This window comes from Microtus oregoni, unplaced genomic scaffold (assembly GCF_018167655.1).
Source record: "Microtus oregoni isolate MIOR12 unplaced genomic scaffold, Mior012 000045F_ref0000178, whole genome shotgun sequence".
In the NCBI taxonomy this organism is placed as follows: Eukaryota; Metazoa; Chordata; class Mammalia; order Rodentia; family Cricetidae; genus Microtus; species Microtus oregoni.
This window is the reverse complement of record NW_024543219.1, coordinates 5,918,812-5,985,075: the sequence shown is the minus strand read 5'-3', so window position 1 is coordinate 5,985,075 and position 66,264 is coordinate 5,918,812. Positions and strand designations below refer to the sequence as shown.

The window sequence follows — 66,264 nt, the reverse complement described above, 5'->3', positions numbered from 1 at the left end:
TCTGTTGCACCGACAATCTTTTTTATTTATTTTTTATTTTTATTTTTTGAGACAAGGTTTCTCTGTAGCTTTGGTGCCTGTACTGGAACTAGCTCTTGTAGTCCGGGCTGGCCTCGAACTCACAGAGATCCGCCTGCCTCTGCCTCCCGAGTGCTGGGATTAAAGGCGTGCACCACCACTGCCTGGCTCAATCCTCTTTTATACTATTACTTTTTCATGTGCTTACTTTAAAGCCTTTAGTCAATGTTATCCCTTAGAAAATAGAAAGCAGAATTGAGAAGTGTTCAAGTGCTATCTACCTGTAGCACACACTTCCACATATCTGCTATAGTTTTAGAATAAATATGACAGCTCATCCATTCTGCAGACTATTCAGTATTGAGCAGGATTAGGAAGCATTGAGATGGATCCTCCAGTAGCAGATTTCAGTGCCCTCCTGTTGCCCCAGCACCCTCAAAATGCTCATGAGACAATGCCTCATTTAGACATTAGCCATCCAAGGTGTGAAAATTGAGAAGTTTCTGGAGCCACGGTTAACCTGACTGGAAAACTACCACTGAATGAAGTTATCTGCACCACGTCCTACTATGTGAAGAAAAGAATCTCCTGAAATGCCTAATGTCTTTGAGCAACTACCCATGACCACAAAAAGGACAGACAGATTCTGGTGCATAATACTTGGTAACTTCAATGCTCACTCTTCTTTTGAAGGTACCTATGATCTCAATGCCATGAAACCCCAACTCATCTCTAAGTAGACTGCAAATTCTAAAAACAAAAATAGCAACAAACCAGGAAAAAATTTTCAGAATTAAAATGGACATGTTTCAAATGGACTTAGCAAACCGTTACAGAATATTGCACCCTAGAGTTGTGGAGTATACAGTCTTCTGCAGCACATGGAACATCCTCTAAAGCAGGTCACATTAGTTACCCCCCAATATAAAAGAATTGAAATGGTATCTTTTATCCTATTACATCATAGCAGTCTACAGCTAGAAACCCACAGCAAGAAAAACTACAGAAACTACACAGTTACATGAATATAGAAAAAAGGCCAGAGACTCATTGAAAAAGAAGCATGGGAGAACATTAATTTTCATAGACTCAAGTTTAAAATGAAAGCATGCACTATCACCACCTTTGAGGTACATCAAAAACAGGTCTAGGATGACTAGTTGACTCTGTGGGTAAAGGCACAGACTGCCATGCTTGACAACCTGAATTCAATCCCCAGGACTTTCATGGTGGTAGGGGAGAATTGACACCCACAATTTCTGCTATGACATCCATACAGATGCCATAACATATTCTTGACAAACAGCAAAAATTACATGCATTTTGAAATATGCAAAAAATTAAAAACCACATTCTAAAAGAACTGTTTGCAATTTTAAATGCTTTTATTATAAAATTGGAGAGCTGACTGATGGAGGAAGGTCATTGGCTAATAAAGGAACTGCCTTGGCCCATTTTATTGGTGGGAGGAGTAAACAGAACAGAATGCTGGGAGGAAGAGGAAGTGAGCTCAGACTCCACATCTTTCCTCTCGGGGGCAGATGCCTCAGAGAGACGCCATGCCCCGCTCCTGGGCAGACACACGCAATGAAGCAAGCCGCCAGGTTAGACATGCTGAACCTTTCCCGGTAAAACCGGTGCTCACAGATTATTAGAGATGGGTTGATCGGGATGTGAGAATTAGCCTGTAAGGGCTAGAGCTAAAGGGCCAAGCAGTGTTTAAATGAATACAGTTTGTGTGTTGTTATTTCGGGCATAAGCCATGCAGGCGGCTGGGGTGTTGGGGACGCAGCCCCGCCGCCCGTATTACTACAGCTGACTCTCTCTCTCCCAAAATCTGCCAATGGCCGTGACTTATCAACTAGAGGTGGGGCAGTATTTGTGCCTGCACCCCCTTATTGTTGAGATTTTATCTACACTGAGTGTGTGTAGTTCTGTATGTGCTGTCAAAACTGCTGTGACTTCCCTGGTGTGTCTGAAAACACTGTGTCCCTACAATCATCTACCACTTCTGGCTCTTACCAAGTCCTGGAGGGCAAGAAAGAACATAGGCAATATCCTGTAATTGGGTGTCTTTAAATATCTCCATCGCCAACATCTCCAAAAAAGTTAACTTTTTCTGATCTCTGGGTTTTTATTTAGTAGCCCATGGTATCTAGTAGGAACTTTATCACCATATCACAGGGTAACTAACTCCATTTTAACTTTCGTGTATATGTGTGGATTGCATTTTAAGAAGATTCTACATTGGTAAGTTTCCTTATGAGTTACTTGAAAGGCTGTTAGACCTATTTATCCCTCCCCACAATCTCTATCTTACCCTCCACACTTAATCCCAATTTAACCCTTCCTGATATATAATTCCCCATTAACCTTTGGACTGCTGAATTCTATTCATCATTACTCTTTATTAATCTGCTGACTTCTATTGGTATCCAAATGAAGCACACATATCTGAAGACTCAAAGCTAACATTTACAAATGAGATAAAACATGTGATGTTTATCTTTTTGGTTCTGAGTTGTCTTATGCATTAATGATCTTCAAAATGTCTCATGAAGAAGAAATTTAAAGAATTCTACTAAACTATTCTATGAAGTCATCATTGCCTTGATACCAAAATCAGATAATGATACTACATAATATGTGAAGCATAGATTGACTTTCCTGATGAACAAAGATGGAATAATGCTCAGCAAAATACTTAGAAATTGTATCCAACAACATATTTTATTAAGAAAATCAACATCAACATGTCCACAGTTCAGTCTGATGGAGAAAATTCCTGTTGAGGTTTTCTCTTCCTAGGCGACAGGTTTTTATCAACTTGACAAGTAAACTAACCAGCACACATTTAAGGCAATGGTGTAGATCATTATCAGCTTGTTCTCATTCCATGGGCTTAAGTATGAGTTAATATATACCTATTACCAGATTGAACTTATCACATAAATAGACTTAGAGACAGATATCACATGATTATCTCAATAGATGAAGAAAAAGATTTTTGACAAAATCCACCACCCCTTCATGATAAAATCCCCGAAGAGACTAGAAGGAGCATCCACAATGTAATAAAGGCTATTCATGATTAAACTTTATCCAATGTTATAGTGTATTTCTCCTAAAATCTGGGACAAGACAAAGTTGGTGTGTTAATTACTTCCCCCCTCTTTTTGGCTATGATAAACCACCATAACTAGGCAACTTTCAAAATCAAGAATTTAATTGACTTTTGTTTCCAGAGGCATAAGAGTCTATCATGGTGAGAATATAGGTCAGCAAGAGACATACATTATGGCAAGAGCAGGAAGCTGAGAGATGACGTCTCGAACTGCAAGCACTAAGCAGAGAGAATGAAGTGGAAATGGTTGATGTTAAATATCCCCATTCACAAATGGTATGCTATAGTCTTAACAGGCTCTAAGACTTCATAAAAACTCACATTTGATAAGCACTTTCAGAATAGTAGAGGGTTAGAAAACTCAACGTATGTAATCAGTAGCTCTTTTATACACCAAAATGAATACTCTGAAAATAATGAAACAAATAACATTCACAAGCTTTTAAAAATACACAGTCAAGAATCAATCGACCCAAGAGGGTAAACAACTTCTGCAATAGAAACTTAAACACACTGGGTAAAGAAACTGACAGTGACTCTAGAAAATATCCAGACCCTGATACTTACATAGTAGAATCAATATTGTGAAAAGGTCTACAGTATTGAGAGGATCTACAGTCTGAAAATCACCTCCAAAATGCCAATGTCGTTATTCATAGAACTAGAATAAAGCAATCCTAAAACTCATGCAGAATCACAAAGCGTGGGCAACATGATTCTGAGTAAAAATAGCAAGGCAGGCAGTCTCACAATATCTGATCTCAAAGTAGAAGACAGAGTCCTAGGAACTAAAGCAGCATTTTACTGACAAAATGAGGTCTGCAGACCACCCGAATAGCATTGAGAGCACAGAAAGAAACAACGGAACTACAGCTATGTAACTTGACAAAGGTTTCAAAACACATTGATGAAAAGACACCTTTATCAACGGTGCCGAGGAAAAAGACATCTATATGTAGAAGAATCAACCTAGGTCTTTTATCTGGTGTGAAATTAGTTCAAACTCAATCAATATAGGATGAAATTCTGAAAGTGTTAGAGAAAAATGGATAAACCACTTCAAGGATAGACATGGACAAGGACTTTCTAAAGTACTCCAATAGTTGAGTAATTCCAAGAATTAACAAGAATGGGAGATTGGCCAGTAAAGGTGCATGCTGTATAAGCCTGGTAATAAAGCTTGATATTCACAACCCATGTAAATGTGGAAGGAGAGAAATTGTACCATGAAGTTGTCTGCTTTCCCTGTGAGCATGTGCACTGTGACACATGTGCCTTCCCACAATAAAAGTAATGATAATAATAATTGACTAATGAGATTGCATAGAATTAAAAAGTATCTGTGTAATAAATGCAGTAATCATTTCATTTATTTCGCATAGAAACCATTTTAGTAGATACTAGTCTCAGTCAAATGCAGGAATGAGGAAATTAAACAAGAAAATTATGAAGCAATCTTCCTCAAACTCCTTGATTAACAAATTGTAGATCCAGAATTTCAACCCAAGTCCTAGTCTCTGGAATGTTGCTATGCTATTCAAGGAGGGGAAATTCAAGATCTTTTGCATGCCCACTAAGTATCAGACAAGAAAACACATGGAAATCACACAGCATAGTAGCTTCCTACCTCAGACACTTGTTGGATCTGTTTACTGTATCCTCCATTAAAGATGAACAGGCACACGCTGAGGTTGTAGTGTCTGAGGTCTACTTGGCTGTACATTCTAATGACAGCATTCATGGACTCTCACAGGCATCTGTGGTCTGTCATATGTCTTACTGCCAGTAGGAAAACCATGCATTACTTTGGGAGGGTGGAAGGCAGAGTGGAAGATGACAAGAGCTCACTATGCCGTGTTACTTCCAGTGGATTCTTCTTCTTCAATGATTTGTTCCCACGTCTCGGGATATTCTTGTAGTATAAAACTGGCCAGAATATAAACACAAATTTCACTTAACAAAGAAAAATGCTTCACCTGGGCAACAAGGCTAAGCTGTGTCTAAAGCACTCTCCTGTTCTCCCTCCCACAACACCTATCCATCTATTTGGCACTCCAACATGAACAGCCCTTGCATCTGACAGCTGTAGATCAAATAGCATAAGGGTCTGCCTGAATCCTGCCTGGCATGATTATCACAAGGTTCTAACTTCAGCTCAGCAAAGGTAGTTGCTGTTGCCACTATGTGTTCTCACAATTTAAGTCATGAGCATCAGGGACCAGCAAAGAGCTCAGCACTTCAGTCAGATAAGTGGCAGAGGTGGACATGAACTCTTTTCTTTTGAGACTCAGAAAGACAGTTCTTGCTTCTTTTCTCTCATATGTGGATCCTAGATTTACATTTTTAAGTGGAGGTGTGTGTGTGTGTGTGTGTGTGTGTGTGTGTGTGTGTGTAAGGTATAGATCAAAGAACTAGAAAAAGATCTCGAGGAAAGAAAAATAAATAATTAGAGGAGAGTTGGGAAATGAAAACTAGAAGCAGGAAATGGTAAGAGTACTAGACTACAAATGACATGAAAGCAGAAGGAGTAGAGGGAGTCAGGGAACCAGAAGGTGGGGCACAGGGGGCAGGGGAAGGAAAGTGGGAAATGATCAACACAAATGAATGAAAAATTCATAACAACCTCATTGCCTTGGGCACTGATTTTTAAAACTAATTCAAGTATTCAAGATACAAATAAAAACTTAAAAAGAACTACTTTTTTCTTCCTCACTTGGAGTGTGCTAGAGCCTGATTTTCAGGGTGGTTTTCAAGGGAGGAACATGGGAAGATTTAGAGAAAGTCTTCACAAGCGGCTGCATTTGAGCCAAGACTTACAGGAAGTATAGAGTGTCACCATGCTGGGATTTAATGGAACAGCACTATGGGGAAGCAAGGCAAAGGCAAGGGACAGAGGTCCTGGTAGGGAAATGTGCCCGTGTGCTCCTGGGATACCTTTCCCTCTGGCTGCACAGCACAGGTCTGCAGAAGAAGCTCCTGGGACACTCAGCACTGCTAACAGGTGAGTTAGTGATGTTAGATCTGCTGATCCCTGGGCATTGCACTCTTCCATTGTTAGGGTCACTTACAACTGAAAAGGTCACTGTCTCACGGAGACACGCAGCCACCCTGCTCTAGACCACTGTTTCCCATTGTAAAATTCCTGCATTTTAGGAGGCCTGGGTGCTACACTCTGTTCACAAGACTGGGATGCTACTCAAAGTTAGAGAAAGCTGTGTCTCAATTCCTAAACAGCAAAACAGAAAAATAAGAGCTGCCTTACTGAAATTTTGGCATCTGAATTAAACAGATTCTGAAATATGTATTGTAATCTCTCATGCATATTAATGGTAACCATATCAACTTCCTTTCTCTTAGTAAAATATTTCTTCCTTCAATCTCCAGGTCCGTGGTTATTTCTGTTTAATCTTCTCTCCATATGGATTTGATGATAGAGCTGTCTAGAAAACTTAAGCATCCATTCATTAGAAAAAGTTCTTGTTTTCCCTTATCTTCTTAGGGTCATTTCTTTCTGGCTGCAGTAATGTATTCATGATACTGAGAACACAACTGGCATACAGAAATGGAGCTTGACTTTCATCCCTTGATGAACAATGTGTTGTGTTTTTATATGCTTACTTAGTGAGTATCATCTGTGAAGTAGATAAGCTCCACCATGATTATTTCTTTTCTTGCTGATTTTATAAACGTTTAATGTATTACTCATTTGATCACTTTCAGATATACACATTGCAGAGACAGGCACTATGGCTCTTGCCTGTAGTTGGGGCTAGCATAGACCCACACAGGCAGGCTCTGGGTTTGCTACTGCAGTCCCTGTAAGACCCCATAAACCCTACTTTGTTAAATCTGTGGGCCGTGTTCTCCTGGTATCCTCTACCTTTCTAGATGCCACTTGCTTTTAATGCTATAATTGAGCGGAGTGTGCTGTTTGCCATGGTTTTGTGGTTATTATCTGGTTGGTTGGCCTATTGTTCTGTCCTTCCTTCCTTGTTCAAATTGGGGGTTTTAGGATTTGCTGGGTGGACATGAGATAAGTCCCCAAGAGCTCTCTCCTTTTATCTGCTCTCCTCATGAGATGTGAAGTAACTTTGCCAACTGCAGCAATCTTGGTTAACTCTAAGGACTTAGACTATATCATCCTGCGCTTTCCTGGATTCTTATGAGTTCATGTTCTTTTTATTTTCTGCCTTTGAACGTTAGTTGGTGTTTGTCCCTTATACCTTCCCCTCTCTCTGAGCAGAGATTGATTTCTTTACTTTTCTGTATCCTTGACATCTTTGTAACTGAAGGAGACATTTAAACGGTCTTTTTTTGGCTTCAGTTACTGAAGTTGTGACATTTTGAAAAGCCCTTATTGTTTTATCACCTGTGCAGCTGTTCTTTGATAACACAGAACACAAACTTCTGGGTTCCTGCTACACTACCATGACTTTGACTCTTGTCTTCTTGGATGCTATTATGAAGTCTTCCAATCTCGAATATTTTAACCAGAGCCCTTACTTTACCTTGCTGCTCATGAATCCTTCTTTAAACCCTCTGTTATTCCAGAAGTGTTTGCTGAACACAATTGTAAAATTAGATGTGCGTAAAATTTTATTCTGCATATTTTTATGAATTCTGCCAGTCCCACCTGCCTTCAGATTAAAAAAATATAATAATAATTTTATTGCATTTATGGAAGATTTATTTTAAATAACAATTCATTGCTGGAATGTTATTTACTTTATATTCTTATTCATTTCATGAGATGTGGTGGTCTTAAGAGATGGTGTGAAATTACACAGCAGGGCAGTGGTAATGAGGGGTTAGGCAATGCTTGTAATTCCTCCTGGAACACTGAATCTCTGGCAGTCCTGATTCTCCAGAGGGCTTTTGAGGTTTTCTGTGGTGCACTACAGCACTGGGTTTTCAGGTGCCTGCAGTAGATTTGCCCTTTCTCCACACACTTGGCCTTCTTCAGTCTGTCAATTATCCTTTTAGTAACAGCAGCTTTTTGTTTCACAATGTTGGAGTGCTTACCGACTAAACTTATTAAAATTATTGAAAACTGCTTTTTCCCATTTATTTTTCCTGCCCATGTAGTTTGTGGCTAGTTGCATGCTCCTACCTTTGGCATGTCTTTTAGTTTATTAAAGATAACAAGAGAAAATAAAAAAGAATGTTCGAAATTCAGATCCTGGAGCTGGAGAGATGGCTCAGTGGTTAAGAGCACTGGATGCTCTTGCAGAGGCCCTGGGATTCAATTCCCAGCACCAAGCATGGTAGTCTACAATCATTTGTAACTTTAGTTCCAGAGGATCTGATGCTCTCTTGTAGTCTATTTTTAAACAGTTAAAACACTCATACACGTGAAATAAAAATATCAAATTTCAAACAAAATTCAGATCTCAGCTATTCCTCAGTTCCTAATCAACATTCCCAAAATTAATTAACAAGTAAATCCACATAATAATCCACACCAGTTGTAAGAAGGGAGTGTGTGGACGGGTGGTGGTGGTACACACCTTTAATCCCAGCACTCGGGAGGCAGAGGCAGGCTGATCTTTGTGAGTTCGAGGCCAGCCTGGTCTACAAGAGCTAGTTCGAGGACAGGAACCAAAAAGCTACGGAGAAACCCTGTCTCAAAAATCCAAAAAAAAAAGAAGAAGAAGGGAGTGTGTGCATTTCTTCACGGAAGCTTAGGAATACACAAGAAAACATTAGAGAAATCCTGAAGAACAACAGATGTAGTTGTGTGGTGGGGAGTTGGAGTCAAAGGCTAACTCTTCATTTAGTGTTCATAAAGTTTTTCAAAATTGAATTGTCTGGAAGAAAATGCCATGCTAGTGTACAAAGTGGCAAGAGCTGGGAAGGCATACATCAGGAACAAGTCTCCCCTCATTGCATCTGTAATTGCCACCGAATCTTCTGTTTTCCAGGTGCATCAGAGAGATAGTAAACAGTGAAATCCTCCAGCTCCTGGAGAGTAAGGTGGTGCAGGGCGGAAATCCTCCAGCTCCCCCAGAGAGAGGGGGTACAGGGCCGAAATCCTCCAGTTCTCCAGGAGAGGTAAAATCTTCTAGCTCTCCCTGAGAGAAGTAGAACAGGGCTACTTCAGTTTCCCACAGAGAGAGATGGTACACTACACAGCTAAAATCCCTGTCTAAAACTCAGCCCACCCTTCCGCCTCAACCCCTCACCCCAAGTGACTTCATTGTGAGTACAGCTTTTCTGAACAGAAGGTAAAGGCCTTGTGGGCAGTGCATTCCTGAGACTCACCCAGGGTTTGCCTGGTCATATATGTCAGAGGTTTGTTCTTAATATTTTTAGGATTGTGTCTGCATTTCTTTCTTTAGTGTTGGAGAATTTTCTGCTACACTTTAATTGAATAAATTGTGTTTTCAGACTATCTCAGCTCTTTTGTCTCTTGGGTTCCTAAGTTTTGTTTCTTTAATGTGTCCCAGAGTTCTTGGAAATTTGGGGTATATTCATTATTTTTCTTTCTTCCCATGTTTCAGATTATATTATTTTACACGTTTGAAATCCACTCTGCCTGGTCATGTCTGTTAATGATGCTTCCCCACTGTGCTTTATTTGATTGCTTGATTTCTCCATTGCCAACCTTTATATCTGGTTTATTTTCAGAGTCTCAATTTTCTTGCTGAGTTTTTCTTCACATAATTCTCTCGCCTAGGTCCTGAATTGATTTCCTTGCTTTGTTCATCTGCTAATTTGAGTCCTATCTGTTTTCATTGAACCTTTTTTTTCAGAGGGGCAGTCTGAACCTGTCTCCTGGCATTCCAGCTGTCTGCTTATCTTTGGTGTCCACTCCTGAGGAGCTGTGACCTTGCAGGTGTGTTGCAGTGTGTGCTTGTCTTGTAGATCGGTGATTATCCGTGTGCTCTGTGCATCTGATGTGAAGGATGTGTTTTCTAACTTTTATTTTCCCTTCTTTTTTTGTGTCAGACGAGTTCTCCTAATGAGCTGGCTTCACTTGGATTTATGTATCTCCTGGCGACTTAGCCAGAAAAGCGCCTGCATTACCAGCCATAATGACTTAACAGTCTGCCCAGTGTTGACTTCTAGTAGAAGACACTGGTGAACTTTACATGAATCACCAGCAGACTTCAGTGACAGCTGCACTAAGCACTGCTTGGAAGAAATGTATTGCCTTTGAGCTAATATTTAAAGAGCAAAATGAGTACTGAAAGGGACAGAGCAACAGAAGTGCTAAAATGAAAATGAGAAAGGACGCATGTGGGTCATCGTTATGCACACTAGAGAGACTGTTAGGAAGGTCAAGGACAGTCATAAATCCACTGACAGCAAAATTAAATTAAAACACAATAACATACCAAAGTACAAAACCACAAATAATAATAGAAAATTAAACATATGTCTTTTGGATGTGCTGTGGATGTTGAACCCATGAACTCACAGCAGTAGTGGGTACCTACAATAGCGTGCATGAACTTGGGCTCATCTTCATTCCGTCATGGATGGGAGAAGGACTGATGAGACCCCCGTCACTCCAGAAGGAACTGTAAGCAGAGTTCATGCCTGCCTGCAAGAGTCAGTATATTCTTCTGAGGTGTAGCCACTAGTCAGGTGCCTTGCACTGGTAAATAACCTCCCGCTCATGCTAATGCAAACAACTCTAGTTAAATCCAGGAGAGCACATACAAAAAGACATGAAGGTAGGAATGGGAGTTGTCAGAAAGAAGAGGGGAAGGGAGAGGAGAAGATAGTGGGGAATATAATCAATATATTATATGCAATTATAAATAAAAATTAAAAAAATTAGAATTAGTACTAACACGAAGTTGAAGGCATCATGCACGCAGTCAAGTTTTTTAATCTCATCTGTGTGATGTGGTTCCCCTCTCAGTCTTCATAGATGGTCAGAAGGTTGATGGTCTGATTAATCTAAACCAGTTATGTCAGTGTGTCCTTCCAGATGAGGATTTCTGTGACCAAGACCACTTTCTGCTAGAATTTCCAGATACAAACTCTTCTACTGGCAAGTCGCACCTTGTCCCTGGAGTCTGGGGACCTCTGCACACAAATCTTTCTCTGACTAATGCTCTTAGGGTACATGGAAAGACTGAACAACTGACTTTACCTTCGGTCATCTTTTTCCTTGTGGTTCTGGGCATTAAACCTAGGGTGTTAGCTTATGGGGTAAGCGCTCTACCACTGAGTTACCGTTGCCGTGCTGAGTTCACCATTGTTGAGCTTCCATGGTATGTATGGTGCCAGTTCCCACAGCACGTGTTTTGTGATACAGTGTTCCTCTTCTAGGTAATGGAGGGGAGAGGGCCTTCTCTAACTTAATTCTACCAGTCTCAGCTTCAGGTTCTTACTTCACATTCTGTTTCCTTCTCCAGTGCCTGCTCTGCTTCTGCTGGGTCTCTGTGCATGCCCAATCTAGCCTCTGGCTGCATTACTGAAGCCTGGATTTTCTCTCCCTCCAGCTCTGGCATGTGGCGAGTTTAGTGGCTACCACTCACCGCTGATTGGACATTTAGCGGTTTCTAATTCCCATTTTAGTTGATTTCTGTTTTTGCTTGCTTGTTTGTTTTTTTGTCTTTGTCTTATGTGAATAGGATCTATTGTGTTTCTGCCTTAAATCTTTGTCACATAAACACATCTCCTAATCTGACATCTCACCCAGAAGTCCTGTGGTAGCTTTAGAGCCTCAACTTAAACTTCCTAGGAACAGATTTTCCAGAATCCCCTTCCCTGTGTGGCTCTGCTTCAGGGTTGGACATGAAGGAACAGAGTATAGAAGTCTTGGAAGACTGGAGTAATACAGTATTTATGTTTTATATGACTCTGAAGATCTGGGTCCCAGGCAGTTCTCTCAGCTTCACCTTCAGTAGGAATAGCTCAGGCTGGACAGCTCATACGCTGTCAGTTCTGTGTGTAGCATGTGGCCCAATTGCATGACTTCTTCTGAAGTTCACCCAAACAAGAGAGACTGAGGAAGCAAGGAGGTTTGTCCTTCTAGATTCCAATTGTCTTTTGGTCTCATTGTACTTTCACACAACTCAGTAGCCCAGTACTGCCCTCATGCAGCTGTCCTTCCCAGCTGCTGGTCTAGCTACCTTCAGTGCCTCAGGTTCAGTGCCAGATGCAAACGTAAAGATTTGCAGGCATTACCCAGTCACCTCCAGTAATTTTATGGTTGAATTCCTTATATTAATATCTGACTACTTCAGTCATAATGGTAATTTTCACAAGGAAATTATTTAGTTTTTTATTCTGGATACCTAGGTATGCACTATTACCACCTTAAAGGGAAACTAGCCCTTTAAATAATTATGACGCAAGCTTCCAAGCTGTAGGAAACACTATATATGTTTTTTTCTGATCTAATTTTAATAATTTTAAATATATTCAAGAAAATGTATTGTAATAAGTTGCCTACAATGATTATATCCAGATTCTGTAGAAGGGTGTTTTACTTAGAAACATACTTCTGATGGAGATTGCAGATGAATCAGCCATGATTAGGACCTTCTTGTCTGGGATGTGCAGGTGTGCTTCTCAGCTGGGCTCCCTGAGAGAGGCTGTGCTCATGGAGCGCCCACATTTATTCCTCTTGTGCTGTCATTTCAAATACAGTGAGCCGGTTCCCAGAGAGACATAAATAATTCATGGGATGTTCCAGCTGTGAGGCTAAAATGATCAGGCTGATGGACTTTGCTGGATTCTGCAAGAAGATGGAATAGTGGCCGCTGACTCCTTTCATTCTGACAAGATGAAGAGAACTGGGCAATAAGGAAAACCATCTCTGCACTCAGAGAGTTATGCCAGTAAAGATGGTGCAGGATCTGCTGTGTCTCCTATGAATGTACTAGGGTGACTTCTTCCTCTTTCTTCCTGCTTGGGCTGGTTGGACGTCAGTCACTTTCTGGTCTGCAATTAAAAAAGCACATACTGTCTTTACCGGACAGTATGGCTAGCCAATTAAATTACACAGAAAGGATAAAGAATGTTTCTAATAGGACCAACTTCCAAGCCCAATACAAACTTGGTATATACCCAAATAGCACCTTAGAGTCCATGGGAGAGCCTGCACCTGTTCTGTCAAGAGCATAGAGGAGGAATACAACCCTCCTATGTGATGTGAATGAAACAGTTTAGGATTAGATTATTTTAACACCTAGACAAACCTAATTGAAGACACATTCTGCTTGCTTTTGTCTAATCCCTGTATCCCCTCAGGTCCATGTGATTTACTGCATGCCTGAGGCAATGCTTTCTGCTTAACATATCCTTAGCTATATGTGAAACACCCATACCAGAGGAGGCCAAGGCCACCAACACGAAGAACAGGCTGTGGGGAGGCACGCAGGATATGTCCCTCTGTACCAGTGTGTGCTTTGCCTCAGCTCAGTATTCAATGAGTCCTTGGCAGTGTGCATGTGCGCCCCCTGTATTTCTTACATTGACTCAAGCAGAAACAGAATCATAGGTCACAGGTTCCTTGTTTGGAGGGAAAAAGTGTAGCTACCCACGGACTTTTACTTGCTTCCTGTCTGTCTTGGTAGTTAAAAGAGGCAACACTTAAAGGGAGAATGGGAAAATCTGTCCCTCCTGAGCTTGATGCTGTTTTGCACACATGGGTGTTGTTCAGTGGGAATATTCAGGTGACCCAAAGTCAGATTCATCATGAGCCGTGTGCAATCTTTAATGCCTTACAGATTGTTGTTGTATGTTTACTTCTCTCCATCCTTTGTCTAATAAAGAAGAAGTCACACCAGTGTGTGCATTTTTCTGTGAAACACTGGCATCTGAAATGATATTCCTTCTTTACTGAGTGCTAGGTTTTCTCTAAATTCTACCGATATTTGAGGTCTACCCCTTTGGCAGTTTGGCTGCTGAGGGCTGACAGGTAGCCCATGTCCTGTAACCCAGTGTCTGTGTCTAAGCAGGTGACCATGGGAGCTCACAGCATCCTGGGAAGCTCTCCATAGCAGGGTTGTATTCCTCCTCTATGCTCTTGACAGAACAGGTGCAGGCTCTCCCATGGACTCTAAGGTGCTATTTAGGTATATACCAAGTTTGTATTGGGCTTGGAAGTTGGTCCTATTAGAAACATTCTTTATCCTTTCTGTGTGATTTAATTGGCTAGCCACACTGTCCGGTAAAGATTAAAGCATAAACGGCCTGAGAGATGGGTTGGTGATTAGTAGCACTTGGTGCTCAGTCATGAGAATCGGGGTTCAGATTTCAGTTCGCTGGCCATCCAGCAACTGCTTATTACTGAAACGGCTAAGGTAAGGTGATGTGGGAGTGTCATATATCAATCTGTTGATTTCATTGGTTAAGTAATAAAGAAACTGCTTGGCTGGCCCTCATAGGTTAAAACATAGGTAGGCGGAGTAAACAGAACAGAATGCTGGGAGAAAGAAACTGAGTCAAGGAGTCGCCATGATTCTCCCACTCCAGGCAGACGCAGGCTAAGATCATTCCTGGTAAACCAGCTCGTGGGCTACAGCAGATTATTAGAAATGGGCTAGTCCAGGTGCGAGAGCTAGCCTAGAAGAGGCTAGATAGAAATGGGCCAAGCGGTGTTTAAAAGAATACAGTTTCCGTGTAATTATTTTGGGTAAAGCTAGCCGTGGGGGCGGCCGGGTGCCAGGGATGCAGCCCCCCGCTCTTATTACTACAACAGTAAGGTTTTCTAATTCTGGCTTCAGCTTGTGGTTTTTGACAGTTCTCAGCCCTCTTCCCTCCCCACAATGCTCATGCCTGCCTTGGCAACACATTTGAGATTTCCATAATCTTGGACATAATCCAGATATATATTAACTGAAATAATTAAGTAAACTAAAATAACTAGAAAAGATCTAAGTAAAAAATAATTGGCATGTTATGTCTAAAATAAATACTTTGCTCTACCAGGAATGATTATTTCAAGAGTATTTTGATGCTACTTTCCTCTAACTTTGATGTAAAGTATGGTTTGTGTGGATTTTCCTTTAAAATATCTGTACCCCTGAACTTGTGCACTAAGAGACTTTCAGAGGCATGAGCCCACTCTTTGTCTGACCACCAACCAAAAGGACTTAAAATTTTTAATTGACTTAATCTTCGTGGTTGTCAGTAACCATGTTTCATGAGTCATTTTAATCATTGTCACTCCAAGGAATCTGACACCCTTTTCTTGCCTCAACAAAACCATGCCCAGAAACCACTCCCTCAACACATGCTTGTATACTCACACAAACAACCATGTACACACAAATAAACAACTAAAAGTAAAATCTTGAATACAAAGAACAAAGATAAACAATAAAGGAAGTTTAGAAAATGTTTATTAAGTTAATCTGTATAAGTTCTGAGAGGTTTTCCTGAAACAAAATATTATGAAATCTCCAAATGTTGCTCATAGTTAATCAGGTTTCAACTGCTCTGACTCTGGTTTGTTTGAAGGTGAAACATGATCACCAACCATGACTTCCCTGCAAAGACACACCAGAAATTTGCACCCACGCCTTCTTTTCTTCTCACCCTCAAACCACTGGGCCTTTATATGAGCCAAATATCTGCTCAGACAAATGACATCAAAACAGGCTTGTGAGGCTGAAGTCTCTGGTTGTGTCCTGGAGAGCCAATGGCCCAGCAAAGGCTGATTGTGATGACACAGTGCTGTGGGAATCTAGCAGAAGTCTGGGGAAGGAGAAGCATGAGAATGGAGGAGCCTTTGTGACCAGATGCTCAGTGATGTCACTCATTGCCATGGGAGCATGTTTGATGGAATTCTGAAGTTGTTATAGTTTTCAGGAAAATGAAAGCCCTCTGCAAATGATCTTTCACTGTCAAAACTTTGACTATGTTAGCATTGTCCAAAATAAATACTTTTCTCTTGAGACAGTGACAGACTTTGACTATAAACTGAAAGCACATCTGATGAAGGAATTTATGTTAATTCCCAGACCACAAAAACTGAATTATACTTGGCCACCATATGACGACACCAAAGTGGCAATGGCTAGGCTATTATAATATATTCTAATATATTAATATATAATATTCTATGATATATAATATAGAACAATATATATTCTAATATAATTCTGACCTCACAGACTCTCTGGTTCCTTTATAAAATTTTCAACCTCATATTTCTTATCAAGCACAGACTCCTGCTGTGCTGCCCAGAGCTTTCCAGTCCTCCCTGCTTCATCCTGGTTATGAGAACACTGTAGCCAAGGTATCATATCTATCTTACTTGTATGCTTTCTTGTAGTGATATTTCATTTGTATTTTAATAAGTAAGATCAGAGAGTAAAACAGCTGCCTGGTCAGCATTATAGACCATTGGCGACACACACCTTTAATCCCAGTAATCACACTAGTTAGCCATAGAAACTGGGTGGCAGTGGTGCACGCCTTTAATCCCAGCCCTAGAGAGGAATATAAGAAGGGAGACAGCTCTCAGACACAGTCTCATTATGAGGATCCCTGGAGGCAGGATTGCCATATGGACTGAGGTAGAGGTAAGAGCCAGTGGCTGTTTCTCTTTGCTTTTCTGACCTTCAGGTTGAACCCCAGTATCTGTCTCTGGATTTTTATTGATCATGCTACAATGCCAATCCAATGAAGACTTTTCTACAGATACACGCATGCATGCAAGCCTCCCCCCCCCACACACACTGTTCAAGTTTCTGATCTGTTTTAAACTTGACAGTAATGTAAATCTTTGAACAAAACACGGGCATTTGTGACACATCTCTTACTGCGAAGAGTCAATTGATTTGATTTTCTAGATTTTTTTTGCATATTGAAATCTATGAATTATGCATTTGTGAAGAGATACTATATGTTGTGCATTTTAAGTTTAGCAACTCCCTCATTCTTTAGGTTTAGTTCCATTTTCCTTGTACAGTCTTTGAATTTAATTAGAGGCAGGTTAGCCTACAATTCCTAGAAATAAATTACTTTTCCTGCCTTAGGCTCCTAGGTATCTGGGGGCTACCAGAACCCTGAACTGCATGCAATGAATACATTTAAAGTTTTTTTCCAGTGGAATTTTTGTTGACATATAAGTGGCATCATGAAAGTACATCTTGCAATGTTAGGCCATGAAAGGTCCTTCCTCCATCTTGTGCACTGCTGGGGGCCATAACGACTACAGCTGCTCCTATTAAGTAAAAAGATCTAAGACCTGTGAGATGGCTCAAGGGGTAAGGCACCTGCCTGTTAGTTTGATGAACTTAGTTCATTCCCTGGAACCCACAACATGGAAGGAAGGAGAGAACCCATGCCACAAGATGCTTTCCAAACTTCATATGTGGACCAAGTATTTGCCCACTTAGACATACATGCGCACGCACACACACACACACACATGCATACACACACACACACACACTAAATTTTAAAAAAATATATAGGTTAAATAATTTAAAATATACAATGTTCAAATTTAAAGTACAGTACATTATATATTATACCTTTGCACTTAGCAATAATACTTAGCAGCTAGTGAATTATTCTGCTTCTTGAAGACCTCCTTCTCTCTCTTTTCTTTTTTTACAATACACACACACATGCACACACACACACATATTAGTAATTTGTGGTGATATTTTGTTTGTGATCTAACAAATAGAGCTTACCTGAAGATCAGAGTGTGGAGCTAATCCCCTGGTTAGTCATTGAGGCCAGACAGTGGTGGCACACACCTTTAATCCCAGCACTTGGGAGGCAGAGGTAGAGGATCTCTATGAATTCAAGGCCACCCTGGGTTTTACTACACTGATCCTGCTCCAGTCTCAAAAAGAAACAGAGCCAGGCACTAGTGGCTCACAGCTTAATCCCAGTACTTGGGAGTCACACACCTTAATCCCAATATTAGGGATATGGAGACAGGAAGGGCTATGGCTGGGCAGAGAGAGAAATATAAAGTGAGAGGAGACAGGAGCTCAGAGCATTTGGTCTGAGGACTCAGAGAGACAGGATATTGCTCACTTCGATCTGAGGATTCTGTAGAAAACCAATTAGAATTTGGGCAACAGTAACTCCTTTCTTGAAGTATGATTAATAAAAACTCAAAGACAGATATTGGGGTTCAACCTAAAGACCAGAAAAGCAAAGCACCCAGCCATTGACTCTTACGTCAACATCAGTCTGAAAACGGTGATCCTTCCTCCAGGAAACCTCAGAATGAGACTGAGACTGGGAGCTGTCTTCTCCAATTTTATAATCCTCTCCAGTTCTGGGATTAAGGGTGTGAACCACTACTGCCTGGTTTCTATGGCAAGATAGTGTGGCTACTTGAATTAAAGGTACGTGTCATTGTGGCTACTGGGATTAAAGGTCTGTGTCATTGTGGCTACTGGGATTAAAGGTGTGTGTCATTGCTGCCTGGTCTATAAGGCTGGCCATTTTGGCTGTTGTACTTTTCTGATCTTCAGGCAAGCTTCATTTATTAAAATACAAATGAAATGCCACTATACTTTCTTCTTTGTGTCCAAAGAGAAATCATTACTGGGAAGTTTCTAACCAGGGCATTTGTAATATCTACTTATAGATACACATTAGAAAGCAATATATAAACCTTGTGAGGTGGGCCAGTGTGGAAAGCATGTGTAAACAGAGACTACTCATTCATTTCACGGCTCTCCAGACCCGAATAATCACACAGAAACTGTATTAATAGCAACACTGTTTGGTCAATGACTCAGGCATATTTCTAGCTAGCTCTTATATCTTAAATTAACCCATTTCTATTAATTTATGTATTGCCAAAAGGCTGTGACTTACCACGAAGATTCTGGCATCTCTTTACCTTGGCAGTTACTTGGTGTCTCCCTGGCTCCACCTTCTTTCTCCCTGCATTCAGTTTTGTTTTCCTGCCTAGCTCTGTTCTGCCCTGTCATAGGCCAAAAATGTTTCTTTATTAACCAATGGTAATAAAACATATGCACAGAACAGAGGGAAATCCCACATCAAGCATTTGTCCTGAAAGCCTGGTGACCTGTGCTCAACCCTAGGAACTCAGGTGACAGGAAGGGTAGGATTGATTTTGTAAAGCTGCCCGTTGACCTCCATGGGTGCGCTGTGGCAAGTACACACAACACACATGCTAACAACAGCAAAAGAACTATAATAATGATAGAATTTGAGAATATGAAATACAACATTTAATTTATAGTTTAGAAGTTTTTTATACATAGTGTGATGAAATATTTCTCATTCTTTTTTTTATTGAAAAGAAAAAAAATTCCGCCTCCTCCCAGCCTCCCATTTCCCTCCCCCTCGTCCCGCCCCTCTCCCCCTCCTCCTACTTTTTTCCTCCTCCCTCTCCTCCCTCTCCAGTCCGAAGAGCAGTCAGGGTTCCCTGCCCCGTGGAAAATCCAAGGTCCCCCCCCCCTCCATCCAGGTCTAGGAAGGTAAACATCCAAACTGGTTAGGATCCCACAAAGCCAGAACATGAAGTAGGATCGGATCATTGTGAGTTCGAGACCAGCCTGGTCTACAAGAGCTAGTTCGAGGACAGGCTCCAAAACCACAGAGAAACCCTGTCTCGAAAAACCCAAAAAAAAAAAAAAAAACCGTGCCATTGTCCTTGGCTTCTCATCAGCCCTCATTGTCCGCGATGTTCAGAGAGTCTGGTTTTATCCCTTGCTTTTTCAGTCACAGACCAGCTGGCCTTGGTGAGCTCCTAATAGATCAGCAACACTGTCTCATTGGGTGGGTGCACCCCTCGTGGTTCTGACTTCCTTGCTCATGTTCTCCCTCCTTCTGCTCCTCATTGGGACCTTGGGAACTCAGTCGGGTGCTCCAGTGTGGGTCTCTGTCTCTATTTCCACCCATCACCAGATGAAGGTTCTATGGTGATATGCAAGATATTCATCAGTATGGATATAGGATAGGATCATTTCAGGTTCCCTATCTTCAGCTGCCCAAGTAACTAACTGGGGACATCGCCCTGGGCACCTGGGAGCCACTCTAGGTTCGAGACTCTCGCCAACCCTAAGGTGGCTCCCTTAACTAAGATATGTACTTCCCTGCTCCCCTATCCAAACTTCCTTTATCCCAATCATCCCGTTTTCCCAAGTTCCTTCCATCATCCCCTTCTCACTTTTCTCTCCCCATCTCCCCTTACCCCCATCCCGCCCCACCCCCAAGATCCCAGTTTTTTGCCCGGCTATCTTGTCTACTTCCCATAGCCCGGAGGATAACTATATATTTCTCTTTGGGTTCACCTTCTTTTTTAGCTTCTTTAGGATATCAAATTATAGACTCACTGACCTTTATTTATGGCTAGAAACCAATTATGAGTGAGTACATCCCATGTTCATCTTTTTGGGTCTGGGTTACCTCACTCAGGATAGTGTTTTCTATTTCCATCCATTTGCATGCAAAATTAGAGAAGTCATTGTTTTTTACCGAAGAGTAGTACTCTAATATGTATATATTCCACACTTTCTTAATCCATTCTTTCATTGAAGGACATCTAGGTTGTTTCCAGTTTGTGGCTATTACAAATAATACTGCTATGAACATAGCTGAACAAATGCTTTTGTCATATGATAGGGCATCTCTTGGGTATATTCCCAAGAGTGGTATTGCTGAGTCCAGGGGTAGGTTGATCCCAAATTTCCTGAGGAATCACCACACTGCTTTCCAAAGTGGTTGCACAAGCTTGCATTCCCACCAGCAATGGATGAGGGTACCCCTTCCTCCACAGCCTCTCCAGCAAAGGCTATCATTGGTGTTTTTGATTTTAGCCATTCTGACAGGTGTAAGATGATATCTCAAAGTTGTTTTGATTTGCATTTCCCTGATTGCTAAGGAGGTTGAGCATGACCTTAAGTGTCTTTTGGCCATTTGCAATTCTTCTGTTGAGAATTCTCTGTTCAGTTCAGTGCCCCATTTTTTAATTGGGTTAATTAGCATTTTAAAGTCTAGTTTCTTGAGTTCTTTATATATTTTGGAGATCAGACCTTTGTCTGTTGCGGGGTTGGTGAAGATCTTCTCCCAGTCAATAGGTTGCCTTTTTGTCTTAGTGACAGTGTCCTTTGCTTTACAGAAGCTTCTCAATTTCAGTAGGTCCCATTTATTCAATGTTGCCCTTAATGTCTGTGCCGCTGGGGTTATACATAGGAAGTGATCGCCTGTGCCCATATGTTGTAGGGTACTTTCCACTTTCTCTTCTATCAGGTTCAGTGTGTTCAGATTGATATTGAGGTCTTTGATCCATTTGGACTTGAGTTTTGTGCATGGTGATAGATATGGGTCTATTTTCATTCTTCTACAGGTTGACGTCCAGTTGTGCCAGCACCATTTGTTGAAGATGCTCTCTTTCTTCCATTGTAAACTTTTAGTTCCTTTATCGAAAATGAGGTGATTATAGGTTTGTGGGTTAAAATCCGGGTCTTCTATACAATTCCATTGGTTGGCTTCTTTCTTTTTATGCCAGTACCACACTGTTTTCATCACTATAGCTCTGTAATAGAGTTTGAAGTCAGGGATGGTAATGTCTCCAGAAGATCCTTTATTGTATAGGATTGTTTTGGCTATCCTGGGTTTTTTTGTTTTTCCATATAAAGTTGATTATTGTCCTCTCAAAATCTGTGAAGAATTTTGATGGGACCTTGATGGGGATTGCATTGAATCTATAAATTGCCTTTGGTAGAATTGCCATCTTTACTATGTTGATCCTCCCAATCCAAGAGCTGGGGAGGTCCTTCCATTTTCTGGTATCCTCTTCAATTTCTTTCTTCAATGCCTTAAAGTTCTTGTCAAATAGATCTTTCACTTCCTTGGTTAGAGTTACCCCAAGATATTTTATGCTGTTTGTGGCTATTGTAAAAGGTGAAGCTTCTCTGATTTCCCTCTCTGCTTCCATATCCTTTGTGTATAAGAGGGCGACTGATTTCTTGGTGTTGATCTTGTATCCTGCCACATTACTAAAAGTGTTTATAAGCCGTAGGAGTTCTTTGGTGGAGTTTTTGGGGTCGCTTATATAGACTATCATATCATCTGCAAATAACGAAAATTTAACTTCTTCCTTTCCAATTCGGATCCCCTTGATCACCTTATGTTGTCTTATTGCTATTGCTAGAACTTCAAGCACTATATTGAAGAGGTATGGAGAGAGTGGACAGCCTGTCGTGTTTCTGATTTTAGTGGGATGGCTTTGAGTTTCTCTCCATTTAATTTGATGTTAGCTGTCTGCTTTCTGTATATTGCTTTTATTATATTTAGGTATGACCCTTGTGTCCCTAATCTCTCCAAGACTTTTATCATAAAGGGATGTTGAATTTTGTCAAACGCTTTTTCAGCATCTAATGAAATGATCATATGGTTTTTTTCTTTCACTTTTTTTATATGATTGATTACATTGATAGATTTTCGTATGTTGAACCAGCCCTGCATCCCTGGGATGAAGCCTACTTGATCATAATGGTTGATATTTCTGATGTGTTCTTGGATTCAGTTTGCCAGTATTTTGTTGAGGATTTTTGCATCTGTGTTCATGAGTGAGATTGGCCTTTAATTCTCTTTCTTGGTGGAGTCTTTGTGTGGTTTTGTTATCAGAGTAACTGTAGCTTCATAAAAGGAATTTGGCAATGACTCTTCTGTTTCTATATTGTGAAATACATTAAGGAGTATAGGTATTAGGTCTTCTTGGAAGTTCTGGTAGAATTCCGCATTGAAACCATCTGGTCCTGGGCTTTTTTTGGTAGGGAGGTTTTTGATAACAGCTTCTAATTCTTCGCGACTAACAGGTCTATTTAGATTGTTCACCTGGTCCTGGTTTAACTTTGGTAAATGGTATTTATCTTAAAAAGTGTCCATTTCTTTTACATTTTCCAGTTTTGTGGCATACAGGCTTTTGTAGTAAGATCTAATGATTCTCTGAATTTCCTCTGTGTATGTGGTTATGTCTCCCTTTTCATTTCTGATCTTATTAATTTTCATATTCTCTCTCTGCGGTTTGATTAGTTTGGATAGGGGTTTATCAATCTTGTTGATTTTCTCCAGGAACCAGCTTTTTGTTTCATTGACTCTTTGGATTGTTTTCTTTTTTTCTATTTTGTTGATTTCAGCCCTCAGTTTGATTATTTCCAGTCTTCTACTCCTCCTAGGTGAGTCTGCTTCTTCTTTTTTTTTCTAGAGCTTTCAGGTGGGCTGTTAAATATCCAATGTGTGCTTTCTCTGTTTTCTTTAAGTCGGCACTTAGTGTTATGAACTTTCCTCTTAGGACTGCTTTCATAGTGCCCCATAAATTTGAATATGTTGTTTCTTTATTTTCATTGAATTCCAGGAAGACTTTAATTTCTTTCTTTATTTCTTCCTTAATCCAGGTATGATGGAGGAAGGTCATTGGTTAAATAAAAAGAAACTTCTTGGCCCTCATTGGTTAGAAGATAGGTGGGAGGAGTAAACAGAATAGAACGCTGGGAGGAAGGGGAAGTGAGATCAGACTCCACGGCTCTCCTCTCGGGAGCAGATGCCTCAGAGAGATGCCATGCTCCCAGCTCCCAGGCAAACGCAAGCGATGAAGCTCCGACCCAGGATGGACATAGGCTAGAATCTTCCTGGTAAGTGCACCTAGGGGTGCTACACAGATGATTAGAAATGGGCTAAATTAATATGTGAGAATTAGCCTAGAAGATGCTAGATAGAAATGGGCCAAGCAGTGATTAAATGAATACAGTTTATGTGTTGTTATTTCAGGTATAAGCTAGCCAGGCAGCCGGGGCGCTGGGGACGCAGCCCCACTGCCCTTATTACTACAAATGGCGCCCAACGTGATGTACTAAACCCACTTAAAAAACCTGAGAAGGCTTAAAAATAAGGGAGAGAGAGTTTAACACAGATTTTTGCTGTTTGTTCGTGGTGTGCTGTAGAGAGATTTCCTGATTTGGCAACAGAAGCAGAAAAAACGCTGTGTCATTTTAAAGCACAGCTTCTTGGGGCTGTGCTGCCAGCGTGAACTCTGGCTTTAAAGCATTTGTGGCACTCTGCTTGCTAGAGGCAAGCAAGTGCTCTCATCTAAGAGAAGCTTCCTGACTCAGCTTTAGCTGCAAAACCCTGCAGCTCATTAAGAGGTCCTGCCACAAAACACTTAAATAGTGTTGAGGAAAAGCTGACGCATGCTTTTCGGTTTTCAGCCGTAGCAGGAAAAAAGCTGCGCTGTTTAAAAATGCCAGCTTTCTGGGCTGTCCTGCCAGGGCAAACTCTGACTCTTTTACGCAGGCGGTTAGTGCGGTTTGCAAGCACAGGCTGCTGAAGCTGGCTTGCTGGCAGGCACCTTGAAATGCCATAGAGTTGTGGCAGTAAACATGGCTACAGCCAGTACCTCAGCCATGAGGCTGGAAAGCTAAGGAATGGGCTACATCTAGCCGGCAAAGCCACCCCTTTAATCCTACTGATATTGCTTGGTAAATTAAAGACTCATGTGGTCAGAAAAAGAGAGATATACAGTAAAGAGAGATTCAAAGACAAAGAAAATTTTTAAATGGTTTACAGTGTCTTAAAAATATATGCAGACTAAAAGTTGAAGTTCTTAAATTAAAAAACAAAAAAGGAAGAGAGTTGTTGTGTGTGGTAGTACACACCTTTAATCCCAACACTTGGAAGGCAGAGGGAGATTGACCTCTGTGAGTTCAAGGTGTAGTAGCATACACCTTTAATCCCAATGCCTGGGAGGCAGAGACAGGCGAATCTCTGAGAGTTCAAGGACAGCCTTATCTACAGAGTTATTCCAGGACAAAGATAGCCGGGCAGTAGTGGCGCACGCCTTTAAATCCCAGCACTCAGGAGGCAAAGGCAGGCGGATCTCTGTGAGTTCGAGACCAGCCTGGTCTACAAGAGCTAGTTCAGAAGAAAGATATACAGAGAATAAAAAATAAAAGTAAAAATAAATGAAATAGAGGTTAAAATAAAGCGCACAAAGATGGAAAATATACAGAGAATTTTGATACTGTATGCTATTATGCTCTCTTTGAATTGTTTGAATGCTGAGGAAGGAGCAACAGCTGCTGAAAGATATTTATTTATAAATGCTGCTGAACTAATCCAACATAGATATTTTGATGCCTTGACTTTGAAATTTGGATCTAAGTACATGATGCTTTGGAAAGGAGTTTCTTATTTTGTTTTCATAGAGGATGAGACCCTGTTCATTTCTTCTATTCCGATTTGTAATGATGGACCATGCCCTCCTGAAGGGTTGGCGTGAACACCTTCAGAAAATTGTTTCACTCAACTGCCAACTGAGATGAAACTAGCACACAGGTTATACCATGAAAGACCTAATTAACGACGCCCCCATTCAGCAGGAAGCAGTTTGGAGAGAAATAACTGCGCCCATATTCCCAAAAAATGTTTATAAATCTTCTTTATGTTTAAAGGGGGATATGATATAGGTATGAATAATTTGCATTAGTATAGATTTTGCTTCATTGATAGAGATTTACGGTCAATTTTGTTATATGTATATGTATTTCTGTTATTGATTAAGGTATTGTGATTGTGTAGTTCATTATTAAAATGCAATGTATAATTAGGAAATATAGGTTGTTGATGGATAATCATAAATAATAGTCAAGTTTGTAGTCATGTTAGTTAATATTTTCTAGATGTGCGTAGATATATTTTAGTTAGGCATTCTTCATGTTTTTCAAAGATTATAGAATATGGCATTTAAAATGTTTTAATAACTTAGGACTTTTCATGACAATGAGACACTCTGCTCCTGGCAGCACCAATCTACTTCAAGAGGAAGATGGGCATCAAAGAGGCTCGTTATGGAGTTTGATAGCCATTTGGGCAAGAAACTGCTCTTGCCTGGACTATTGCATAAACTAGACATAGAGAACCCACAGAGAGAGGACTACTGAACTTGCCTAAAGTGAGATGATCTTTCAGGGTTCCTGATTCATGAAAGAGTCTGCGAGACATTCTGCAGGACACAACAGATAGTGACTGAACTGACTTTGAATTTTCCTGCTTTATGGAAATGTCTGCTGGATACCATGGGCCTGAAGGCTGAAGATGGATGCCCCAACGGTACAAAAGAACTTTGGGTGACTGTCCAGGCAGCGAGATGTCTTTGTCATTTCTAGAGTTTGAAGTTTCTTAGTTCTTGTTTACTTAGGTAATATTATATCTTTCTGGAGTCTTTGATGGAGTTAAGAATAGTTAGTTATAGTTATAGTTTTCCTTAGTGATGATAAAGGTTATTGTAACTTTTACTTGATAACTGTTTTGTTATATGTAATTTTGCTATGTTAAAGCCTTTTTTTTTTGTTTAAACCGAAAAGGGGGAAATGATGGAGGAAGGTCATTGGCTAATAAAGGAACTGCCCTGGCCCATTTTATTGGTTAGAGGATAGGTGGGAGGAGTAAACAGAACAGAACGCTGGGAGGAAGAGGAAGTGAGCTCAGAGACTCCACAGCTCTCTCGGGAGCAGACGCCTGAGAGAGACGCCATGCCCCGCTCCTGGGATGAAGCTCCGACCCAGGATGGACTAGGCTAGAATCTTCCTGGTAAGACCGGTTCTCACAGATTATTAGAGATGAGTTGATCAGGATGTGAGAATTAGCCTGTAAGTGCTAGAGCTAAAGGGCCAAGCAGTGCTTAAAAGAATACAGTGTCTGTGTAATTATTTTGGGGCATAAGCTAGCCGAGCAGGCGGCCGGGGTGCTGGGAATGCAGCCCCGCCGCCCCTATTACTACATAGCTCCCAATGATGGCTCTCCTGGTGCCAAGATCAGATCTCCGTGCTGGTTGGGTAGCTTGTAACAAAGCACCTACCTTGTTTGCTGCAGGCAGGCTATTGAAACAAAGGACCTCCCTCCCGCCAGCTCGGTTGCCCAAAGGATTCAGTCCCAGTGTCCAGATAGGCTGAGCTGGGAGAAGTTATGTGCCCAAAGAGGGAAGAGAGCAAATATTTCTCATTCTGACATTTGATTTTTCCTCTCAACGTTGTATTTTTTGATTCGTCTGTAAAAATGACATGGGAAAAACTTATTTGGTGAAATTTATGTATTTTGTTATGTGGATAAACTTCATTCCTTCCGCTGATGTCATATGTCTTTTGTAAACACATCTGCATCCTGGTGTTGGCCTCCTTTAACATATTGAATTTCTTAAAGGTAGATGAGAATATAAGAGGCAGATCAAACAGGAGGGAGTAGAAGTGATTGATTGGTGGTCACATAAATCACGACTTCTCTGACCATCAGAGGAAATTAAGGTAAAAGGCAATTCTGTGTGATTCCTACCACAGGCACCACAAAGTCTACTGATATTGAGCTTTAATAGCCGCCCATTAACAACAAGTGTGCAGGGAAATAGGACCTTGTGTAATTTACAGTTGGTACAAACCAACCTCACAAAGAATTATTTATACTCAGTAAACAATTCAAGTAGACCAATTAAGGAAATAGATCTAAAACTCCAGTGGTACCTGAAGAGCAAAGGGAGACTGGGGGAAAGCAAACCGTGAAGTCTCCTTGGTCTGTCTGTGGCCTGAATGAGTCTAATCCTTAAGTTCACTGCATCACCAGTCACCTGCCACTGCAGATGAAAACTCCTCTGCACCTCTGCCTGGCTCAGCCCTACAGCAGGGCTATGCTGGAGCACAGCTGCAGGTTTTGGTGAGGGCTGCAGGTGCCTGGAGAGCACTGTGCACTTGCTGCACAGAAGTAGGTTGCTGAGTCTCCAGGCTGAGAATCTCTGATGTGCAAGGAGAGCTGTTTATCACTTTTCCTGAAGAAGACTGTGAATCGTTCATCTTCCTTTTTATTTGACACTGAATTTATGGCTATCAGGAATTCAAGGCCTTCACCAAGGAACTGCCGGTACCATGGGAAGTAGTCAAATGCACTGTTCTCATAAGTGCAGTTCAGAACTGAGGTCTCTCCTTCCCAGACTGTCAGAGATTGGGGACTTTGTCTCACCTGCTGCTGGTCAGGTTTTCCCCTCTACTGACCACTCACCCCTGTGTAGAGAAATAACAGATGTCATTAGGTTCCCAGATATGTATTTCCTGTTTATGTTTTGACATGCCTGCTTTTGTCTGGTACCCCAATTTCTCATGCCTCCACGTTAATCACACACACACACATCTTGGGGTTTCTCCTTCATTACTCACATGCTAGGTGAAGGGCGAGGACTAAGAATTATACTTTCTGGATCTTTTCCATTCTTCCTAGACCGGAGCTCGTGAGATCTCCAGTGGCCTTTTATCTCCCCACAGAACACTCAATCTGCCTTCAGGAGCACCTCAGTTCTTTCAACAGGCTCCACCCCTCAGAAACACTTTGTCTACAGCTATTTCTGACACAGGAAACACTTCCCCATTTTGCTCAAATTTGCTGAAAATACAGCCATTGAGAATCAGAAATCCCCTCCTCATAATTCTACCATTATACACTGTTGGTAAAATTTGTGTGTTGATATAACCACCAAGAATATCAGTATACACATGCTTTACCCATAGACCAGTGCCCAAACCTCATCAAAGATGGTTCTTCTAGCAGTAAGTAGATGGGAATTAACACAGACACTCACTGGACAATGTACATGGAGTGAGAATCACTGGGACACTCAGTCCTAAACGTGATGTATTTATCAAAGTATTCCCCTCAAAGTTCAGGGACCTATTTAGAAGAGTAGGTGGAAAGATGAGCCCAAGGTGGTGAATGATTCCAAGGAACAGGGTTTTCCAGACACAACAGGACTGATGCACAGATGAATTCAGAGATAGTGGCAGAATGCACAAAACCTGCAAAGGTTCAAAATGGAAAAATCCAAATACTGAGAAGGGGAAGTGAATGTGTTCTCAGCCCTAACAAAGAAGCTATTTGCAATTGATTGGGAAACTCAGTTTCCCCCAAATAGAGGGTCACTAGGTATAATCAATCACACTTATAACAGGTCCCTGACCCTGAACTCCATACAAAATGGGCCTTTTTGCTTCGTTTTTTTTTTTTGCTATTTTTGTTCTTATTAGTTTTTTTTTTTTTTTTTTGCTTTTTAAAAACTTTTGTTTTTGTTTTTTTATTGGAGAGAAACCGAGGAAGAGATATCATGAAGTTGGGTAGGTGGAGAGCTGAAATAAGATCAAAATATATTTCATAAGAAGGTTTGAATAAAATATTTTTTAAAAGAAAGAAAGATAAAAAAGAAAGGAAGGATTGCCCATGATTCAGCTTTTCTACTTGTGGGTATTTATCCAACTCACTGAAGTCATCGAGCTAGAAAGATCCCTACATGTGCAAGCTTATAAGAAATCATTATATCCTGGGTCACAGCAAGACCATGATAGCCAAAATGTAGAAACAGCCTGGTACCACCTATCACCAGACAAATGACGAAAATATCACATATAAAATGAGAGTATGTCCAGCCATGTCGAAGAACGAAACCATGTCATTAGTAGGAAAATGGATAGAACCAAAGGATATATTAATCAAAACAAAAATATCAAAATTTTTTAAAAGAAAAAATATTATATATTTGTTCTTGTGTGAAAATTAGAGAAAAAATAGATGTTATGTGAAAATTACAAACAAGTTTGGTTGAAGAGGAAAAAGCAGTGCTATGTATTTGCTGAGTGCCTAAGTGCCTACAGTGTGGTCAGTGCTCGGGTGTCTTTCATGATACACACTGTTCCAATCTTCACTCTGGTCTCAGCACTCAAGAACAGAAAACTGGAACCTACTGAAGACGCCTGTGTCTCTAGACAAGACGATGAAGGAAAGGGTGTGAACGCCACTTCCCAATCCACTCAGAGAAGATACTGATGGAGCAGAGGGTTGAGCTGGCTTCACATCATGAGCAGATTTTCCAGTAGATAGGATACATAACGTAGCTATAACGTAGTTCTAGGCACAGGTCATATCAGTGTGGCAGGAGATTGGACCAAGTGTGGCTGACAACCTTAGAAATGTACATTAGAGAAGGTGATGTGGGCCTAGCCTCTAAGAATAGCGTGGCTGTTCATAGTGTTCATTTGCAAATTCCTGTTTGTCAACCCTGTGGGCCCAGGATAAACAGATATAACATAGGCAAACAGAAAGATAGATACATGTATTTGTTATTCTCTAAATACATGTAAACATGTTAGGAGATAATATATTTTATGTAGTTTTAAAAGTTAAATTGTATTTATATAACTTAACTATTTCCTCTCCTCCCTCCAATCTTGACTGGATTCCTGCTCTTCTTCACTCTGAAAATTCATGGCCCCTTTTAAAAATTATAGTTACATATATATGTACGAAAAAATTTACAAATGCAACCTGATGAATACATAATCTCTGGCTCATTGCTGAGTACTTAGAAGAAACAAACTTCTTCGGCTCTGATGCAGCACTGCCCCTCTGTGGCCAAATGTGGAGGTCTTCACTCAACAGTTTCCTGAGCTTCCTAAAGGTTTCTGAGCAAACCCTGTGTTGAAGAGTCTTCCTCTGGCACCAGAATTCCTTCCCACAAAAAAGAGTTTGTCCATGTTGAGGGCAGATACAGCACACTTTTTATCCTGTACTGAGCTGCACCTTAGGAGATCTGGAGTCCTGCTTAGAATGCTGGACACCTGGGAAGAACAATGCTTCTGCAATGTGGCGTGCATACCATACCTGAAGGGAGGACATTTTACAGCAAACAGTGGACCCTCGGGCTGCATTTCTGCTTAGTAGATCCTTCCATAGTCACTTATTCTCTGCACCTTGACCAGTTAGTTGTGTTTTTCTTTGTTAACTGACATCTCCTACTACTAATAGAACCTTCTCTGATGAGGGCTGAGACATGCATTTATCTTTGGGTTTAGTGATATCATTAGAAGTTGGTTTAATACTATGTTCCAATAGTGGTACAATAACTGTAAGGTCTTCCCTAGTGCTCTGACCTGTCTAGCTACAGATTCTTGGCCTAACAATGGTGCCAGGTACAGGTTTCATCTTGTGAAGTGAGATGTAAATCCAAGTGGAATGTGGTTGGTTACTCCTATGGTGTTTGTATTAGTATTGCACCAGTGTAATTTTGAAACATTTTGGTGAAAAAGACCAATGACCTAAAGAGTAGATAAGCTGAATCCAGGACCTGGGAAGTAAAGTCAGCAGCAAAGAGGGAAAAGTCAGCAAAATTGAGTTAGAATAGAGCAAGGAAATTAAGAACCATAACAAACAAAATAAGAAATGTTAAAAATGAAAAATACAATGAATCAGAACACACAGTGAAAAGCATTATTAAAATATTCAACTAAATAAAATGAATGAATTTATTATGAATAAAAACCAGGAACAGAAGTCAAAGGAGGTGGATACTGAATCCAAACATTATTAATAAAATAAAAAGGAAATGGATGAGCATGACCTCAATGTTCAAGACTTCTGAGAAATTATGTAGAGATCAAATTCTCAAACTCACGGGAAAAAAGAAACTGAGAAAACATTAATAACATAGAGACATTATTCAAAATATTGTAGCAGAGATATTTTCAAATGTATATAAATGAGGAGATATTTGAACTCTAATGGTCCTTAGAACCCTAAATAGACATGACCAGAGAAAAACCAGTCTATGAGATATTTTATTTAGGATGTCAAAAATACAAAGCAAAGAAACAGTGTGAAAGTCATAAGGAAAAACCTCTATCTACAAAGACAGCAACATCAGAATAGCTTCAGACATTTCCCTTAGTAGTCCTCAAGCAGAAATGATGTTACCTAAGCACTGACAGTAGGTAATGTTAACCATGATTGCTATACCCAGAAAATTGCCTTTTCAAATTGGTGGAGAAATAAAGTTATTTAAAAAAACAAAAAACAAAACAAACAAACAACAACAACAACAACAAATGGGCTAAGGCAGTTCACAGCTGTCAAGCTAATGCTGCAGTAGACATTAAAGGGATAATATACACAGAGGAATGTCAGTGTCTAGCGTGTTGGAGTCCCTGGGTAAGGGTCTTGCACAAATCAGGACACAGGGAATGCAGATTAGGAACGACTGATAACAAGCTTTATTTTGTATGGTTTTTTATACAGACTGAAAAGTGTTATCTCAGTCTGGAAACCCCCTTTACCCACATTTCATGAGAAACGCTTACCTCACCTTGCAAGAAACAGCATCTAAATAAATAACAGTAATAAAAATGAAAAGAAGTCCATAGAAACAAGGCAAAAGTACACAGAAGGAAAGCACTTCCTTAATCTATATCTGGTTGAGCGTGAAGAACTGAGCTCAAAGGCCACTTCCTTTTCCAGGGTACAGATTCTGACAGAATGTTTGAGAAATGCTTTTATCTATGCTTGGTTTGCCAAGCAACCGTTTCCCAACTTCATCTCGTCTGTCCCAGGAGGAGCCTGCACTCTAAGCAGTTCTGTGTCTCCACAGAGGAGGAGAAAAGTTCCAGTCTACGAGAGAAAGAGCAAAGGATTCATGCTCTTTCCATTTCTTCCAGGTCAAGCCCCCCCCCCCCATGAACTATTGTGTAGAACTAGCCCTAAATCCTAATATTTATTGGCAGCAAAAGCCTTTGCCCTTACGCATTTCAGGGACATTAAAATCCACATTGTACGAGATTCAAATACGTTTAACGAATGGGAAAGTTCACAAGCTCTACAGCAACTGTAAAGGAGCTACTGGCATTACACTGTTAATAGATCAAATATATGGTAGTCCCAAAGTGACTAGAGATAAAGAATTAGCTTTTATTATTTTGAAAGTTTCACAGAATGTGATATAATTATACTCATCCCACTCCTGCCGACTCTCCCAAAATTCATTATATTCATCCCCCTCCCCTACACAGCCTGCTTTATGTCTTTAACAAAATAAAACAATCAAGAGTCCAAACAAACCCCTCTAAGACAAATTTATTATATGCAAATATGTTTAGATTTTTAGTTTTCCACTGGGCTTTGCTCTATTTATCAGGGCTACACTCCTACAGAAAATGGTCTCTCCTTCTCCCTGAAGCTAACAATTGTTAACACCATCATGGTTGCTGATGGAGCTGTGTGACCACCTCCCCTCTCAAGTTTGGAGCTTGGTCCTGGTTGGGCTTGCTTAGGTTTAGTGTGTGCTGTCACAACCCAGGAGTTCATATGTGCAGCTGTCCTGCAGTTCCTAAAATACATTGTTTCTGTTTAGGCATCTACCACCTCTGGTTCTTACACAAAATCTGCCTCTGCTTCCACAATATTTCTGAGCCTTGGAGAGGGGTTGTGGCAAATTTTTTGCCTTTAGGGGTGAGACCTCTGAATTCTATTACACTGCTCACCTTGGCCAGTCACCATTCACTGAAATCAGAAGCTTCTCAGTTTCTCAAATAGAAGTCAGTTTTTAACTGTATCCACTCAGCAAAGCAATAGTATTATGTTCTGCTCTAAGAGCTATAATCTGATTATCTATAGGTTCTTGGTCTGAGATGGTGCTAGGTATGAGTTTCATCGTATGAAGCAGTAAATATGTTTTTCCTTTTCCACTTTCCACACATCATTGCTAGAATTTGCTGTTCCCCTGCTTTTTTAAAACTTTTTTCCCATTCTGATTGATGTGAGAAAATTTTCAAAAACAGTTTTAATTTACATTTTTCTGATGGCAAAGGATATTGAACATGTATGTATTTTATAGCCATTTGTATTGCCTCTTTAGAGAACTCTCTGTTTAGTTCTATGCCCCACTTTCTCACTTGCTTCTTTGAATGTACTTTCTTTGTTTTGTAAATTTAATGTGTTGATGATTAGATATCACGGGTGTCAGGAATGAGTAGAGGAGGTAGAGTGAGTCTGGGGTCTGCCTAGAGAAGGGGTGAACAGTAAAGATGGACAGAGTTGAGGTTGGAGTGAGACCAGTCTCCCAGATTGAGGATGGGGCAAATGTGCTCAGTGGGTCTGGAAGTGCTTATTTGAGAGAGTTGAATATTCCTACCAGAAGAGCAGTATGCCAAAAGATGTGCAGGAAGGCAGGTGGGTTAGACACCATGTGTACCTTAGCAGGTAGTGGAATTTTTTGGAGCTGTTGGTCTACTGCTCCTCCCAACAGAGGACTGGTCCTTGGGTTGCAGGGATGTGTCGGATAGTGTTGCAAATCTGGTGTCTGAGTAAAGGAGAACCTAAGGGTGTACAGTTGGATGGGTAGGGCTGGCAAGATGGGTAGAGCTAAGTTGGGAGGAGTCTAGGAACCTCAGCTAGGGATGGAAGTTATGGATTCTTGACCATAGAGGATGAGGCTAAGAGCATGGGCTGGACCTCCCATGAAAAGGGGCACAGGAAGGCAGCCAAATAATTAGCCTCAAACCTAGGGGCATAGATCAGTGACAGAATGATATCCTATGTTGAATCCTAAATAAATAAAATGCTATGCATTAGAAAAATCCAATAATTCTATATCTACCTAATAACACTTTTACAAATTCATAAAGCCCAAACTGACTGGGCTTCAAAAAAGAACATTAAACAATAGTAGTTGGAGACTCCAGTAGCTTACTGGTCATAATGAGTAAGAACAATGAAAAGAGTAATAAAAGGAAAATAGACTCTAATGACACTATAAAACAAGGAGAATTCACAGTCAGCCAGCCATCCAAGGCCATATTCGTAAACATACAGAGACCACTCTTCAGAATGTGCAGGTTTCCAGTACAGAGAAACTCCATGAATATAAACAGGGCTGAGGCAGATGAGGGAAAGATGCACCTTTAAGTGTTACTCACATCTATTTAACAGCATAGGAACATTTGGAAATAATTTCCTACTGCATCAGTAGGTCAAATGCATGTGTCCACCCTTGCTGTGGCCCACTGTGGTCAGGACTGAATGTGCTTGAGACACAGCTGAGCTGCATCCCTGACCACAGCCATTTTATGTGGACAGCTGCCTTTTGCCTTTCTTTCCCTTTGCTCCCTACCGTTTGCAACTTCAGCAAACCGTGGCTTAAATGCTCACATTAATTCAGTCCTCCCATCAGCTTTTCTGTTAGTTCTAAGACGAACATTTCTGCTTTAGGAGAGAGTATATATTGAGAAATGAAGATAAAAATATAAAGGAGACATAAACTAGAGAGATGTTCTGTTGTGATTTCTGGGTGTCTTGTGTCTGGGAAAGGCCACACCCACCCAGCTGAAGGTTTGTGTACTGGCTGCAGGTGTGTGGGGAGCACTGTGTATCTACAGCACAGAAATAAGTGCCCGAGTCTGTGGTCTGGCAGGAGGAAATGTACAAATAGCTGCGATATTTGTTAGCTACTGTTGTGGACGTCAGTCTTCCACTCTGCTTTGTTCCAGAAGGATTGAAGAACAGGCTGATGAGGTGTCCCCCAGGGCTTTGGTGAAACCACTGCATTTGGGATGCAGAGGTGGAAAAGTTGCACTGCAGCTCTGCATTCTCTCCCTCCTGCAGAACCAAGGACACAGGACTCTGCTTCACTTGCTGCCCTTTCACCCCTGATTAGAAACAGAGAAGAGACACAGGTGGAGGTCACTGAGCATCCACAGAACCCTGGACCCTGCCCCCAATATCCTCTGGGAAGGTGGGAGCTCTGCAGGATGCCTGAGCTGCTTTCCCACCCCTCCATGTGCTGAACAGAATTCTCTTTGTCCCCTGAATGTGGAAAGCCAGACTCACAGCAAATCTGGGTGTACAGCAGCCCCAGCAGAAAACACAACTGCCTCTTCATCGTCCTTGTTTGGATGATGGAGACAGAAGGAAGTAACCAACCCTTGGGCTGTGGTGTCAGGATGGCTGTTGAAGTGTCCCTCCTCCGACAACCAGTCAGCTCCACCCAGCAACCCTGCCAGGTCAAACACTACTGAGTTCCCTCCCAGTCTTATGAGCTCAAAGCTCCTCCTAAACCAGACCTGCCTGAGAGTCTGTGTGGAGTGCAGTGGATGGAGATGGTCCTTCTTTGATGACGTTCATATTGTAAGACATGTGAGGGATCCCTGAGAAATAAGGGACCAGTTTCCCAAAGAAGAAAATGTCTCAACTGGGGTATGGTATATAAAAACAGCTAATTATTATAGCCAGAAATTAGACAATGCTTTGACTAAAATATCTTTATTGATCTTTGAATTAATTTAAAGGAGTTGGTCTAATCATACAGAGTAACAAGATAATAATTATTATGTAATTTGGATTTAATGATCTCCTTTTCTTTGGATAGATAAAAATGTGTGCATTGGGACACGCCTGTTACAATCAAGATTTGTGTAAAATATTTTTTTAAAAACCCATAAGGAGAAGGTGGGGTGACAAAAATAAATCAAAGTCGATGAGTTCCAGAGTGACAGGGGCAGGAGGGTGGGTATGCCACAGCACACGGTGACTGCAGGGAACCATGCCCTGTGTGTTTGTAATAGACAGGCATTGTATAGTTTTACAGATCATGTCAAATCCTTGAAAGTGCCTGAGACTGGGACCCTCCTCTCTTACTCTGCAAGTCTCACGTGGTTTGTGTACAGTTCTGCAGTTGTGACTCAGGGCAGAGGAACACCCAGCTCCCTCCGTTCCATTGTCAGAGGACCCTCCGGTAGGAGTTTCCATCCTTCCTTCCTCAGCCTGAAAGCCCTCCATGCCCTAGACAGGCTGGCTTCCTGGTGTGAGCTTCAGGAAGCACTGGAAGCTCAGGTGAGGGTGTTGTACATGCAGGAAAGGACCATGAGGGACAAGAGATAAGGAGGTGCCTCTCAGTTCCAGAGCAGCTGCTGCAAATACACAGATGCAGCCATCTCTGCAGCCTCCTGCAGCATCAGTGCTGTGTGGGGAACTCAGTCAACAGGAAAGTCTCTGTTCAGAGCGAGGCAGCACGGTGTTTCTTCTGTGAAGATAGACTAAAGCAGAGTGAGGCTCACAGAGCACTCTGAGCTTCAGGATGGACCGCAAGGTCACCATGTGAGCAAGAAGCAGCTCACTCTTTCCTGGGAGATCTCCAGAAAATAAATATAACCAGGACACCGAGAGAAATGTACAGAGGTTGCTCTGAGCTTAAGGATACTTAGATATTTTCACATAGGGAGATCAAAGGGACTGGCAGGAAGAGCCATTCTTGCCCATCAGCTTTCCTCTGGCATTTGAGAGTCTTCCTCCATCGTTATCTAAAATATGCTGAGTCAAGAGACTCTTGCTATAGCAGTAGAGAAAGAAGGCTTTTTCATCTTTGCTCTATTCTACAGAAAAGTCATTTGCTGTTTGGAAACAGTGTCCCCTGTGGGCAGATTTACAAAATAGGAAGTTTAGAATTGTGTTGTGATTCTTGTGGTCTGGTTAGTCTTGTCAACATGACACAAAGTAGAGTCACCTGGGAATAGGAAACCTCAACACAAAAATTGCCTCCATCAGGTTGGCCTGCATGCATTCTGTGGGGCATTAGCTTGATTAACGGTTAATGAGGGAGGGCCTCCCTCACTGTGAGACTTGCCATCCTGAATTGCATAAGATAGCATTCTGAGCAAACCATGGGAAGCCAGGCAATAAACATCATTTCTTCATGGTTCTTCTTCCATTTCTGCCTGGATTCCATGCCCAGACTTTCCTCAATGACTGACTACAGACTGTAAGTTGAAATAAATGCTTTCCTTTTCAAGTTTCTTTGGTTAATGTTTTATTTTAACAACATGGAAAGTAAATGAAACAGAAAATTGGTGCCCATTCTGATGGATATGACCATGTGGTGTTTCATACTTTAAAGTATGTTTTATATTTGAAAAGTAGAGGATTTGGATCTTTTGGCCGTGGTTAATGGGATGTTGAGGGAGTTTGGATGGTAAGAATACTAACAATGGATGCCCTGTTTGCAAAGTTTCAGAGGGATGCTTGAGAGCCCCCCACAAACTCTGTTTGGAATATTTGTGTGATATTTTGAGTTAAGAATCCGTAGTTTCTGGTCAATTAGGACTGAACAATCAGCTTTGATTGACAAGTGAAACTTTTGCTTTACTGAGATAGTTTATGCTAGTGAGATGAATCTGGAGAATTATCTATGATTAATAAGATACCAGTATCATTAAGATGAAATCTAAGAAGTATTTAATCAGCGTTTACACACAGATGTGGTCTAGAGGGAACCAAAACTGTATCTTAAGATGGCAACCAAGTTTGGTCAATAATATATAAATGTCTTTCAAGAAAAGCATAATGACTAAAGAGGTCATATAGAGAGAATTGAAGGCTTGTGGCCTTGAGTTAAGGCCAGAGTCTCTGAAGATAATGCCAGAGGCTATTAATAAATGTAAAGCCTCAGTTGTAGTGCAGACCCCAGCATGATAAAGATGTCATGACTTCTGCGGATGACCACCAAGACTGTAGCAGTTATGGAGTGGAGATTGCCTAAGCATGGGAGAGAAGCTATGTGTGCCTTGGATTGAAGAGCCAGGTAAATTGAACTGTCCAAGCCTCTGGAACCAAGAAGATCACGAGTAAGCTCCAGAGACTGGAGACTGAGTGATATTATCTGATTTGCACTGGAGAATGGTGGGTTTGCTTTGATCTGACTGTAACTGTGCCATTATTTTTGAAAAAAAAATATATATCTTGCCTTTGAATCTGAAAGAGGGTTTGGATATTTTAAAGAGACTGAACTTTTAAAGTGTTCAAATATTTTAAAAACTGTAAGGCTTTTAAAGTTTGCCATGCTTTATATCATGATATTAACATGAGATCTTAGAAATAACAAGAAAGGAAGGGTTTTTTTTTAAATAATGATGTCTGGGTGTCAAGTTGATAAAGGATAAATTCTATGGTTGATTTTGTCATCCTGATACAAATGAGAGTCACCTGGGATGAGGGAACTCCATTTAAATATTTTCTTCCTTCAGATTATCCTGTGGGAATGTCTCTGGAGGTACTTTCTTATTATTTGATTGATCTGGAACTTCCCAGCTCATTGTGGACAATTCCACTACGGGACAGTTTCATGGTCCTGGCTTGTATGTGAGGGCAAGTTGAGAAAGCCACAAGAAGCAAACCAGAAAGCAGCATTCCTCCCTGGTTCTGCTAAATTTTTAAAATTTTACATCCTGACTACAGCCTCTCCTACCTCTGCTTCTCACATTATCTCTTCCATTTTCCACTCCATCCCCCCAATGCACCCCTCCTCTGTATTTACCCAGAAAGGGCCACACTTCCCATGGGCATCAGCAAATCATGGCCTATTAAGCTGCCATAAGACCAAGTGCCTCCTCCTGTATTCAGTCTGGGCAAGGCAGTTCAGCATGGGGAATAGGTTCCCAAGAGTCAGCAAAATCACCAGGGGCAGCCCTGCTTTTATTATCAGGAGTTCTACAAATATACCAAGCTACATATATGCAGAGAACCAATGTCGATCCCAGGCAGGCTTCATTGTTGTAGAATATTAGTTTAAGATGTGTTACATTTGTTTATAGTGTGGAACAATTGTTTATTGCGGCAAAGATGCATTGTATTTGCTTAACTCTAAGTCTGTGTTACTTTGCCTATTTAAAACACCTGATTGGCCTAATAAAGAGCTGGAAATTCAATAGATAAGCAGGAGAGAGAAATGGGTAGGACTGTCAGGAAAAGAGAATAAGTAAGAAAATAAAGCCAGGTTAGAAAAAAAAATAGAGAGGAAGAAGGAGGAAGAAAAGGAGAAGGGGAGGAGCCACACAGCCAGCCATGGGGTAAGAAGCAAAAAAAGGTTATAGAATAAAGAAAAATAAAAAACCTAGAGGCAAAACATAGTTAAAGAGAAACAGGACAATTTACATTAGAGAAGCTGTCTAGAAACAAACCAAGTTAAGGCGAGGCATTCATAAGAAAGAATAAGTTTCTGTGTATTTATTTGGGAGCTGGGTGGCAGGTAGAAAAAAAATAAAACCTCAACTACATTTTGGTGTACCAACATGAGGCCCATTCTTTCATCACTCAGCAGTCCCATAAAAACACTAAACTGGAGACCATAATAAATACTCAGAAGACCCATTCAGTCCTGAACACGCACACTTCTCATGACTGATAAAGAAAGACATTCAACATGAGTGAATTAAGGTTTTTGCCAGCCCCTCCTGTGCTGTCACAGGCCCCGCCTCTCCCTGTCTGTGGAGTCTCTCTGCAGAGCCTCTCTCTGGTTGAGGTTTTTATGGGGCTCTTGTAGACTCCTCTGCCACTGTGCCCTCTCTCATAGCACAGAAATACACTGCTGAGTCCTCGATCTGTGTGGCGGTGATGATGAGTCCAATGGAACTTTGTGAACTCTGGAAGTTCAGAGAATAACGACCCTCTGTTGAATTTCCTTTGTAAGACTCCTGCCGAATAAGGAAAACCATTTCCCCATTTGTTGTTTGCTTGTACCAGAACAAGTAGTAAGTACTTTCCCGGGTTTCATACACACAATCCAATGTCACAGTCTTCTTCTCCATCACAGAAATTGAAGTCTGAGCCTGAGTTACCTTCTGGGCCGTGCTGGTTGCTGATGGAGAAAGCACAGAGACATCAGCCTTAACTGTAACAACGGGAGTCTAAAGGATGAAGCAGCTTATGTGCCAGAATTCTGGTGATCCCTCCCTTCTGAGCCTCGGCAGAGGACAATGACCTCTTCTCCCTATGACCTTGAGGGATAAGGGATAAGGATCCTGTGCTGGGGAACTTGCTTACCCAAACAAATGAAGCTGACGGTTGCTCCCAGCAGGCTAAGACTCAGCATATTGTTAGCTCTTGTCTTGACTTTCTGTGTTCTGTCTTTACCCAGATCTTAATCTGTACCTTGTACTCAAGAGGAACAAGTGCAGATACAGATGCTAGTCTACAAGTTGCCACCGCCTCACCAGGAAATGCAGTTGGCAGTTATGGGTCAGGTTTAATTGGGTCCTGTCGCACCTTCCTGTATGGGCGTGCGAGAATGCCAGACTGCCTTGAGGAACTCTTGGTCTCATTATAATGTGCTGGAAGCCATCAGAAGTAACATGAGCTTTCAGATCATTCTCTTTTGATGGAGAATATGGGACATGCGATTTACTATGAAGTCTAGTAATACGTGGATGACACAGCCGTGCTCCTTTTGGTCTTATTGATGCATCCTTTTCCCTAGAGAAAAGAGCTGGTTGACAGTTTAACAAGAATGTAGAACTACACTTCAGTCTTTCTTTCAACATTTCTAATAGAGATTTGGAAAATTTATATAAGAAATAAGTTTTTCTTAATGAAAACTTTGACATCATGTCCTCTAAGAAACAAAATCTGTTATATGTGTGACATGTCAAATTACACATGGAAAGAAAACTCAGACACACACACATAAGCACACACAGACACACAATCTGTTTGTCTTTCTATCTATGTGTGTGTGTTTCATGCAAGAATGAACAAAATTAAATTCACAAAATTTTATTGAATGACAAGGTGGCATGACTTTTTCATATTCAAAAACTCCTAAAACCTCCATCTCTCATAAAATCATACACTGGCCATTTTTCCTTCTTTGTGCTGGTTTCCTTTTCTCCATACTGGTATCCCTTTCTGCAGATGGGTGTATTAAAGACTGTTTCATTCTAGTAAAGTGGAAGTAGTATATTTTCTATATTCTCCTCTAAGATCTGAGACCTCACCAGCCCCAGGTAGTTGGCTAAGTTTCTAGTACCAGGCACAATTTCCTTAATGTTGCTCAGGTCTTAAGTACCTTTAAAGAGCTGTTGGTTACCATCAAGGTCGCAAGATAGGGCTATCTTACCATGATGCTTATTGCTGTGTTCACAGGTGTACAGCTGGATGATGGAGCTACTGGTAGCTTTTCTCTCTTAGCAGCTTAAATAACTCCTTCTGGTACCATGATTGGTAAGCTGTGGGAGGCAGACTCTCAGAGTAGATCCATTTGAAACTTTGGAGTCCTGTGTCCAAAGTGAAGATCACCTATAAGGACTCACCTTCCATCTCTGAGAGATAACTAAGAGCAACAACAATAGTCTATATTACTTTGAAAGTCACAGTATTGGGGTTTTTGTTAGTCTATGGCTCTTATAGAGAATATTGTCAGCCCAAATGGCATAATTTCATTATACGTATATAATATAATATATAATTATATATTTTCAATATATATGGACTATATATAAATATATAAATATTGAAATTATGCCAGTTGGGTTGACACTGTATATTCAATATATATTACATATTTAATATGTATTCTGTTACCGCTCATCAAAAAAAACTTCTTTTTGCAATAATGGAGGCTCTTACAGAAAACCATAACTGGCACCAAATCATTCATGAGAGTTTTAAAAATAAAATTTGTCCTGAGGTAGCTTGATTCCAAATATTCTGAGAAACCGCCATGCTGATTTCCAAAGTGGTTGTACAGGTTTGCATTCCCACCAACAGTGGATGAGTGTTCCCTTTACTCCACATCCTCTCCAGCATAAGCTATCATTGATGTTTCTGATCTTAGCCATTCTGATAGGTATAAGATGGTGTCTCAGAGTTTTTTTGATTTGCATTTCCCTGATGGCTAAAGATGTTGAACATTTCCTTAAGTATCTTTTGGCCATTTGAGGTTTTTCTGTTGAGAATTCTCTGTTTAGTTCAGTACCCCATTTTTTAAATTGGGCTACTTAGAATTTTAATGTCTAATTTCTCGAGGTCTTTATATATTTTGTAGATCAGTCCTTTGTCTGATGTAAGGTTGGTGAAAATCTTTTCCCATTCAGTGGGTTGCCTTTTTGTCTTATTGACTGTGTCCTTTGCTTTACAGAAGCTTCTCGGTTTCAGGAGGTTCCATTTATTTATTGTTTCCCTCGTTGTCTGTGCTACTGGGGATATATTTAGGAAGTGGTCTCCTGTGCCCATGCATTGAAGACTATTTCCCACTTTCTCTTCTATCAGGTTCAGTGTGGTGGGATTTATATTGAGGGATTATTTGTAATAGCCAGAAACTGGAAACAAACTAGATGTCCCTCAACCGAAGAACTGATAAAGAAAATGTGACACATTTACACATTAGAGTACTATTTAGTGGGAAAAAAAACCAACTACATCTTGAATTTTGCATGCAAATGGATGGAAGTATCACTATCCTTAGTGAGGTAACCCCGGCCTAAAAAGATGAATATGGTATGTACTCACTCATAAGTGGAAACTTGCTATAAACAAAGGACATTGAGCCTATAGTCCATGATCCCAGGGTTAATCTGAAAACCGCAACAAATGAAGTTATGCAACTAATAGTGGACAAAAGATCTGAGCAAAACAGAGAAGATACACAAACACCAAGGAGCAGACGAGGAATACTCAGTGTCATTAGCCATTGATGGGATGCGAAAGAAAACCGTCCTTAGACACCGGATCACTCACAATGTCAAAGACGGAATTGCTGACGAGGATGTACATAAAGGGACTTGGGGATGCTGATGGGGGTGTAAATAATTAGAGCCACTGTGGAGTACATGTGAAATGCTCCAGAAAATCAAAGGCAGAACCACTGTTTATTGTACTTCTGTGAGCACACTCAGAGAAGGTAAAATTGGCACACATTAGTTGTACACATGTGTGCACATGCACACATTTATGTTTATGTGACTCTATTCATAGCAGTTCAGATATGAAGTCAATTTAGGTTACCATCAGCAAAGGGACAGATAAAATGTAGCATAAACACAAAGAAAACTATTCAACCATAAAGATGAATAAAACTCTTTTTTCAGCGAAACTGTTGGACCTGGAGGGCAGTAAGTAAAAGAAGCCAGACTCTCCTCCCCAACCTGCTATGCGAATAACCATACAAGGTCCTGTGTTCTTCTTCCTGGTTGCTAAAAAGAAGTTCACCTAAAAGCCTAGAGGGCATGGGAAGGGCCCACAAAGAGGGGACCAGTCCATTCTGTGTGCATGTGGGGGACCATCTCTCTAAATCTTAACAACACATTAACATTCTAATGAAACAAACATTATTGGAAAAACATTTTATGTGGGTTTGTTTGTTTTTTTTTTTTTCTACTTGACACAAACTAGAGTTACCTGGAAAGAGGGATCCTCAATTCCACCAGATTGGCCTATAACCGAGTGTGTGACCTCTTAAATATTGATTGATGCGGGAGGGACAAGCTCTGTGTGGTACCACCTCTTGGAAGGGTTCCTAGGTTATGTGTCAATGTGATGGATGAGCACTCTCATCAGAAGGTGAGATAAACATTACTTCTTAAGAATGGATGCAGTGATGATGGCAAGGACAGATGATGATCTTGTCACAGCACACGGACTTCCAATCACCTGGATCCCATTTGTTCCTTTCTAGCCCCGGTTTTCCTCATCTGGGGTGTGCTGCTCATATGCTCTCCAAACCTCATTTCATTTCTTACTATTAAAGGCACTTGTTCTTCTTACATGTCCCCTCACAGCAGTTTCAGTCTTCTCCCTTCCATAGGGCTCATCAGAACGTGGCTGCAAGGGACAAGCTTCCCCACAGGGATGGGGAAAGGACTTTCATATAGATTTTCATTTTCCCTGAAAATCAGAGAACTCTTAAAGGCAGAATATGATTCAGATGTTTAGTTCTCTTCTTCTGAGACTCGGATCTTGGCCTCCCTACTGTGCAATGGCTTCAATTCCCAACTGTAAAAGGAGAGGCTTAATTAAAGTGTTTAGAAGCTTCTCAGTCTAATGTCAGATCCATGCTCACTGTCCTGGAACTGGAGAGATGTAAGAATGATTTTGTTCTCTCAAGGAGCCAACTAGACCTTAGGACAGCACAAGGGACAGATGGATCTTTCTTCATCCTGAACAAGGATACAGTGCTTATTAAAACCAAAACCTGAAGGCTCCTTATATTTAGTGGCCCAGATTTTACATGCAGAAATTCGAGAGGTTGTTCTGATTTTGAGCTTGAGGACCCATGGACGGGACATATGGAGTAAACCCTGGCATTTCAGCGTACTGCTGCTCTCTGCCCCAGCCCAAGGAGCTAAAAAAATAAACAAACGAACAAAGAGAAATGACACAATTAAACAGGTTCTCTTTTCCAGTAACCTGCAGACACTCATGGGACAACATAAGCACCGTGCTGTCCACTGTTAGGGTCTAGGAAAGAACTCTGAGGGTTTGTGTCAGCGCTGCAGGTGCCTGCTGCACACTGTGCATCTGTAGCACAGAAGTAAACAGCAGTGTCTGCAGTCTGGGCAGCAGTGATGGACAGGGAACTGCTCTGGGTAGAGGTGTTAAAGGTCGCTCTTAGTCTTCCACTGTGTTTCTCTCTCTCATTTGAACGCAGTAGGATTAGCATGACAGGGCCTCTGCCTGAGTCCTGTCTGTACCACTGTAGGGTGACTGAATAAGTTTTGTAGCTGCAGTTCATGGTGACATCTTCACCTTCCTGGATGCTCAAAGCACGAGGATTTTCTTCTCCCTGTTGGCTGTTCACCTCTATAGAGAAGCACAGGTCAGAAAACAAAAGTCAGTAATTATGTTTTCAAATTGCGTTTCCGATGAACACTTCTCATTCACATGACCTCTGAACTTAGGTCTCCCCATTTCTATCACTATCAGCCCCAACTTACTGGCCAGTTGAAGCCATAGTGTCATCAAAGACACTTCCAGAAATTTGTTCATTCTTTTCTTATTGATGTCACAGGAAACACTGTACTGTACACTGAAGTGGAGTCTGGTTCGTAAGACAGAAGAGTCAGTTCTGATTGCTGAGTTTATATTTCATCTTTGGTCCTTAGAGTCTCAGGTTTTTGCTTAGCCAGTCAGAGACAGGCTTGGTTCACCACAAACCCCCAACCCAACCCCAACCCTTCTGACAGGGAGGCACTGCCCTCTGGTGGTGGCCACAGCATACTGCTACTAGAACGTGTTCTGGGATGGGATGGAGAGTGTGCAGATTGCATTAATTGCAAGCCTGCTTCATTTGCTCTGTCTTTTTTCCTGCACACAGTGAGAAGACACACAGATTAACTCCAGTAAGAGTTCAGTGGAGAAGAATGGTGAAGCCCAGAATTTACAGAATACTTCTGAAAAGTCTTGCTACGGTTCCTAAGTAAGCACAACTGAAAATGTACTAGTGATGGAAGAGAGATGGTTCACTGGGTAAAGTGTTTGCCATGTAAGTCTGATGCCCTGAGTTTACTTCTCAGAGCCCACAGTGGAGAACACCAGCTATAGGAGGTCGTCCTCTGGGATGAGTATATATACCACCAATGATAAGTAAGAAACACAAAGTAAAATGTATCTGTGAGCTTCGTAGATTTAAAAAAATGTTTTTCCCAATACTTAAAAGAAATTGTGTGTAAATAAAGGGTTTCACTGGTGTGCAAAAGAAATAAACCCCTATTAGACTATGTAGAAATGAGTAAATTAAGTTAAAAATAGGTTAAACTCAAAATACACAACAGGTTCAACAGCTGCATAGTCAGGAACAGCACAGACCATTCCTCAGAGGATCTGCTGGCTCCTGTGTGAACTGCACATTCTACGTGGTTTGTGTGAAGCTGTTCACGAAAGGTTTTATATGCAGCTGCCATTCACAGTCCTGTCGTCTTCCTCCTGGTGAAATTAAAGCCAACCTATTGCAGGATATTTGATCACACTGTGAAACTCTGAGATTGTTAGTGAAGTTAGCCTTGAATCAGGAGACAGAGTCTATGAGTAGCTGACTAAAATTAGCCATAGATATTTAGGAGGACCCGGGGGGATAGCATAGAGAGACACAGGAAGAAACAGGGAGGGGCTTAGAAAGATTCATGGATGCTTATGATTTGGGAAACATGGAGAGAGATAGGGTCAGCTGGTCATTCCTTTACTGATTTCTTGTTTTATCAGGTTTTTATACCCATATTTGACTCCCGAGTTTTTATTGGTAATAGAACAATTTAGATAAACAGTTTACCTGACATCTAACACAGGAATAAATCCAGCATAAATTATTTATGGTACCTTTTATAATGCTGACATTTGCTCATTATGGGCAGAAAATGAACATTGGCAAAGAGTTTGTAGCTATGTTGGGGGAGAAATTAGCAACAAATATCTCAAATGAAAGAAACTTCAGTTTATAAAAAGAGCTAATTGGACTCTATCACATTGTGTGAAAAATACCAATTTCTGGAGCTCCTTCATTCTATACTGATACAATAAACCAGGAAAGGCAGGTTAAAAGTCAGGGAAAGTAATTAAAGTGGCTCAAATCCCTTGTTATTCCAGTTAATAATCAGAAATATATGCTATTCTCATATTTTCAAGGTATTATTAGATTTTCTCAATTCACTCTCAATATAGTGACTGACTCTTAATATGCAGAAAGAGTTGTTTTACAGATTGAAACTGCTAAACTTATTTCAGATATTTCAGAATTAGCTTTGTTATTTACCCAACTACACCAAGTAATCAGAAATAAAAACCATCCCTTGTATATAACACATATCAGATCCCATACAGGTCTACCAGGCCCTCTAGCAAAAGGTAATGATGAAACTGATCAGTTATTGATAGGAAATGTGCTCGAAGCCTCATAACTTCATAAGAAACACCATGTTAACAACAAAGGTTTGAAGAAAGTTTTTTCTATTACCTGACAACAAGCCAAAGAAAGTATAGGAAAATGTTCTACTTATTCTTTGTATACTCAAACCATCATTGCTTGCAAGAAGTAACACAAAAGGTACTCAAAGATATGAAATTTAGCAAATGGATGTTTTCATTTTTCCGAGTTTGGAAAAATAAATATATGCACCATACCTAAGATGCATATTCAGGATTTCAATGGGCAACTGTTTGAGTTCTGAAAAGGCTGATTCTGTAGTCATGCATTTGTTACAAGTTATGGCCATCATGGAGATAGCTATACAAATGAATAATGACAATATTTTATCATATTTCTTTAGGAAAAAGAAGCCTCTTTTGCATATTACAACATAAAGCATATTAAAGATATACCACACAATCCTACATGGCAAGCAATTATAGAAGGATCTAATTGCAATTTAAAAGATATGCTTAATAAACATTAAGGGGTAATAGAGGCCCCAGAGATAGATTGCACAACGCTTTGTTACCTCTGAATTTTTAAATGCTATTGAGAAAGGAAGGAAAGCAATGGAAAGACATTGGATAGTAGAAAAAACTTCTGATTTAAATCAGTCTGTACACTTTAAAGATATATTGACTTCAGAATGGGAACCAGGATATGTGTTATATTGTAACAGGAGAAGAAAAGACACAGATACCATAAAGCTTGATAAATATTAGATTTGAACAAGAGAGACCTCTTGATTAGAAGAGAGCAGGGTTTTGTTTTTGTCTTTCCAGGAGAATAAAATCATCAAACTAAGGGAACTAATGATCACTGGACAAATGAGACATCCGAAGAACCATGAATCATCAAGAGAAAATGTCCAAAGACAAAGAATAAATTGGCCTAATGGTGTAGCACACCTGCAAAAAAATTGAATTTCATAAACCTTCCCAAGTGCTTATTTTTGCTGCTCTATACAAACATAAAGGACAAATGGTCTTTTTGTGGTCAAACTCAAATAAAAATTCAAGTTGAATTTGAAGTTCGAGTGTGGCTCTTTCCTTCTCTAAATTCAAGCATATTTGTTAAAAAAAAGTCCAAATTGTCTCAAGAAAGCTGGAAGCCTGAAGTGTACTACACAAGCTACAGGTAACACAGTAGTTGTGAGAATGCTCTTCCCAGGTAGTTATATCTGCTTTCTACTTTGTTTCTGCAGCTCAGCTTGTCTAAAAATGTCTCTTAGCACTTGTTACTGCTTATAGCTGCTTATGGAGGGAAAAGAATAGTGAATTTAGTCAGTGTGGGGTCTTCCTCTAACATTTGGGTTGCTTACCTTGTGTGCATAAGAAACTTCCTTTGGGTTAGACTGTTTCCATTTAGGACATCCAGTTGTTTTACCTCATCTCTAACATCGTAACTTAAAATATACCAATGTTTTAATTACCTTTTAACAATCTGTGTTTTAATGTGCTTACCTTTAGTATGGGAGGTTTACTTTTTGAGCAAACTGCTATACAACAGGCAAGTTTATTCTAGGTTCCAAGTAGTCTTGTGATTCTCACTAGATCTCTGACCTTTGTGAGTCTAAGCACACCCAGAGCCTGCCCTGATGGGACCATCCTTCCCAGCTGTCAGTTTAGCCAACTGTCAGTAATGCAGACTCAGTACCAGCTATAAAGACAAAGACCGTAGGGGCTACCCAGTGACTACAAGTAATTTCATGAGGTGAATTGCTTAAAATTTATCTTTGACTACCTCATTTGTGGTGGCCCTTCTTTTCTAAGTGTAACGTTCATAAAAAAATTATGTTCTTTGCTAGTACCTGCATGTATGCTGTTATCATCTTTAAGAGAAACCAACAGTTTAAGTCATTATAATGTGAGATTTTGACTGTAGAAATATTTTTTTCATAGATTTTATGATTTTTATTTAAAAATTCAAGACAATCTATTAGAAGCAAAGGTGCTCATAATAACTGTTTCCAGATTTTATAGAAGAGTCCTTTATTTAGAAGTATACTTCTGCTGCTGACCACACACGAAGCAGCCATGGTTGGGGCCTTCTTGTCTGGGTATGCAGGTGTGTTTCTCAGCAGGGCTCCCCCAGAGGGGCTATGCTTAAAGAGCTCCTGTATTTGTTAAGTTTGTGCTGTCACTTTAATCACTGTGAGCCGGTTCCCCTAGAGCACAGAAATAGTTCATTGAATCTTCCACCTGTGAGGCTGAGATGATGAGGCTGATGAACTTGGCTGACTTCTGGAAGATAACAGCGTAGCGGCCACTGCTTTCATTGTGATGAGAAGATGAAATTTGACGAATAAGGAAAATCATTTCACCACTAGGAGTTTGTTTGAACCAATAAAGCTGGTAAAAACTCTTACTTGTCTCATAGGAACAGTCCAAGGTGACCTGTTCCCCTTCCTTCTTGTTTATAGCTCGTTGTTCTTGAGTTGCTTTTTGGGCTGTAGATGACCCTGTGGAAACATTAGAGAACAGAGGTGAAACCATAATGTTTAGAATAAAACATTGAAGGAACTAGATTAACCTAAGCCCCAAAGATACATTCTGCTTGCTTTCATCCAGTCCCTGTCCCCCGCTCAGGTTTGTGTGAAGCACCATTTGCCAGGAGCCGTGCTTCCTGCTTAGTATTATTAGCTGTTTGTGAAACATCTGTACCAGAGAAGGCCAAGACCACCAACACAGAAAGCAGGCTTTGGGGAAGCAAGTGACACATGTCCCTCTGTATGAGTGTGTCTGCTCTGCTCAGCTCAGCATTCACTGACTGAGTATCCAGCAGTGCGCATATGTACTGCCTGAACTCTTACACTGCACCCAACAGGAAGTGGGGGGTTGTATGGTCATAAGCCTCAAGTCTCATGAACAGAGAGAAAAATTGTGGCTTACCACAGACTTTTACTTGCCTCCTTGTCTTTCTTTATAATTAAGAGAAGCAGAACTCAAAAAGAGCATGAGAAAATCTGTCCCTGCTGAGCAGAGACACCGAACAGAAATACTTATTGATTGTTAACATATATTTACTTTTCTCCATTCAGAATCTAATATAATTTTATTTAAAAAAAAACCTCACAAGTATTTATATTTCTCTGTGAAAATATTGTTATTGAAAATGATTTTAGTACTTTCCCCTTTCTAACAGGAAATTCTGTAACTAGCAAAGCTACTTCTAAATCTCAAGATTAAAGGCCACCTCGCAGAATTCCAGAAGTCTTTAGTTTACTTATATTTTGTGAAGTTATAACAGGAGTGAATATTAGTTATCAGGAGTAGGAGAGATGTTTCAGTGTGTAAACTGCTTGCTGTACAACATGAGGTCCTATATTCTAACTTAGTCATTGTGGGGTGCACCTGTAATCCAACACTGGGACACAGATATGGAAGAGTTTGGGGACTCTCTGGTTTGTCAATCTAGTCTGATCAATGTGCTCTAGATCTAACTTGGGCTATATGACTGCTTTCTAGGGACTCCCACCACTTCCCAGCCCCTTTTCCTCCCTTTGAGACTTGCCGAAATCCCAGCCCATTCTCTAGGGACTCAAGTAAAAATCCATGACTCAGAGGTGCTAATCCCTGTCACCTGCCTTATTGAGATCTTCTAGTTGCCTTATACAGCTTTAAGACACAGGACTAGTTCACCCTGACAAAAAAAAATCTTGTCCCAAACTCTTAGACTAAGCTTCTGGAGGCACATGCTAGAAGTGCTTAGCTGAATGCAGCTGATGAGCAGAAGATTTCTGTAACCCTCAACTATCAGACAAACTGAAGAAGTCAACAGCTCCACTCCACTCTGAATTAGCCGCCCCATGAACACTGTAAACACTTCTGCTGAAAGAACGAAAAGAAAAGTTCAACCAACAAACTGATTTCAGATGCACAAATATCAACGCAGAAATAAAAACAACATGAAAACCCCAAATAACATGTCTCCTCCCAGACCATCAAATCCCTTAGTATTTACACTTAGCAAAAGTGACCTGAGAGAAGTTCCAGACAATGAATCCAAAAACACTCAAAGGAGATAAAAGATGAATAAAAGAAGGAGGTAAATCCAAGACATCAAAATAGAGTTTGAATTGCTCAAAAAATACACACTGAAAATGATGTTGGAAATGAGAAAACAAACAAACTTCAATAAGTCACTTAAAACTTTCAATGGAAAGCCTCACCTACACACTGGATCATAAAAACAAAAGGTAGGAGGTGGAAGACAAAGAAAAGAAATTGGATCACTCAATAAAAGTCAATAAAAAAGAATTAAAACTGAACATAAGAGTTTGGGGGCAGCATGAGCTGTGCTCCTGATTCCTATCTGATTGAAGGTAAAATGTGACCAGTCCTGGCTTCCCCACAGAGACACACCAGAAATCCTCACCCACGCCTTTCTTCCTTCTCACCCCCAAACCACTGGGCCTTTATATGAGCCAATGATCTGCTCAGATAAATGACATCAAAACAGGCTTGTGAGGCTGAAGTCTCTGGTGTGTCCTGGAGAGCCAATGGCCCAGCAAAGGCTGATTGTGATGACACAGCGCTGTGGGAATCTAGCAGAAGTCTGGGAAGGAGAAGCATCAGAGTGGAGGAGCCTTTGTGACCAGATGCTCAGTGATGTCACTCATTGCCATGGGAGCATGTTTGATGGAATTCTGAAGTTGTTATAGTTTTCAGGAAAATAAAAGCCCCCTGCAAATGATCTTTCATCGATGAAACTGTGAATATGTGAGCATTGTCCAAACTTAACATTTCATTCTTCAGACTCTGAAAAAAAAGTGAAGACTCTCCTTGACTATAAGCTGAAAATACATCTGGTGAGGGAATTTATGACAAACCACAAACTCCAAAAGTAGACTTTTGCTTGAACACTGCATGAAGACAGCTAAAATGGTGACAACTATGTCATTCTAGATCTACTTGACTTCACAGACCCTCTGGTTTCTTCATAAAATTTCCAACCTCACATCCCTGATCCAGCACAGACTCCTGATGTCATGCCTGGAGCTTCTCAGTTCTCTCTTCTGCGCCCCTGATTATGCCTCTGCTCTCATCCCCACTCCAACCCTGACATGGTATTCTATTTCACTCTTCTACATTTGTGTTCAATGTTTTCTACTCTTTGCAGATAAAAGGATTTACACTTTCCAGTTTTTTTCTTTATTTTTTTAAATTTATTTATTTATTAAAGATTTCTGTCTCTTCCTTGCCACCGTCTCCCATTTCCCTCCCCCTCCCCCGATCAAGTCCCCCTCCCTCATCTGCTCAAAGAGCAATCAGGGTTCCCTGACCTGTGGGAAGTCCAAGGACCGCCCACCTCTATCCAGGTCTAGTAAGGTGAGCATCCAAACTGCCTAGGCTCCCCCAAAGCCACTACGTGCAGTAGGATCAAAAACCCACTGCGATTGTTCTTGAGTTCGCAGTATTCCTCATTGTCCGCTATGTTCAGTGAGTCTGGTTTTATCCCATGCTTTTTCAGACCCAGGCCAGCTGGTCTTGGTGAGTTCCTGATAGAACATCCCCATTGTCTCAGTGTGTGGGTGCACCCCTCGCGGTCCTGAGTTCCTTGCTCGTGCTCTCTCTCCTCCTGCTCCTGATTTGGACCTTGAGATTTCTGTCCAGTGCTCCAATGTGGGTCTCTGTCTCTGTCTCCTTTCATCGCCTGATGAAGGTTAATATTCAGGAGGATGCCTATATGTTTTTCTTTGGGTTCTCCTTCTTATGTAGCTTCTTTAGGATCACTAATTATAGGCTCAATGTCCTTTGTTTATGGCTAGAAACCAAATATGAGTGAGTACATCCCATGTTCCTCTTTTTGGGTCTGGCTTACCTCACTCAGGATAGTGTTTTCTATTTCCATCCATTTGCATGCAAAATTCAAGAAGTCCTTGTTTTTTACTGCTGAGTAGTACTCTAATATGTATATATTCCATACTTTCTTCATCCATTCTTCCATTGAAGGGCATCTAGGTTGTTTCCAGGTTCTGGCTATTACAAACAATGCTGCTATGAACATAGTAGAGCATATACTTTTGTTGTATGATAAGGCCTCTCTTGGGTATATTCCCAAGAGTGGTATTTCTGGGTCCAGGGGTAGGTTGATCCCGAATTTCCTGAGAAACCGCCACACTGCTTTCCAAAGTGGTTGCGCAAGTTTGCATTCCCAGTTTTTATTCAAATTTTCAAACTTGAAAAGAAGATAAAAAGTCAAAAATCACAGAATATACAAACTGATGTTATCTGTCTCTTGCTGCTAAGAGCCAATTAAGGTTTTTCAATTTTTTTTATTTTTGCATTTTAAAAATCTATGCATTGTGGTTGTGGAAGAGAGGCTGTAGACTGTTCACTTTAAATTAAAAGTCCTCCATATTCTTTTGTGTAGTAATAAGGTGCGTTCCCAGCACCCTGGCCGCCTGCTCAGCTAGCTTATGCCCCGAAATAATTACATGGACACTGTATTCTTTTAAACACTGCTTGGCCCATTCTCTTCTATGCTAATTCTCACATATTAATTTAACCCATTTCTAATCATCTGTGTGTAGCACCCCAAGGTGCGCTTACCGGGGAGATTCTAGCCTAGTCCATCCTGGGTCAGAGCTTCAAGGCGTGTGTCTGCCCGGGAGCGGGGCATGGCGTCTCTCTGAGGCGTCTGCTCCCGAGAGAGGAGAGCTGTCGTGACTCTGACCTCACTTCCTCTTCCTCCCAGCGTTCTGTTCTGTTTACTCCTCCCACCTATCCTCTAACCAATAAAATGGGCCAAGGCAGTTTCTTTATTAGCCAATGACCTTCCTCCATCATTTCCCCTTTTTCGGTTTAAGCAAAAAAAAGGCTTTAACTTTAACATAGCAAAATTACATATAACAAAACAGTTATCAAGTAAAAGTTACAATAATCTTTATCATAACTAAGGAAAACTATAACTAACTATTCTTAACTCCATCAAAAGACTCCAGAAAGATATAATATTACCTAAGTAAACAAGAACTAAGAAACTTCAAACTCTAGAAATGACAAAGACATCTCGCTGCCTGGACAGTCACCCAAAGTTCTTTTGTACCGTTGGGGCATCCATCTTCAGCCTTCAGGCCCATGGTATCCAGCAGACATTTCCATAAAGCAGGAAAATTCAAAGTCAGTTCAGTCACTATCTGTTGTGTCCTGCAGAATGTCTCGCAGACTCTTTCATGAATCAGGAACCCCGAAAGATCATCTCACCTTAGGCAAGTTCAGCAGTCCTTTCTCTGCAGGTTCTCTGTGTCCAGTTTATGCAGTAGTCCAGGCAAGAGCAGTTTCTTGCCCAAATGGCTATCAAACTCCATAAGGTGCCTCTTCGATGCCCATCTTCCTCTTGAAGTACATTGGTGCTGCCAGGAGCAGAGTGTCTCATTGTCATGAAAAGTCCTCAGTTATTAAAACATTAAATGTCCTATTCTGTAATCTTTGAAAGACATGAAGAATGTCTATCTAAAATATATCTCTATATATCTAGAAAATCTAATTAACATGACTACAAGCTTTACTATTATCGATGATTATCCATTAACAACCTATATTTCTTAGTATACATTACATTTTAAATGAACTACACAATCACAATACCTTAATCAAGATCAGAAACACATATACATATAACAAAATTGACCTTAAAATCCATATCAAAGCAAATTATTCATACCTATATCATTTCCCCCTTTAAATGTAAAAGAACATTTATAAACAATATTTTGGGAACATGGGCGCAGTTTTTTCTCTCCAAACTGCTTCCTGCTGAATGGGGGCATCGTTAATTAGGTCTTTCATGGTATAACCTGTGTGCTAGTTTCATCTCAGTTGGCAGTTGAGTGAAGCAATTTTTTGAAGATTTTCACAGCAACCCTTCAGGAGGACGTGGTCCATCATACCAAATTGGAATAGAAGAAATGAACAGCGTCTTATCCTCTGTGAAAACAAAATAAGAAACTCCTTTCCAAAGTATCATATCCTTAGATCCAAATTCAAAATATCTATGTTGGATTAGTTCAGCAGTATTTATAAATAAATATCTTTTAGCAGCTGTTGCTCCTTCCTCAGCATTCAAACGATTCAAAGAGAGCATAATAGAGTTTGCCCTGGCAGGACAGCCCAGAAAGCCAGCATTTTTAAACGGTGCAGCTTTTTTCCTGCTACAGCTGAAAACCGAAAAGCATGCGTTCAGCTTTTCGTCAACACCGTTTAAGTGTTTCGTGGCAGGACCTCTTAATGAGCTGCAGGCTTTGCAGCTAAAGCTGAGTCAGGAAGCCTCTCTTAGATGAAAGCGCATGCTTGCCTCTAACAAGCAGAGCAGACCCGAGAACACAGCGAGTCTAGTTGCCATCAAACAAATCGTAGCACTTTACTCCAAATGCTCTATTCAAAAGCTCTGTCTCCCACAGGAGCCAGACAGAGATCGCAATGGCGGCACAGCCCCAGGAAGTCGCGCTTTAAAATGCCACAGCGTTTTTTTCTGCTACTGTTGCCGAATCAGGAAATCTCTCTACAGCACGCCACCAACAAACAGCAAAAATCTGTGTTAAACTCTCGCTCCCTTATTTTTAAGTCTTCTCAGGTTTTTTAAGTGGGTTTAGTCCATCACGTGGGGCGCCAACTGTAGTAATAAGGGCGGTGGCGCTGCGTTCCCAGCACCCTGGCCGCCTGCTCAGCTAGCTTATGCCCCGAAATAATTACACGGACACTGTATTCTTTTAAACACTGCTTGGCCCATTCTCTTCTATGCTAATTCTCACATATTAATTTAACCCATTTCTAATCATCTGTGTGCAGCACCCCAAGGTGCGCTTACCGGGGAGATTCTAGCCTAGTCCATCCTGGGTCGGAGCTTCAAGGCGTGTGTCTGCCCGGGAGCGGGGCATGGCGTCTCTCTGAGGCGTCTGCTCCCGAGAGAGGAGAGCTGTCGAGACTCTGAGCTCACTTCCTCTTCCTCCCAGCGTTCTGTTCTGTTTACTCCTCCCACCTATCCTCTAACCAATAAAATGGGCCAAGGCAGTTCCTTTATTAGCCAATGACCTTCCTCCATCACTTTTGCTTTGGTTTTACACACAGTTTCACTACATTATCCAGGCTAGCATGCAACTCGCAAGCTCAAACAATTCTCTTGCCTTAGACTCTCGGTAGGTGCGGATACCAGAGACTTCAACTATGAGGCATGAACATACACCTTAATTAATAAACACACTTTAATGCAATTTTATTGACATTTTTGTGTCATCATGGAAGTACATTTTGTAAAGTGTTAGGTGATAGGAGGTCCCTCCTCCATTCTGTGTACTGCTGGCGACAAATGTCTGCAGCTGCTTCTATTAATCATAAAACTCTTAGACCTGTGAGATGGCTCAGTAGGCAAAGGCATCTGTGGCTAAGCCTGATGACCCAAGTTCAATCTCTGGCACCCATAATGTGTAAAGAGAGAGATGACTCCAGGAAATTGTCCTCTCTTCAATCTCACGATGTAGTACACACACACACACACACACACACACACACACACACACTTCTTTACACACACAATCTTCTCTCTCACTCACTCCTCTCAATACATATTTCTTTCTCATTTATACTCACACACAAGGACATGCAAAATACATAATTCCTAAAATATAGTTTAAGACAGTCTTTAAAAATTATCACATAACTCTCACATTTAAAAACACAGAAAATGGCATAAGAGACACCTTTGCACGTAACAATAACACTAAACAGATAATAAACTATGCTTTGTCTCCTGAAGATCTCTCCCTCCCCTGAGTCAGGAAAGCAGATACACAGTAGTTACTCCTGTTCCTTCTTCTGTGTTTAAAGATGAAACCAGGGTTGGGAAAGCTTTCAGGCTCATCATTTTGAAATATTATACTTCTTGGAAAATATTAGAAAAATAATACTTTATTTCTGCAATTTACCACAAATAGTTCCATGAAGTATACCTCATTCTCACACAGGCTTTTTCCATTCAACAGGGACTGAGGATGTTACTCCGCCCACTAGTGGTCATCTCTCTGTTGTCCACTTGCTCCTGTGAGAGAAAGAATAAATATCGTTAGGTCCCAGGGTGTTTACTTCCTGCTTAAAGTTTTCCTGCTTATGACTTGGTCTTGTGCCTCTACTCTCTCATTCCTTTAAAGTAATCAAATACGGTGGGGATTGTCCTCCACAACACACAGATTAGGTAAAGGCTTAGGGCTAACCGTGCTGATGCTGGGCTCTCACCTCGTCCTCCTTGAGCTGAAGCTCAGAAGAACTGGGACAGTTTCCTTCCCACAGATAGAACTCCTATCTCACTTCACACTCCAGCTCTTTCAACAGGCTCCAATCTTTCTCAAGTATTTTTGATTGACGATTTTTTGGACATAATAATAACTGCCCCATTTAAGAAATCCTCTCCCTTTGAAGGAGTCATTACACACTTTGGGTGGATATGTATGTTAATAGGCACACAAGAATGATAAAATTAGGTTCATCAAGGGATAAATAATTACATGCACACAAGCATATACATGGACAAATAATGATAAGTAGAACTTGTGGGCACTTATCTAAGGAAACTGAGGTCACTACACGAAGGAGCTACCTGAATATGTATGTTTATTACAGCACCATTCATGGATGCTAAGATGTAGAACCTCCTTGGTACAACCTGTCAACGGATAAGGAAAATACTGTAGATGAAACAACATAGAGATGCTCAGTCACAAAGATGAGTGAAATCGTGACATTTGTAGAGAAATGGATGGAATTAGGGGGATAAGATGTTAAGCAAAATAAATCAAATAGTTCCATGTGTGAAAAAGTAAAAAAAGAAATAAAGGCAATCAGGAAATAGAACTGAGGCAAGTAGGGAAGGAGAGTGAAGCCAGGAGAGAGAGAGAGAAGAAGACAGCAGAGGGAGAAGGCAGTTTGGCTTTGAGGATATAACCATAAATGCAAGCATTGAAAAATCATGGCAAAATCCACTAATTTGTACATTTGATGTGTGCTGATAATTATTATGAGCATATAATTATAAAAAGAATCGATTTAAATTTTTTTCTCTGCTAATCTTATTCTATTCTTTCCCCATTGTTGGAAATTGATCCAAGAATGGAGTTCCATGAAGAGAATTCTGACTGCTTCTGAAAACTCCAAGAAAAAAATACAAGAGTCTTATGACCAAAGTTTCTTCACAAACTTGGAATTGTTTTTGGATATGCTTTTGTGCCCCTGCCAGGGGTAGTGAATAGTGGAGCTTACTTCAGATTATTCATTACAACTGGCTGATGTTATTTATTTATATACGTCTATGTAAAAACATGGTTTTGCCGCATGGAACTTGCCCTTGTGATTATATACAGCTTGAACTTTTTAATGAGAGCTTCAATCATGTGACCTTCTTAATCCCGATTTAACGTAACCTAGCCTAATTTTCAGAGTACAAATTTCTGATGCTCTGAGTAATGTTGGTTATTGCATGAGGCTTTCGTCCACCTCATTTTTAGGGTCTACTCCCCCAGGTTACACTACTTCTAGAGTAGTAAATACTCTATTTCCTCAATTCTATTCTATTTACATCATAAGACAGTTGAGCATATCAAAAGAAATCATTTTATTTTATAGTCAGAGAAGAGAAAGAATCCTCTGAAGCCACAATATTAGCAAAAATAGATGCATTTCATTTCATTGCAAATATTAATAAGATTTATTAAGGATGCACAATGAAGATTATATTCTATTACTAGGTAAGCTCATGAATCAGAACACACACTATGGGTCATCTCTTTGTTTTAGGGAAACTTTAATTTCATGTGTGTCCATATTTTATATTATCTTACATAAAGATATAAAGAAATAAAACTAATGTCAGCTTCATTACAATTTTATAAAATAAAGACCATGTTAATTAAATTTATCTGAGAATCTGCCTGTGAGAAAGAAATTACAAAGTACTGGAATGCTCTGCTCTGCTTTGATCTTCAAATGAGTTAGGGAGGATGGCAAACATCCTTCAATTTGCAGTGGATACAAGGCTACTGCCTTTCAGTAATAAAGCATTTTCAACTATTCTCAACCTCAGTTTGAAAAAACATTTATTATTTTCTTTGTATATAATATCATGGGTAAAACAAAAAGTATGAAAATTTGATTCAGCTTGACATATTGATGACAGTAAGACATAGAAAAAGATTTAAAAGGAAATAGCAGCTCCTGAAGCCAAGATTCTCTATGCTATAAATAACAGTAATTAAAAGAACATAAGGAATGTGCACAAAACTCAGAGGGCTTTTACTGGATATGTGAAGTCATCACAAGTCCAATCAAAGACAAATACAATCACTGTCCAATAGCAAGCAATGGTCCACATTCCCCCAAGTCTCCAAGCATGGGCTGGGGATGTACTCAGTCAATATAGCGTATAAACTTGTTATGGGGCACATACCTGTAATTCCAGCATTTCAAAGATAAAGGCAGGAGAATCAGCGATTCAAGGTTATGTAACAAGACTGAGGTCAGCCCGAGACACAAGAGATCCAATCTCAAAAAACAAACAAACAAAAAACAAGCAAAGAGGTAGACAAATAAATAATAAAATACAAGCAGGTTTTGTAATTACTCTACACATTGATGTTTTTTCCTTTTCAATATTCCAACATTCACTATATCTACCAGCTGTGGGAGATACAACTCATGATGTCAGCTGAATGCCTCAAATCCCCCCACTGCATTACTGCATTCTCCCCTGTACAGATATAGAACCTATGGAAGTTTTTCACTGCCTCAACTGAGGAAAGCACCTGTGATTTTTCTTTGGCATGTCTAAAGTGTAGCACCATAACACTTCTTAAAGAGTCGCTTTGGTAACTGCTCAGTGTCAAATGGACAGGTGGCGTGGACAGCGGAGAAATGCTGGACAGAGATGACTCAGATTGCAAGTGAAATGCAGCAGAATGGAGGGGAATTTGTCATAGTACTCAGAAGAGTGAACAATCAAAAACCAATGAGTTGCTTATCTCTGAATTTTTAATTTAAAGTTATAAGACCACTGTTGAGAGGCCCCAAACCATAGAAAGTTAAGGTATAAAGATTTTCTATGTGTGTGCAACAAGTGTCCAACTGCCTACTCCATGGGCAATTCTTGAGTGACTTTTATGAAAAGCACAATTCCAACCTTCAACTTACACTTAGTACTCAAAAGAAAAATAAAGATACTAACGACATCTGTGTGCCCACACAGATAACAAAGGAAAGGATTTGATACTGCTTTCCGATCCACGCAGAGAAGGTCCTGATTGAGGAGGTGTTTGGACTGGCTTCAAACCATGAGAAGATTTCCTTGTGCAGACAATGCATATTGTGGTTTTAGGCACAGTTTATGTCAGTATAGCTGGAGAGTATGCCAAATGTGGGTGGCAAGCTTAGAAATGTACATTAGAGACATTATTGTGGCCATAGGTTTGAAGGACAGCATGTATCTTCAAAGTGTTCACTTCCAATGTCCTACTTATCAACTCTATGAGCCTGGGGTAAACACATACAATATAGGACTTGCTTTCTAGTTAAGCATAAGAAACATGGGCGATAATAACTTATTTTCAGTAATAATATCTTACTTACTGATGCATACATGAAAGATAAATTTATTTGTCTGATGTAGCACTGCCCCTCTGTGGCCAAATGTGGAGGTCTTCACTCAACAGTTTCCTGAGCTTCCTAAAGGTTTCTGTGCAGAAACCGTGTATTCATGAGTCTGCCTCTGGCACCAGTATTCCTTCCCATGAAAGGATTTTGTCTGTGTTGAGGGCAGCTACAGCACACTTTCCTGTCCTGCACTGAGGTGTGCCTCAGGGGAGTTGGAAGTCTTGCTTAGAATGCTGGTCACCCCTGAGAAGAACAAGTCTTCTGCCATGTGGCATATGTATCTGATGTGAGGCATTTTCACAGCATACAGTTGGCACTGAGGCTCTATCACTGTCTAAGCTTCCCTTCCTCTCATGTTAAACTCAAGTCAGCATAGGCTTGTCACATTAACAAGAACATATTCCTATATAGACTTAAACTGGATAATTGTTTAAGTCCCTTCACAACACTGGATGCAGTCATATTTTTTATAGAAAGTAGAAATAGAAGAAAAATGGCTAGAAATGGAAGGAGTCCTATTTTGTTGACCTTTGACGTAGAGCAACTTCCATGTAGTTATTAATAAGCCACATTAATAACTAAATAAATAATTAATAACTGCTAAAACATTTTGTTCATTTTCAAATTGGGTCCTTCTTTTTCTTTCACTGAGTTAGAGCTTTGTACACAGTCTATCTTAAGTTCTTTAAACAACATACTTCAAGTACTTTCTTCTGGTGGCTTGTTTATCATTGGCTTTCATACAGAGCCCCATACCTCTGCTTAGAAAATTTCAAAACATTCTCTCGATTCTCGTTGTTTCGCTGCCTCTGGGACCGCTTGTTATTCGGCTTGTCTGCCTGAGCGATGGTCTCACTCTTTGACTTGTCCTGGCCGGCCTTGCCGCTGCTGCCAGTGCTGTCGCTGATGTCCTGGTGGGCATCAACCTGGTGGGAAACAACGAGAATCGAGAGAATGCATCTAATAATCACGACCATGATGACATCACCTCAGGAACGCCCAAGGAGAAGAAAGCAAAAACCTCAAAGAAGAAGAAACGCTCCAAGGCCAAAGCAGAGAGGGAAGCCTCTCCCGCAGACCTCCCCATCGACCCCAACGAGCCCACGTACTGTCTGTGCAATCAGGTCTCCTATGGAGAGATGATCGGCTGTGACAACGACGAGTGCCCCATCGAGTGGTTCCACTTCTCCTGCGTGGGACTCAACCATCAGAGGGCAAGTGGTACTGCCCCAAATGTCGGGGGGAAAACGAGAAAACAATGGACAAAGCCCTGGTGAAGTCCAAGAAAGAAAGGGCTTATAACAGGTAGTTTGTGGACATTCACACGTGAGAACAGACCCGCCGGTGTGTTTGTGTTGCTGCCTTTGCAGAAGTCCGAGGACGGTCAGATGAGGGGGTCCTCTCGGGACGGCGGAGACAGCCTGTGTCTTCATGGTGTACCCGTAACCAGACTGGGGCTGCAGATCAGCAGTTTAGAAACTACAAAGAGGTTCCAATTAAACATGGCAGCAAATGTCAGACTGGTTTTGGGGGTTGGGGAGTGACTTGGAAGTAATATAACAGATGTATAAAGAAGAGATTTAATTTGGCTGTTTTAACAAAAATGTTGTGGTTTACAAAAAAACCAAACTTCCCCAGGTTGCTGAAGTGCAGGAGGAGTGCTTCTCGCTACCGCAGTGTGTATCCACATGACAAGCTGGTCGAAGGTTTAAAGTCTAAATATTATTTTCTAAAAGGGTAAATGAGTAAATTTTACATGACATTTTATACATGGCCTATTCCCCAACTGGCCATTTTTAATGACTGGGTACATTTTTAATAGGTCAGACACGCGTGGTCCAGGCAGTGGGTCCAAGTCTTGCCTTTGCTACCCTAGGTCATAGTGTAGCCACCTTTAAGTTATGAAGTGTATAAATGTACATTTGCCAGCCACCCCGCCCCTGCTGTATTATTACCGAAAGTGCAGCCTGGTGCTGTTGTGAAGCCAAGGTGCGCGTCCTGCTGCGTGTGTGAGCTGTATAGATGTTGTGTCAAGAAATAAATGAAACTTGACCAGTTTGTTTCCTTGGCATTTAATTTTAACATATAAATAATTTTAAATTTTTTTTGTCTTAAAAATTTATACACCAGCAGTTTAGACAAAGCCTTAAGCAAGTTGTATATTACTGATGTCACATAATAAGGAAGTAGACATTATGTCCATGCCAGCAAATCAATGTCAAAACTACTTAGAGCAGAGGTTAGGAAGTGACTGTGTACTAGAGGTCAGCCCCACCATCTGTTGTGTATGGCCTGTGAGCTAAGAATGGGCTCTGTGTTTCTAAGTGCTTTGAGAAATCTCATTTCACGATACATGAAAGTCCTGTGAATTCAGAGTTGAGTGTCTATAAATAAAGACTCATTGGAACACACACACACAAAAAAGAAAATTTGAAAACAATGCTGACTAAAGTTTAAGAAAGATACCTCATAGTTAAATTAGAAAATTCAATACCTTTAATTTTTATTTCTCCTGAGGACTACTAAAAATTCAACAAAATATCAATAAAATTTCCCATTTTCTTGTCTGCTTTTTTTTAAAGATTTATTTATTATGTACAGTGTTCCACCTGCATGCATACCTGCACCTCAGAAGAGGGCATCAGATCTCATCATAGATGGCAGTGAGCCACCATGTGGTTGCTGGGAATTGAACTCAGGACCTCTGGAAGAAGAGTCAGTGCTTTTAACCTCTGAGCCATCTCTCCCGCCCTTCTTGTCAGCTTTTTGAGAAAATAATGGACTAGAGACTTCTGGATAAGAAGGTAGACCAGAGGATGGGTTTGTGTGAGGTATAAAATAAATCCAGATTAACAAAAATTTAGAACTCATCCCAAAGACTAAATCAGAAGAAGAGCTTCAAAAATCTACAAAGGAGAAGGTGAAAGGAGACAGAAAGAGAAAGAGAGAGAGAGAGAGAGAGAGAGAGAGAAGAAAAGAGAGAGACAAAGGACCCAGAGAGATGTGGGATTCCCCTCTGTATGCTGTGAATACCATTAGTTAATAAAGAAGCTTCTTTGGGCCTATTTTAGTGCAGAATAGGACAAGGTGGAAATTCTGAGCACATAGAGGAGGAGAGAGTAGTCAGAGTCTAAGAGAAGTCATGTAGCTGCTGAAGGAGAAAGGCATTCCCTGGAGCCCACCAGAATCATGTCAGTAGGCCATGGCCTCATGGTTATGCATAGATTAATAGAGATAGATTAATTTAAGACATGGAAACTAGCTGGTAATACACGTAAGTGATTGACCAAGCAGTGTTTTAATTAATACACTTTCTGTGTGATTATTTTGGGCCTGGGAGGCCTGTGTCTCTGCCTAAACCAGAGAAGTCACCTAATAACCTGGGCCACTAAATTCTCTGATTAGACTCAAGGGCCCAGAGAATCTTTTTTTTTCTAATTGAATAAAAATTCTTTTAATACAATATATTCTGATTACTGTTTCCTCTCCCCCAACTCTTCCCAGATCCTTCCCAGAGCAACTTCTAGAAGGTAAGCAACTCTATTGTCTTGAGAAGCCCACAGAACAAGGCACAAATATAGTTTGTGGGAATCAATGAGACAGTGATTTGTCCTGTGACCAGATGGTGAAATGAAGCCCCACTTTGCCATGACTCAGACTGGAGGTCTGGTATTATCTAGAATTAATCTATGACTCAATGATGTCTTAACCTGGCAGGTTGGGATCACAGATGACTGGCTGAGAAGCTGTAATTTGACCACACTGCAGGGTGAGGAAAGGACCAGTAAGGAAGTTCTGAAGAGAGGAGAGGTAGCACACTGAGGAACCAAACAGTACAGATGTCAAAAGAATCAGAAAATGCACAGGGACTGATGTCCCCACTCTCTGTGGCCAAGGAAAGACCTGATCAGCTGAGAATAACCTGAGGTTTGAGAGTTCTCAGCCTGAGGCCTTTTAAACCCTGGAGCCACCTATCTGCCATTCCTGGCTGTAGAGCCTGAAAATTGTGAAGTTCCAGGAGATATCTACATTTGTATCACTCCAGCAGGAAGATCAGTTCTCAGGAGGTCTAGAAAGCACAAGGACAAATCCTGTGTCTGTGGGATCTCAGTGTTGTGGAGCTTCCTATGCTCCTAATACATGTGAGATATATTCAAAAACTCAAACCTATAGCATGGGATTTGTTCTTTTAAACACTCATTTATTTTTATGCTTATGTGTATGAATGTTTTGCCTTCATGTATATCTCTACACCACATATATTCAGTGTCTATGGAGGCCAGAAGAGGGAGTGGGATTTTCTAAAACTGGAGGTACAACAGACCTCAAATCCAGACAAAAAGTGGCATGTTACCTCATAAGAGTGGTGCCACTATTTCACCAGCTGGCTCTTCTTGGCAGTACCGCATACAGGGGTCAGCTCTGGGTAAGATCGTTAAAGTATTTTCTTAATTGATGTTTTTTCTTCCCAAGAGCCCACATAGCATCTTTCTGTACTATGCAAGCCAGCCTGTAGGGAGAAAGTTTCCTGGTCAATTGCAACTAATTTACTTATTTATATCCTATAGCCAAAGTATATGGTCTCTTTAGCAGTGAGGTTGTCTCGTGTTGTTATGTTACATAACCAAAGGCAATGGCAACAGCTATGTTTTGGAGACCTTTGAGATATCCTTGGCCAATAACACACAAAGAGGTATTCCTTGTTCATGCTTTAATTTTTGTTGAATACTTCATGTCTTCTGGTAATTGCATTGCCCATTAATGCAGGCTAGTTCCATCTGAACTATTTTTTTAAGTTATAGCTTGTAAGTGCAACATATTTTGATCATCATTTGTCACTTGACAGATATCTAAGCTGTTTTGATTTCCTGGTTGTTTTGTGCTTGTCTGTGTCTGTGTGTGCTTGTGTGTGTGTCTACCTGTGCTGGTGTGTGTGTGTCCACCTGTGCTGGTGTGTGTGTGTCCACCTGTGCTGGTGTGTGTGTGTGTGTGTCCACCTGTGCTGGTGTGTGTGTGTGTGTGTGTGTGTCCACCTGTGCTGGTGTGTGTGTGTGTGT

General features: G+C 40.7%; 1 pseudogene; it reads left to right on the top strand.

Moving 5' to 3' along the window:
- The first annotated feature begins 6,051 nt into the window (after window positions 1-6,051).
- LOC121434897 lies at window positions 6,052-62,516 on the top strand (annotated as a pseudogene).
- Window positions 62,517-66,264: the final 3,748 nt, after the last annotated feature.